This window comes from Phalacrocorax carbo, chromosome 1 (genome assembly GCF_963921805.1).
Source record: "Phalacrocorax carbo chromosome 1, bPhaCar2.1, whole genome shotgun sequence".
Taxonomy (NCBI): domain Eukaryota; kingdom Metazoa; phylum Chordata; class Aves; order Suliformes; family Phalacrocoracidae; genus Phalacrocorax; species Phalacrocorax carbo.
The window spans coordinates 74,154,814-74,226,902 of NC_087513.1; the positions used below are offsets into that span (position 1 = coordinate 74,154,814).

General features: G+C 39.6%; 2 protein-coding genes across 16 annotated transcripts in view; one reads left to right on the forward strand and one right to left on the reverse strand.

Moving 5' to 3' along the window:
- Nucleotides 1–1,472: 1,472 nt before the first annotated feature.
- Nucleotides 1,473–33,484, reverse strand: ETNK1 (ethanolamine kinase 1). Its single transcript, XM_064459879.1, has 8 exons — nt 33,175–33,484; nt 22,159–22,418; nt 21,184–21,324; nt 19,588–19,730; nt 12,915–12,998; nt 11,050–11,210; nt 9,699–9,772; nt 1,473–8,488 (listed from the first exon to the last, which is right to left on the reverse strand). The coding sequence occupies exons 1-8, from the start codon at nt 33,328–33,330 to the stop codon at nt 8,416–8,418; spliced, it is 1,092 nt and encodes a 363-aa protein (XP_064315949.1). The 5' UTR covers nt 33,331–33,484; the 3' UTR covers nt 1,473–8,415.
- Nucleotides 33,485–57,263: 23,779 nt separating this feature from the next.
- The window catches only part of C2CD5 (C2 calcium dependent domain containing 5), a 70,233-nt gene continuing 55,407 nt past the window's right edge, over nt 57,264–72,089 (forward strand). For 3 of the 15 annotated variants that reach the window (XM_064459936.1, XM_064459937.1, XM_064459932.1), the window contains exons 1-6: nt 57,526–57,830; nt 61,777–61,863; nt 62,805–62,976; nt 65,252–65,347; nt 65,887–66,042; nt 70,341–70,539. In XM_064459936.1, coding sequence (XP_064316006.1) covers nt 57,618–57,830; nt 61,777–61,863; nt 62,805–62,976; nt 65,252–65,347; nt 65,887–66,042; nt 70,341–70,539 — 923 coding nt within the window. In that variant the 5' untranslated portion in view covers nt 57,526–57,617. Of the gene's footprint in view, nt 57,472–57,521; nt 57,831–59,726; nt 59,734–61,776; nt 61,864–62,804; nt 62,977–65,251; nt 65,348–65,886; nt 66,043–70,340; nt 70,540–72,041 lie in introns of those variants that run through there. The other 12 variants (XM_064459938.1, XM_064459952.1, XM_064459895.1 and 9 more) reach the window with 9 other exon arrangements.

The following is a 72,089-nucleotide window of genomic DNA, read 5'->3' on the forward strand; positions in this document are numbered from 1 at the left end:
GTATTTTCTGGGATAGCCTCAAAAAAGCTCATTACTTTCCAATGACAACTTCTGGCTCAGTAAGAACTTGCTCTGCATTTTCTGGCCAAGTTGTGAAGGAAGGATTTTTACCTGGGGAAGAAGATTCTACGTTACAATGGGTTAGTTCGTCAGCACAGGAGATCTTTTTCACTGCAATTACAACAGTGAACAAAGACTAGCCACAACTTAGCCCTGGGGAAAGTTTTAAGGATTTGGGCAGTGGACACCAGAGAAACATCAGCTCTAGGCTCTACGAACCAAATCAGTAGGGACCAGTAACCCCAGATCTTCAGTCATAGTCTGAATAATTTCTATTAAATTGAAAAACAATTCTCCAACTCGCCCATTCTGTAGTAGTAGTACTTCAGAAGCAAGAAGCCCAATGGAAAGAGCCCCCACGCTTAGGTCAATGAGAGCCAATGATGCTTGGAGCATTTCAGAATCTCAGGCCACAGAAGTTGTGCATATAGAGTATTACTGTGGGATCATTACACTTCCAGAAACAATTAAAAGGTGGAGGTCTTGCAGATTAAGACAGAATTTTTATATACAACCTATTTAAGCAGACATACAGGGCTCAAGTCTCCAGTCTCCTACAATGCTTTCTCTTAGCCCAAAGATTAACCTAAGTTTTCCACTCAGCAGAACTTTAGGCTTTTGCTCCTTTTGCTTGTTCTATCTTTTCCTTGCTCCATATACACAAACTCCTTAGTCAAGCTCACTGTGAACAAAACTAAAATTTTTATTTGGTCTAGGCAGGAAAGGCTCATTTTCAGTGACAAGGATGTATCTGCCGGTACCTAATGGAGCACAGACTTTGGCCCAAGGAAGGTTTTCCTCAATAAATTCACTGCAGGCAACTGCAGAGGGTAAACTCAAGCCCAAGTAGAATCTGTGTCTTGGTGAAATCATTCTCCTTAGGTTAGACTGCACAACCAAGACAGAGTAAGCAAAGTTTTGTTGACACACATAACACCACAGTTAATCCCCAAGCAAGTACCTAACATTGTGCCCCTGGCACCGGATGCACAGCCTTTCTTCAGCGTCATGGATCAGCCTGTGAAATGGGTCCCACATAGTTAACACAGCCCTTGTTGTGTATAAATTAAACTTCAGAGCAGCCCAAACTTTGCATATTTTCCTTCGGTTCCTCAATGGTAGTAATTCCTACTGACAGCCATGTGCCACCTAATTCCTGCCTCCCAGACATGAGATTTTAGTGGTCGATGACCAAGCCTATTTAATATGCAAAACTGTTAGGAGTTTACTTCCTGCAAACCATGTAATGGCTCAGGGTATTTATTTCTAGGTGCATTGTCAATCCCAGAAAGAGGTGTGCATTTTAACACAAGTCAAAAGCCTTAAAAAAAAAACAACAAAACTGTTAAGTATTCCATATCACATGCTTTCAAACCTGGGGAAAGCAAAATCATCACAACATATGCCAGCAGTGCAGTTAGAAACGAACTTTATTGTTGCAGTTTGAAATTATTTACACAATATAAATCTCTTTGAAAGGTACATTACTTCATTTAATCAGTGGTAGAAGGCCTTATAATAGCTTCAATAACATTTAGTTCAAAAGAAATACAATTCACTCCAATGGATAAATGGTGCATCTAGACTCCACAACATACACAAAGGGTCATGGGGACTTTTGGGGGGATGACAGTGCTGGAAGATGAGAGAGGCTTATTTGTAAACTGAGTTTATTGAATTCACAGGACATAATGGATTTATTTAAAAGAATACTGAAAAATATGCAGTAACAAAAAAAAAAAAAGCCACAAAATGGAATATACCCCTAACATGCTATGGCCCTGCTTCTGCAAGTATTTAAAGGGTTTTGGATAGCTGGATTAAGAGGCTTGAGACAGAATCAGTTAATCTAAGTCATATCTAAGAAAGATTGGATACATTCTTGGTGCTGAGACTACTCAAAGCACTTGTGCAGAAAGCAGCGTTATTAACTACCACAGGCTGCATCGGAGGTAAAGTGTTAAAAGGAACATTTCTTAAAAAAAAGGAAAAAAAAAAATCTTTCTCACACTGAAGACTTGACACCTACCGTTCTTTTGATAACACTTAATTACTACAACCAAAAGCTTAGAAACAATATACTTTTCCAGTTCATGCTGCATTTTACGGCATTGTATACATTTTTCATGTTTCTCTTCTGTGGTGTCTTTCATCTTGTGTTTGGAATGGAACTCGGGGCTGGGGGGAGGAACACTTAACTGAAAAAACACAGCTGAGATACCACACAAGTAGGCTGGTGCAGTACCTGAAGCTATTTCAGCATTTATTTTCAAGGTTTGTTAGATTTCAAGTAATTTGTTTTCTTTCTAAATATTCACACAACTTTTAATTTCCACCAAGTTTTCTGTGTCATGTCTCTATAAGCATCAAATCAAACCTATTTGGGAAGTCTGTGAATTAGAGTTCCACACGGTAGGACACCCGAGACAACAGCTCTACAATTTTAGAAGGCTACAGAAGAAGCTAACCTAAGATCTTGACACAGAAGTTTGGTAATCTGGTGAAGTCTGGCCACCTGTTCCAAGATCATAATGGGCTTTGGGGCTATTCCAGTCAGTTTTCTGGCATTTCGCAACAAAAATAAACCCTTTTATTAAAGAATCTGGTGCTAGACCACCACCTGTACTATTAAACACATAGAAAAGCCCAACACATACTTAAGCGTTGCAAATTAATCAACGGCATAGGGTTTGGTTGGTTGGGGTTTTTTCATTTGTTTTTTAAATAATCTTTTAGAATTATTCTTCCCCCTCCCCCCAGGCTAACTGGTTTTCTAACCACAGGAACTTAATCTCTACACATCAGACCAAATGGAAAAGTCACTTTAAAAAAGAATCATACAATGCTCTTTCAGTGTCTCGGCACATCACTCAGAGCACCTCCATACAACTGGCACATGCAAGCGTTTTGCACATTTTCCTTTCCACTCCAGAGGTCTAAGCACCACAAAGTTGGTTTCTTCCAACATGTCCCACCTGGATTTGTGCGGGTTCTCACTGCTAAAGTCATGTGGTTGGCTAACAGAACACCTCCTTGCACAAGACCAAAGGTCACGGCTTTTTGTATCTTTCACAACTAATGAAAACAATCAGCTTGCAGCCCCGCAGTAATAAAAGGGGCAGGGGGAGGAATTCTTCCCCCTTGCATTACCTCAAGGTTTGATCAAATGCTCTACCACTATAGTTACAGCCCACCTGGTGTGGAAGAGATGATAGGAGGTGGAGCTATTTCCAGTGGTTTAGTAATCTAGCACACCTTAGAAGGCATCCAAGAACAGAGTAAATAGAAAAACATGAAAGCAAAACACAAGCAGCCAGCCAGCCAAGGAAGATGTGGTCAGCCTCCTCGGCAAACCATAAGAAGGACTACCCCAAGCAAGAGATTGAATTCCACTGGGTTACAGAACCAAGTCTTGTTTAATCAGAAAGTTACCAAAATTTGTTCTAAGATTTCTTTCGGTAGGAGTAACAAAAGGCTATTTCATAAGCTTTTATTAGCTACCAAAGGCTTTAAAAAATCTGAATTTCATTTTGAAACAAACTTTACCCTTTACAATTTGCTCTTGTCCTTACACCATGCAAGTAAATGGGCATACCCAATACCTGCTACATCAAAAGCTTGAGCTTGAGTTTCCATGTGAATGATTTCCTTTTTCTTATATTTACTGAGCCCACCCCTCCTCTTGAGTAATACTACTTTGATAAACTCACTTCCCAGGACCCAAGTAACTTACAGTGTCAGCACTGATAAGCATGCGTACCTTTCATCCGGTGCAGGTGAAGCTGACAGGATGTACAAACTGTATCAAGATCAATTTGTCACATGGACAACAAGACCTGCACACCTGTACTTTCCAGAGTTATTAAACGCATCAGTGACAGGAATAAACTAACAGCTTGAAGGACACTATGGATGGAGTTCAAAACCAACAGTGAAAGGCAACAGTAATTAAACAGTCAGGCATTTGGGGAAAACTACCTGTCTATGCTTCCAGGATTAAAGGCCTCTTCAGAGAGGGACTTCCTATGCAGAAAAATTCTTATAAGAAGTTATGTACTGACAAAATAAAACAAGATTTTAGTCAAAAAGGTGATGATTAGTGATGATTAAGTACGGAAAGGAAGCTTTTCATATTCTTGTTTCCCCTAATGAAGTAGGGTTGTGGACACGGGGAGGTGGAGGGAATGGCACACAGGGAAAATACCTCAGGTAGGTTTCAAATAGTCTAAAGGGGCTACCAATAGTTCTAGTGCTGAGGAAAATGACCAGCAGAACTTAGTGATTTGGGCATTTATTATAAGCATTTACAAGTAAGCAACTAATCCTATTATAAGGCTATATCCACCAAAAACATTGAAGTTAGGGGACTTCTACCACAACTAACTCAATTGCTGTCACCACGGGAGCGCACACTTTAAGAGTACTTCAATTCAACATGCTAATGTTTAGAAGTCTCCAGCATTCAAGAATGTATAAGAAATTTTTGGAAGTTTAAGTAAACAATTGTAACAGCCTTCCCTATACCACAGGTACTACATGTACCTCTGACACATAGTTTGCCCTATTATTAGAATAGACTTTCTCTTCATTTTAGTACTGTGTAAATTCTTTTATTCCCAGAATCATTCCCAAGAGCAAGATGTCAAAAAAGATAACGGGAAAAAGACACTGGATGCCCAAGGCTATAAATGGATACCTTAACATGAAACTATTATGCTCTGATACAGGTCAAGTTAACAAAAGAAGTCTGCACACAGAGTTAGATTTCTTCTTTACATCAAAATTTCTACAAAATAGGAGAGAATACAATGCAATACACAAGTCCATAAATGCAAGATACAGTACAATTCACACTAATTTACAAATGGTTATTTACACTGTTGTATATACATACACAGTCAGACCTGGTTAATGCAAATTTGCTACGTCCTTTTAAAATGCAGATCGAGAGGTGTAAATATGTTACTTTTCAGAAGTCTTTAACGCTCGGGTAACTTATGAAATTAGGCATGGATTAGCCAGATCTGACTGCAAAAATGAGAAGAAAAAAATTCACACTCTTCTGCTTTACAAAAGCAACCAGGCCACTATGGTCTATTGACTTGATGCTATTTATGCAAGAATGCCATTACTAATAACCCTCTTTATATTTACAATACAGGTAACTACAGTAAGAATTATTAATTTGGCATTCGTGCCCTTAGCTTAACATAAAGGCAACAGAAGATCTTCTTGGCAAGTCACAGTCAAAACTACTTAAGGATGTTTCTAGAGCTCAGTCATTTTTTTGTCCTCCTTCAAATATCTTAACATTGCTATTAAACAGACTGAGATTAATTAATTGAAACACGTACATGTTCTCTAGTTCGGTGCTCTAGTACCTATCTTACATTCAGAATGTCCTGTATTCACAGTTTCAAGCTACCTTATCTGCAATGCTATTGCAAGCTACTGCTTCAAACTTAACACATCTGTAGATATTCCTTAGCAAGTGAGAATATCAGAGTGCTACTGGCTCAAACAGATGTGGAACAAGGCTCAAGGTAACTGGCATTTCATTTTGGGAATTGTTTTACAGTATTTCCTCAGAACTTATCCAGGAATTGTTTTAACCTGCACTTGTCTTGACAGAAAGCTAATGCAAAGCAGCATTTAAGTGTGTAAAATGAATTTCGACATGCAAAATGAAAGCCTCTACCAGTACTGCGAAGTCAATCACTGTAACCTGTGATAATCCTTGTGCTTCTTCGAAGTGGCTCAGGAAAAGCTTGCAGTATTTACTATCTGCTTCAAAGTGCTTTTATGGGATTCAGTGGAACTTCACTCCACAAGAATGAGATCGAGCTGCACTCATGAAGAGCTTTGGTTCTGCAGAAGCAAGCTTCCACTCCTACAGTTATTGCTACTTGAGCTATACAAACAAAAATACTATACTGAAAAAAAATTACACCAACTCCAAACTTAAATAGTACTGGTACCTGAAAAGGGAATGTGGATTACCAACTGTTGGGAAAGTTGGGATCTATCAAGTGTCAGATTCCCCAAGACCAAGTCAACATCACAGCATTTTTCAAATATTTCACAAATACAAAGCAACACTACCAGAAATAAAGCCACTACTTGAAGAAAATAGTAATACGAGTTCAAAAATCTTTATCAATCTTACTTCCAAGCAGATCTTGCTGAACTTAAAGGGACTACCAAGACAGCAGGGTATTATTCAACGTATGTCAATGTCAACAGGGAGAACGCACAGAAAACTAGTGTCTTCTGTGCTCTCACGAGCTCTAGCAACATCCTTGGTAACTGCTACAAAGGAAAATATAAATGTCTATTTTAGCTATTTGTTTCTATTTAGCTACTAAGAAAAACTGTCCAGTATAGTAGCCTCCAGCTAACAAATGCTAACAAAAATGGTTATGCAATTTCAAATTACAAAAAATTCCAGTTCTCCCACTTGTATTAGGATTTTTAAGGTTTTGGCTGAAGGAAATAAAAAAAAATTGGAAACATTCAGAGATGAATATAAACCAGGGGGGAAAAAAAATCCCAAACCTTGCTTTTGTAAAATAACAGAATGCCATTCAAAATGGTCTTTCAAGGTGAAAGTTTTTCATTCACATCAATTTTCTTTGTCCTGAATCAATCCAAGCTTTTGTAAAGCACATACGTGCATGTATATATATGTGTGTGTATACACATACACACACAAACACACAGTGTGCCATAAAGCAATTTTGAATAAATATCTTTGCTGGAGTCTGTACAACAGACTCCCCATAATATTTACTCCTCAGGTAAGTTTGCGCTTGCACATGTATATGCACACACACAGACTTTGTACACGTGGGCACTTATGTGACCAAAGTGCAAAGTTTTTCAGAGTATGATCAGAGTTGAGTACATGCCTGCCCAACTCCACACTGCATTGTTGGGTTTTATTTTTCTGTTGTGGGTTTCTTCCCCTTCCCACCCCCACCCCCCACACCCTCCCTTTCAGATTTAAAGCCTCTTTTCCACTCAAACTTATACATTATTTTGTTAAGTAAACATTTTCTTTTCAGTTCACATTTTGTAATCCAGACCATTCTTGGTATAACAGCTTTAAGAAACAAGAAAATGTGTGTGATGATCAAAGCTCCATTTTTCAAGTCATACTTTTCCATATTATCCCTTCAGACTGGAGACTTTGAAAAGTAATTTGCTGCCACAGGAGGAAAAAAAAAAAAAAACAAACAACCAACAACAACAAAACAACCCACCACAAATCTAAAAAAAGGCCCCAGACATACCAGAATCTGCAGCTACAGGCCCAAGCATTTAAGACTAAAATCCAAGGTTAGAAGATGACAAAGTAGAAAGATGTCAACAATACAGGAACTGTAAACCTAAAATGTCTTGCTCCCCAGTGCAACAGGATCTCTGTTCACTAATCTTCAGTTCAATAGTCCGTTCCACTAGATGCTGCTGAAGCACAAATACAGACACCAGAATAGTGTTCAAATTTAGAATCAAGTTTCAAAAAAAAAGGAACATCAATTTGGAATAGTGGTCTTCTGCTTTAAAAGTACACTTAATAAACAAGCGGCTTTCCCACAGAAGTTAGAGATGGTACGTTGTCCATCTAGGACTATGATGGTACATATCCTCAAAGAAACTGATGGCCACAGAACTTCAACATTTCTAACAGCTTAACGGCATCAATAAGGAAAAATCAAAACATTATTTATCAGTTCAGCAAGGTGGTTGATTCTTATACAAAAGAAAAGTACCATCATATGGAAAGCTACCTTCTTTTTAAAAAAAAAAAAAGGGGGGGGGGGAAGATCACCCTAACTTTTCTCCCTAGTTACAGCACACTGGTGATCTCACTAGTCTATTATCACTCATATTTTGCTTGTATACATCTAAAAAGTTAATATTCTCTAACCATGTTTTCTTTATTATAAGTTAATGCAACTTCAATAAAATAAGTTGTTAAATGAATCCTTTGGAACAACCTCACTGTCTGCACCCAACTTTTACAAAACCAATGAAAGCAGCAATGGAATCATGTTAAACTTATAATAAATAATTCACATACAACATATGTTAAATTACAAAGAAGGATTAAATTGCCATTTCTACAACTTTTTATAGATTTAGCAAGTTTCTAATCCATTTTATATCAACAGCAGTACGTATGCTCTTCAAACTAAATTTAACATTGAAGGACTGTTTAGAGGCATTATTTATAAAGCAAGAACCACCAAGTGAGCATTACAGAACTTCAACAAATGTTTAGCTTTTTCCAGTATCTGTTCTCAGAAAAGATTCAGGGGTTGTCCATCCACTTGGTAAGTTTGTTCCTCTTTATTACTCAGGAAGAGTTAACGTCATGACCTCCAGCTTCATTTTGAAATACTGGTTAAACCGAACAATTGCATACCTAATCAAAGGGAGAGAGAGATTTGAAGTTAAGAGCAGATAACTCCCTTTGTGAAAACAGCCATGCTAGGTAGGACTAGTCATAAGTCCACCTACCCCAGTACCTTCTTTCCAACACTGACCCTTAGCAGCTGCAAAAAGCAGCAATTAAGAACAGAGCAACCGTATTACAGTACTTCCTCACCACCACCCCACACTCCCAGCTTGCTACAGCTTGCAAAACAGATGCTGTTCCAGGATTATCAAAGTTAGTATTTTCCTGTTTAACAGTTCTTAATAGACTGCCCAACAACTGACAACTAACAATTCCAAAGATACCTGATCTTGACTATTGCAAGAAATGACATTTTAGTCAAAAAACTGACACATTTTTGGGTTCTATCACCTTTGCTTTTACTTGGGTTTTTGTGCCATCTAGCGGTTACTAACAAGTCCTTCTTTTGACCAATTATTCTCAAGTAGAAGAAATTCACAGTTGTCTCATTTTCAAAATGACACAACTAAGCCTAGTACACTGGCTTAGTCAGTGCAAAAAATTCTGAAGTGGGAACTTTTATCAAACAAAATGATTAATTTTATCACCTCACCCAGTCCCCAATAGAGAGATGAATTCCTCTGCTTGTTGCCGTGAAAGACCATTTTTAAAAATGCCAAATACACACATCTACCTGAAACAGAGCACCACTGGCTAGTGTCTCAGGAAACAGAACTTAACATTCATTGGCATTACAAAGATTCTTTAAAAAAGACTAGGAATTTCCAAGATCAACACCCCGTGCAATAAGAAGTAAACAAGCTCTTTTGTACAAGAGTCCCATTTCTTGCTTGACTCCTGCAGTTGAAAACGTAGGTCTTGCATCTGACATAGTACACCACAATGACCAGCTTGGCTTTTATGCCACTGTCTCTCCAACAACAACAAAAAAAAAAACACTCAATGCCCAAAAACATTTACTCCTTTAGGGGTGTTCCTTGCCATGTTATATACTATGTGTTTTAGCCCAGGAGCACATACTAACTTAAGAAAACTTTCAGCAACAAAAAGCACAGACAGCTTTTACTGCCTTAATTTTCTCCTAAAAATTAACAGTTACAGTATGATCACACAGATCAGATCTGTTGCTCAGATAGCTGGGGTGTGGGACTAAATGGCCACACAGGTCCCTTCCAGCCTCCAGTATTCTATGCTTATATGTAGAAAGCACACTTACCCTAGAAAATCAAAGTCAATGGTGGAATATTTGGCTTGAATTAGAGCCCACAATCCCCAAAAGAAGTGGGAAGCCTGAAAAAAAAAATTTAAAAAATTGTGAAATATTAACATTCTATAAAATCCAACATGTAAACGTATTCTCACATTGAGACAAAAAAGTTATCTACAAGAGACTTCTCAATACCCCGTCTTTTCATAAAGTTATTTGATATCTCTTTACCAAAAGGATTGGTAAACAAGTACTATAGAATTAATTACTGGCAATCAGAGGAGTAAATCCATTGGCCTCCTGACTCTCCATGCATTGTTTTAAAGAAAAAAATATGTTGCATTTATAAAACAGTTCCTCTATTAAGTAGACTGTTATACAAATACACCATGTTAAAAAAAACGCAGAGAAATACAAGACATCTTCAAACTGCTTCTAACAGTATACCTCATTGGGGCATTCAAGGACTCAATGCCACACCTATTAGATTTCTTATTCTACCTCCATGAATTATGTGGTTTTCTCCTTGAAGGACAAGGCATCGAAGCCAGGTGGAATTTTCTGAAGGCAGATCAAAATTGAACAGGCTCATCCTTTCAAAGGGAAAGACCATGGGAGTAAAGCTTTTACATCCACCAAAGTCTGGGAAAGAGACTGACGGACAGGAGGCGGCTTATAACGCACAAGATACCGGAGCAGGGAGCAGACTCACACAGACAGCTCTCACACTGTATGGAAAGGCAGCACTTCTGGGGAACCACAGGAGACTACATGTGCACTTTGCTAAAATTTAAACCACTAAGGTGATCAAAACCAGATCTGAAAGCAGCTCCCTGTTTGCCAAGACACTGCAGGCAAGAAAAGAGTTACGGTAGCACTGAAAGTCTCTAGAGTGGCCTAATTATCTGTTTTAAAATAAATAAATAAATGAAACAAAGTATCCTAGTTTAACAAAATGTTACCTTACTTTAAAAACGCTTTTAAAATCAGGCGATTTATAGGTCTTTATGAAGTATATTACCTTGCTCTTCTGTCTTCCTACCATCACAGGAAAGAACTTACCACAAACCCACCATAAGCTCTAGCCAACTCAGGCGCTTGCCAGATCAATAAACAGCCAATAGAAATACTCACTAAAAGCTCATCTTGTTTCTGAATGCTCACTGCCTCGTTCACTAGGAATATTCTATAGAGAATTTCTGACACTCGTTAGAGAAAGTTTCCATAGAACAGGCTAAGGAAGTTTTTCTTTATATACCTCAGCACTCAGAGTAGGAAACTGGCAATTATGTTTGTCCACAGAGTAGCAGCAGGCTTCTCTATAGCATTAATATATTCTAACCAACAGTTTGTTATTTACCAGTGCAAACTGATTGACTTGGACATATAGAACTTCAACTTCTTTTTCACTGACTTCTGTGCCAAATCCTTTATATTCTTTGTAGGCCTCAAGGTAAGATCTCAGCCATTGTTCCTGTAATTTTCTGTTAGGATAAAGGCTGTAGTCTACCTCATTTACTCCTAGAAAAAGAAAAAATACCTATTAGAAACTTATGATGTCTAAAAAAGACCATAGAATCACATTACTGGACTACTCCCCTCCGCCTCACCCCCAACCCACATGTACAAGTTGATGCGGACAAACACCAGTGTCTTTACTTTAACCTGATTTTACCAGTTACAGGTCAGCAAGAATTTCTCACACATGAACTGGAGCATTCAACATACATGGCATAAATCCTTCTGCGATGTTTTCAACCACATACATATTCTACTTCTATTTTGAAATTCAAGTTTGGCTTTGAGAAAAGTGTTTCATAATGCAAATGCTTTTCCTTGACAAAAGCCCTCCCGCACGTATCAAATACCACATTTCATAAGAAAAGGGACTTGTATGCAGCAATATCTAAAGGTGAATCCAGATATGTATACATGGTCACCAGCTAAGCTCATTATTTCTGAGATGAAAATTTATTGGAAGTCTACTCCTCCTCCACAGGGTATTGGTAGATTTAGAAGTTTTATCTCCATAACCACTCTCTTTCATCCCATTTTTCTTCCTATACTGGAAATGCTTAGTCACAGGCCATATAGAGTCTGCCAGAAGTCCCAAACCTGGATCATAATTCACTCTCACTAGCTATCATTCCCAGAGGATTTGGGAATTCTCCTTAAGTCTTATTTTTATGAACAGTGCAATCCCCTAGTACCTAAACACTTTCTTGCGTCAGATCCACTCAAATCTAGCTTTTCAGAAAAAGATCAGACTTTTTTATTGCAGGGACAGAGAATAGTAGACATGAAGCACAACTGTTTTCCATAGGACAAAAAAAGTATTTGTGTTTAGTGTTCTTACTGTACTTCGCTGCTTAAAGATACAGTCAGGCTCTCAGAAGTCCCAGATGAAAAAAATCAAAAGCTCTCAAATATATTTTGTAAAGAATTTAACTTGCTTTCCAAATACTTAAGTTACCAAGTACAGACTCTGAATTTTAAGTTATCTAGATTTAACATTCAGTTTGTGAAACCACAACTGGTAGATTAAGGCTCCTAATTTCACCATACTGCGCTTTCCACCTATACTAATCATTACATAGGTTTTCCCTCTTGCTCCATCTTATGAAATAACACAGCATACATCCATGGTTATTTCTCTCTTATGGAGTGAACAAAAGGAGCATTCACTGAAAAAGACTGAACTAGTAAGTGAATTAGTCTACCAGCACCTTATTCCCCAAAATCCCACCTTTTTCCTACCACAGAGCCTTAACTGTCACTTCTCATTTTAGGACACAACTCAAGGGCAAGTACTTACTGGCACACACAAATGCAAAGCCACCAAAAAAACCACATAAGCCTGCCATTTGGAACTGTGGAAGCACACAGTGTATTCTCAGTATATACCTATGCTGTAAAAGATATAACTGCAGTATTTCATTACAGTGGGCTGAGTCTCCACTGTGTCATTTCACAGAAGGATACTGTGAAAGCTGTGAGTTCTGTATTCATTTAACCCCACCAAAACTTAGGACATGATATTCCCATTTCTGAATTAGCAGAACTGCAAAGGCAGGCCATAACTGGCCCACAAGATAAGACATTATCACATTTTGACACCATCAGATGAACAGCTATATACACTTATCTAGACATACGAGGAGAATGTGCAAGAATGAGAGTTTTTATAAAACCAGTTTGCCTTTACCTCAGAAATCCAAATTTTACCTGCAAATTCATTGAAGTGATTTCCAATGTCATAAGCCAGGTAATTGTATCCAGAGTATTCATAGTCTATGAACTGCACATCACCTATGTGAGACACAACAGCAGCAACATCAGAGTCCATATCAAATGAAGTTATGGCCCTAATCTTTTGGTGTCCTCTGAAGTTTTTGGGGAAAAACAACCCCAAAACAAAACCACACACCCATCTTACTTGTGCACCGTTGTGTGCACTCAAACATTCCAGGGTAAGGCTGGGATTTTTATGATATGAGGTTTTCTTGAATATTCATTCAAGAAAGCTCTTAAAGGATTACTTAGAGCTTACAGTTTCTATTTATAAACTGATTAGCAGAATTTCAATTTCAACTTCCACCACATGAGGGCATCCCTTACCTTCAAAATAAGAAACAGAGGATCCTTTATTTAAACTTCACGTAGAAATAGCAGATTAACCTTTTCCCAACAAAAAAGAACAGCCCTGTTTATTCTCACGCAAGTGTGCAACCACAGTGACAGTGGACTAACACATTGCAACATGCCGGTATTTCCTTTAACACGTTGATACTTCCTGCTTCCTCCAACCGTACTTACAAAGTAAGACTATTCTCAATTGTCGCATTTTTTAGCTGGCTTAAACTAGCCTCAGGAAACCATCAGACAATCCTCAAGTCCTCAAGCTATGAAACTAAGTAGTGTTATATAAACACGGACTGATAAAGCAGTAAACAATCCCAAATATATCCAAATTACATTTACCTATAGTGAAGCTGGGGAAAATGCTTCACTCAAGGTAATACAACACTGAACCTGCTCAGGAATGTCTACGCCACATCAAACAGTCAAGACATTAACAAGATGGATTGTTCTAGGTAAAACCAGAACTCCTGTGTTTTAAGGGAAACCAGCAAAATTGGCTAAAAATATCAGAAAAGGAAGCAATGGGTTAACCTAAGAGCTGTTTGCACTAGAACATTAAAATATAAAACCTTACATTCCCCACTGCTATGCTGAAATGGCTAATTTTCACAGTTGCACCGTTCTCCCTCTCTGCACCCATTCTTTTGACGACTAGATACATATTTACATACTCCTCCTATTACAATGAACAATCTTCTTAGCATGACTTAAAACATCTTCAGATACTAATGCTAGCTATCAGAACTTCAGGTCCAAAAAAAAGTAAATCAAGAGTAATGTTAAGTATGTTATTTATTTCCTAAACTAAGGATTTTAATTGTCTAATATATGGCCTCCTTAAGATTTCTGGATATTGCACATATCAAATACAATAGCTTTGCCAGATGAATGTCCTGACCAAGTTATCATAGAACAACTTTGTTAGAAGTGTTCCTTGTATCTATATGCCGTTCATCTTTGCCATATTTGAAATGCTACCACACTGATGTTTTCCAGAAGGATAAGTCTTCTTGCCTAAGCACTTATAACGAAAGTAAAACCCCACTCCACAAACAAAATCAATTAGTCACAATCCTCCAAGTCAGAGTTTACCCTTACTTCCACAGAAAGAGAGGACTGCTTACCAAGGATATGAGGGTAAACCTTTTAGGCTGACAAACCAACATGAAAATGGCCTGCAGAGTAGCAAGCTCCTCCCAGGAAAATCTTGTTGGCAATGGAAAATTGAAGTTCTCTAGAACTCTGAAGGGACAAGAAATTTTACAGCAGCTGCAGCCAAGATCTTATAATATTGTCACAGATTAACTTCTGCTAGTGCTTGACTGGCATATTCATATACTTGCATATGCCTGAATTTCCCACTGGTTCTTCAGCACTACTTTTAAGAAGAAACACCTGTAAGTCACATGCCAGTCAAAATGCACAGCCCAACCCTGGTTAATATTCTGCTACATAACTCAATTCTTGAACTTCTCCCTTACACACACCCCCAAACATTTGATATTGCTTGTATTCAGCGGGTTTTCCTTCCTCCCCCGTCTGAAATACAGACATGGCAGGTAAAAAACTCTACCTGCAAAATATCAACATAAGAAACAAAGTATTTTTCATGCGCAAATCTCATCTTGAATATACCTATGTGTTACTACGCATTTTTAAGTACAGATAACATAATAACTTACTTTCAGAGATAAATAATATTATGTACAATAAAAAATTGAATCTAACAAGATACAAATGAGGTTGTTACCAGGCTCTCTCCTATGGGGAAATGCATGTGAACAAGCGATGCGGTAAACCTCCAGTGAATGCACAAGTAGCACAGCGCATGCCACCACAAGGCAGTAACAATAGCATACCTAATCTGTAGCAGATGAAGAAAATTTGGCAAACTTATATTCGATATGACAAAAGTCAAAAGTAAAAAAAAAAAAAAAAGTCTTGCATTTTTACTGATCTTTCAGACTTATACTACTGTGGAACTCAAGGTTGTGTTTAATTTTTGCATGAAAGGCTCGAAATAAAGATGCATAGTTCTTTCTGCGAAACTGAAAGAAAGCAAAAACTGTGAAGTTTGTCACATAAACGCAGACATGTCTCAGCTACCTTGTTTTAGAAAAAGCAGAACCACCTTTGCATTAATTGCTTGGATACCCACAATGTTGGAAGTTACTTCTAAGATGTACTGCAGTTCATACAGGAAAGCCACTTCTAAAAGATATGGCTTACACTAGTAGTTATGCAGCTAGCTTTGTTTTAAGGTTTTTAATAAGTATAAAGAATCTGTACGTCCTGCTGGTTTCACTGGGAGCAAGCAGACCAAGAGACACTGGTCTACGTGCGTTTGTATTTTATTGAAGTAAGACATGATTTAAAACTACGCTCTATCATCTCTGGCGAAGCTACTGTTATCAACAGGAATAGAGACTAGCATTAAACATTTCAAGTTGAAATACACTCCTTTCACCAAGGGGTCTACTACCATAGACAACATGCAAAGTAATCTATGAAAACTACACAAAGACACAAAATGGAATACATGTTGTGTTCCATACACCAGAAATTCAAATTTTCAATAGATCAAGTAGTAGTCAAGAGGACATCTGTTAGATCTCCTCAGGAACTGAAAGGTAGGATGGGGATTACACCTCTCTTTCTAGCTGGTCTTCACTTTCAATGGTTTAATAAGATAAGCACTTTCGACGTGCAAGTCCTAGCTGTAGTTACCACAGCAGAATGATGTATCCTGAGATCCGTCCCATCCTGTTCATCAGGTGAGCCACTGAGGCCCTAGAAGACAGCTTCAGTAAAGACAATGATCTAGGCTATGAACATACGTGAAAATTCACAAACGGGTCACATACCCAAGAATAATTTTAGCTATAAATACCCAATATACCTTTGCACAAAAAAGAAGTTTTTAGATCAAAACCAGAAGCCTTAAACATACCTCAGTCTTCAGAAGCACTGAGCACCCACAGACTCCTACCAAAGATCATAGAAAACATTGGGTAGGCAGAGGGAATAAACAGAACAAAACTAGCCACCTACCTACGTACTTCCTGGCAGGTGATTTTAAGACATTCAAAAAGCGCACATACAGATATAGACAAAAGAATACTGATACTTGGTCTTATTGAATAGCAAGTATTTGAATACTCTTAAAACATAAGGTATTTTTGGAAACTCTCAAGTCACGTTTAAAAAAAACCAAACCTTAAGAGCATCAGAACACAAGGTCTATAAATAATCAGTACCAAGCATCAAGCATATTTTGACTGTCTTGATGTCCAATTGTAATTAGGAGCAACATGAAGCTCTGAGTTATATCCTTCAAAGAACAGTTCACACTGGTAATTATAAGCCACACTTGCAAATTTTCATATCCTGAGTGACTGCAAACGGACATTAACAAAACAGCAAGAGGCAGAGTTCTCTGAGCCGCAGCATGAACAAATTAAAGTAACATGAGTGACACTCCATTAGTGCTGCTAGCTAAACGAAGCTAGCACTCAACATGCTATTCCAGTCTTGTAAATAACATTTAAGGACATGAGACTGATTCTTCTTAAAAGCAGTTACGTGGCACAACTATTACTTTTCTTTAAAGTTTGAAAATATAACATTAATTTAGTGCAGAGGACAAGTCTAAAGCGAAGCACTGGGACAAGCCACAGTCATTCTAACAGCATTGGACAGGAGTCCTAGTATCTGTTCATGTTCTGTAGCTTAACACACACAGATACACATCTACACTGTGCCTAGTAAATGTGCAAATTAAGCATTCACAAACAAAATAAATACAGTGTTTCTAAAACCAATGAGTTTTTGTTTGTGCCAGCTTCTGTAAAGCCAGATAAACACTACCAGGTTTGCTCAAACTTTACTGGGGAGAGAGAAAAAAACTGTAGTTGATCTAGGAGACTGATTCTCTCTCTCTTTAGATCCAGCTTAGGGTCACCAAGGTCTTCATGATACGCAGGAGCCTTTCTAGGTGAAAGAGTCAGTTTAGTAGGAGTCCAGCATCACCAAAGCTGTTAACTGCCTTCATACAGTTTTATGTCATTCCTAATGAAGTACATCTTTAAAGATTTTATTTTGTGCTCTTGCAAATGTATATACAAATAAAAGCTTTTGCTCTGCTAAGAATTGCAGCAACACGTTTATTTACAGTTAAAAGCTGAGCTTCCACTTCTAAAATCACATTCCTCATCTTAGGATTGTACTAACAGACAGATGGTGTTTTTTGCTCTGTAAGAGGTACACTGTAAGAAACAGCTTTCAAACAACAAATATTCTACAGATGGCATTGAGGTTTGGTTACTATGAAAATGGTACCTGTTGTACCCAGACTGCAGTTTTACAACACAGTACATGTGCAACATTCAAACCTAAGTTTAACAGATACATGTATTTCATGTTTCCAAGTCTTTTTCACCCCCCAAGATGTTTACAGCTAGCTTGAAGCCAAAGTGATTTATGTACCTCCCTCCTCCCCACCCTGTTCCCAAACACTAAGCACTCACACACTCATTATTGTAGGATTGCTCATAAATGATGCATTGCTGACATTGTTTTTTCCTCCATTCTGTTTAGAAAACAGAAAAGCATATAGCATTTGTTTTAGAAACAGGAACTTCAAAGCCTATTGACCAGGATATTAGCCTTTTAAAGAAATTCCTCCGATTTTATTTTTCTTTGCAGCATGGTTCTACTGTGAAAAATTACTATTAAAATTACTTTTACTTCAGTGGGTCTGTTATAGAATGCTAAAACTCAAGGTAGTTTCAGCGCTGAAAAAACCCACACAGTAACAATAGATTTATTTTTGGTACTGCAGTATCACAACTCCAACTTTTTTCTCCATGCTTTTTTCTCCCTTCCTCTTTCTAAGCAGAACTATAACCTACCATTGAAACCAAATAAAACCACTGAAGTTTTGTACTGAATTCTTAGAATTTAAAACTGCTGTTAATAGCATTGTACAGATGTGTACTACATACATATGTATGCATATACCTATAGAAGTACTAGCAATTCCCTTCAAAATGGTACTACTTGAAGGAAAACTTGCATACAAACCACCAGAAGACTATTTTCTCAATTCACATGCATTCAGTGCGTATCTGATGCAGAAACTGGTTATACATACACAGCCAGTTTTCATACTAGAACAAACTCCAACATGTTTTTTATCAGTTTTCATTTAGAAATTAAGGCACATAAGCTTTAAAGCTCAAAGACCAATGATGACTCATGGAGAATACTTCAGCTCCATTCACAGTCATTTACTTCACACACTTCTGGCTTACACACCAACAGTCTTATCAAACTGCCACAAATACAAAGCTACTACAAGGAACACATAATCCTCACTTCAAAAGCAAATCTTGACCTAACCTGATGAATTTGTTGTACTTAGCTGAGTTCAGATATTTGAAATGGGAGGAAAGTTGTGCATTTTTGCTGCACCATGGCCATTTTAATGTTGCAAGTTTGCCTTTTGTGTTTTAGTATACTGTTTAATTGATTTACTTAGTAACCGAACCTCAAACCACTAAAATCCAGAAATAAAAGAAACTGTGGGTTTATACAGAAGCTTTATAGATGTTAGTTAAGGCATTCTTTAATAACATGAATTATGAGTTAAATTTATTATAATAAAAACAAAAGTGTAAATCACCTGTGCTAAGATGTGTACAGCCTACAACTGTTTAAATAAAGTATGTATTTACAAATGAAATCTTTAAGATGCCGATGTACCTCACACAAGAAACAGAGTCACAGAATGTACTATTAAGTATCACTAAGGTACTACTTCATTAGGAAAGTGTCTTCCCACAATCACAAACCCGAACAACACACATATTACAGGAGATGTCTTCAGGTTAGTTTCTGTGCTTGTATGTACAATTCCCCTCCCCCCACCCCACCCCCCCCAAAAAAAAGCTTTATATGACTAGAATAAACAATTACATACTTTGAAGCCTAATCATACAGGCAGGCTAGGGATTAACAAATTCATTGAAGTAAAGCAAGGAACACCAACATTCTTTGTACAGTTACATATAGATTATTATTGAGCTAATTAAGCAACTTCATATTTGCACAGATATCACTACCACTATATTGGGTCTTAAAAGCTCACATTGAGAGTTCACTCGTTAAAGTCAGTAAAATGACACTACTAGCGTAGCAAATGCAGTTACAGCATAAACAAACTAAGCCACTACTTACTGTTTAGTTGAATACCTACCTCGTTTCTTGTTGTAAATAATATTCTTACACAACAGGTCATTGTGACAGAGTACCACTGGTGATCCTAAATTTGACAGTCTGTCCTTCATCCAGGCCATCTCTTCCTGAAGAACTTGAGGACTTGGAATGTCACTTAAAAACCTTTTCAGGTATAAGAAGTTTAAGTGTTAATATTTAGTACTGTGTGTTATGTACCACATGTGTTATGATAAAATAGTTTATTTTCCTCTACATTCTTACTCTAAGTAATTCAATAGACCTTCTCCCAAACTAGAGCACTCTTCCCCCTATCACCACGGCAGTCAAATCACAAGTATTTCCCTCTGTTCTCCCCAAAACCAATTCTCTAAAGATTGTCTCTGCTGTAAAAATGACAGTAGTCCAAAAATCAGGAGCAGAACTTGAACACAATCCTACTTTTTTTTTTTAAAGGAATACAGATTAAAAGTGTTATAGCATGAATTTCATTCACTTTTCACTCACATTACATTACTTCAAGTATGATACACAGTAAGTACTATATATGTATCTATACAGAGGAAATTAGGATTCATTTTTTGTTCTAGTCACAATAAATATCCTTAAGTAGGCATTTTCTCTTTTAGACTTTCATTTAGCTACTGAAGTTTTCCTCAGCTTTCTTAAGAATGGTATGTTGAAAAAAATTCAACCGCCTTTGCTAGATCATTCTTTAATTACAATGCAGCAAGAAGGGCAGTTGGCATCAGTGATTTCAAAGAAGTTCTATGAATGTTGTTAATCTGGAATCTGCTCAGAGATATGAAGTTTGATGATATTGTAAAAACACTTGGAAATTACAGTTTTAGCTGAAATGTTTGATCTCCAATCCCTGAGAAACTGTCTTCAACTGAAGCTTTAGAGTACAGTACAGAAATCTTATTTAGGTTCACGTGAAAATGTAAAACATTGCTCCTAGTTTTGCTGCTCCTCTCATCTCAACCTTCCAGCGATATTTTCTTATTTTGTTAAGCCCCAAAGCAAAACCAGTTTGATTTACAAGTTAAGAGCTATACTGGAATGCTAAAAACAAAACTTAATTAAACCCTTAAATCCACATGAAACTCCATGATGTATCCACACAGTCATTCTAGATTTGTGCTCTTTTCCTCCTCTGGAGAAGACTTTAGGCACTCATCCCATCACCCAAAACAGCCTTTAGTTGAATTGACTTTTATGCCACCCCATTTTGGACAAATTTATAAATGAAACAAATACAGAACAGCTAAGAGGCACAGGTTAGAATGAACAACAAGCAGCACTCCTGCAACCCCACGATATATGCTTTCAGTATTCACCCCAGAACATAGATCTCAGCTTGGGAGACTGATGGATCTCTTAAAAGCTGTCAAGGCACATCTACCTGAAGTAGACAATACACCAAATGAATCAGAAGTATCTCCTTTTCATATGTGACATTTATATAGCTACTTCAGTACACAAGAGTATGGCAAAACTTAATTTTATGAACTTCAACATTATGCAGTAACCCAAACCTTTTTTCTTTTTTCAACATTCTTCTACCCCTCAACCATAAAGAATGGGAAATCTGGAAAGCACATAATGAAATACCTACCTCTTATTTACCTCCTCATCCATAAATTCTGTGGGTATGAGAGAAAAGTATTTCCCCATCTTCAGCCACAGATTAGATTTAGGGATCCATCCATTGTGTGCATGAATAGTATGGATTTTAGCAAGCTGTCTGGCAATGAGTCTAAAAAAACCAAAATTAACGTCATATTTGCAATAAGATCTGACAGTCTTAATCATGTTTTTCCTAGCAACAAGACAATTACAATATATTTAACAGAAAAACTGTAAAAATGCAGCAAGGGAAACCAAAGAGGGTTTAAATAAGAGCAGCACAGCTATAGGATAGTGTCTTTAAAGACTGAAAAGGTCATTAGCAGCATTACTTAAGGGAGAGAAGGCAGGAGGGACTGGTGTTCAGTCACAGCAGAATATTTCACCTGTATTTACAGTCTACTCCTCAACCTTGCTTATCTTTAGAAGATTTGACTCAAATTAACTGCCATTGTTAGGCAAGTGCATTTCATTGCATACATAAAAAGCTAGAAAGACAGGAGCGCTTTCTGTTCACTGCTAATAGTCTAAAACATTATGTCTGGATGGAATGGAATAGTATCTTGAACCCATTCACAAAAGGAATGTATTAGAAACAGAGGTGGGAGTACTTGATTAAAGCAAGTCCAGCCCCCTACAACTCCAAAATGTTAGGTGATCTCCCTAATGGTAATGTGCAAGTGTTAAATACTCACAATAAGCAGACCTCTAATGAGTATATAGTCTCCTGGGGAGGCAGAAAGGATCATTTGTTCAGCACTGAAATACCATGATAACTAAGATAGAGGACAGGGAGCTGTCAAGAGTGCAAATATCAACTTAGTGCAGGCTTATAGAAATATTTCTTTTATGCCTGCTTATAAACTAAACTTGAGATCCTTTGTGCCTGACAGAACACCATAAATGCATCACAGAAATTGAATAATAATAGTATTATTGTTGTTATTATTAATAATAATCTTACCTGAAAATATCTGGATTGCATACATGCTCTGGATCCAGTGCTTCTCCCTGCATGAACTCATAGCACAGGCCATTATTGAAAGTACAGTATAGTTGAGGTGCACAGCCATGAGCCTGCAGCACACGGAAACTCTTCACTTCCTCGTCTCGATCTACTAAGAGCTCGGTCTTATTTCCGTAAATCCTAACTAGAACCACATCATCTGTTATGTCACCCACGTAGCAGCCAATTAGTTTATTGGTGATTCCATCGGTGAACAGCTGAAAAGATAATGCATGAGCAACTCAGATATGCACCTGCCATTTTCAATGAGGAGGAAAAGAATGCAGGGTTATTCTTTAGTTCACAAAACAAATGTTTACTACATTGAGCATTAACAAAAGAAATCTGTAAGATACAGGGAAATCGTGGAGAAAATTGTAAGGATTTTTCCCAGTAACACAAGAAGAGAGAAGAGGAAAATGTGAAAACATGCCACAGTGAACTACAGAAATGCTACCTGTGAAAGGCAATAACTGAAAGCTCAATATTGTAAATTGAGTTTCCACATTAACACCTCTGAAACTGATGGATTAACACACCTGAAATCAAAGCCCCAACGAAGCAGCAATCCTAAACCTGTACAAAAAAAAAGTCATGGATACTGGCAGCATGAAAACAAAAAACAATTTTGGTGCACTTCGGAATTTCAGCATTTGCTGATCAGTGCACAACTAGTAAAAGAAACTCCTTGAGTTCTGAACTACTTTTAAAAAGCAAAATTCAGGTCAGAAACAGTTCAAGTTCAGTGGTTATCATCTTCCCACTAGCCTTGAGGTCTTACTGATGGAAAACAATTCCTAAGGTCACTTTGGCTCCTCTACAAATTTGAGACAGTACTTAGAATTCAAGACCCCAGTCTCTTGCCTCAAGTACCATTCCAAATTTAAAAGCTTCTGACAAGACCCACCACCTTCCATTTTACTTCATAACTGGTACATGCCATTTGAAAGATTAAAAAAGCATTTTAAGTCCTTACCATTAAGGTATGTAGTACATAAACACAATTTTTAAAGCCCTGCAATTTACTAGACTAATCACTGATGCCTGAACATACTGAAGATGAAGCAAATAACTTTCTACAAAAATAAGTAAGAGCATTATGTTTACACCTAATGATAACCTACTCACTGCCTTTCAAAAAAACAATGGAGGTATGGATACAAGTTCCTAGCTATGAAAAAGGGGTAAACAGGTAGACAAAAAAACACCCTTCTCTTCTCCCATTTGAGGAAGGCCTAAAATGTTCATTATACAGGCTGAACTCTTGCAGATGCTACCTGACAAGCAGACTAGATCCTGAGTTAGTGGACTGCGTGCGTCCTGTTGCACAGTCAAGCATTTTAAATCCTGCTCAATGCCTGCCAGAGCAACACAGCAGTTCTTGATCTCCTCCTACAATCCAGAAAACAGATGTTTGGGGCTTTCAAACTCTTTACACTCTGTCCACCCAGACTGAATGCTTGAGAACCTGCTAGATGAGTATTACCCATATTAACTCTAGCTGTTAGGTAACTGACTGAAGGACAAGGCATTAACATTCTTCGATGACAAGCAGCATCACAAGCAAGAAGGCAAATGTTTTCATAACTACTGAACAGCCTCCTCTAGTCTTAAGCATAACTAGTAAACAATTTAAAGTCAAGCTTCTCACAGCAACTGTAATTTACATTCAAGTATAACTTTTTTAGTGGTTACAGTCACGCCTCTTCATGCCTCTTCTCCCATTTTGTTACCCAAAAATCCTAATTAAAACATTTTAAAAAAATTCAAAGCCTCAGTTAAAAAAGAATAAACTCTCACACAAAGCACAAAATCTACTTTCAGGACCTTGCACTATAACAAGCAAGCAGCAGGAAGTAGCTTCCAGCTGGTTAACATACACAGTCAGACATAAAAAATTTTCCTCTGGGTGGACATTTTGCAAGTTTAATTTGACACCTTTCTTTAAAGGGCTTTTATCATTAATTCTCATTTAGTTAACTCTTCTGGCATATGAAGATACAGACTGATCACTTCTATTAGAACTTTTTCAAACTACATAGACCCTTAAAGCTGCAAGCAGCTTTTATTTAAAGGAAACCTGAAGACTCCGGACAGATTTTTTTTTAAATTCATAATTATAATAGAAGTCAGAAAACAGCTGGAAATTGAAACCTGTTTATCAGAATTTAATACTAACTGTACTTCTCTACAGGCATTAGCATTCCTTAGAACCTTGGACAGTTTTGGTGGCTTTTTATTTTTGAAAACCAAACAGTTCAGAAACTTTGACTTCCCCTGCACCCCTATCAAGAGGGGTAGCCTTAATTTTGAAAAGTAAAGTAGTATCATTTAACCACAAGTGACAGCTTATTTCCAAACATCAGGGATTTGGAGAAATCAAGCATCAGGAGCTTTTTTTTTTCCCCCCAATTCCTAAAGGAAAACAAAAAAAATTCTGAAGTCAGGCCAAGTCTCCCCATTTAGGAAAAGGCATGATTTTCACAGTGGAGGATGCTGTGTTTTAGCTACTGTGCCTTGCTTTCCTCAGCACCCCTATACTATGAGGTGAACAAACTCAACACAAAATAGCTCAAGGTTCCTGAGGAGAGATGCAGAAGAGCAGAGGATATGAAGGTACTGTTTTCTTAAACAGTTACAAACACTTAACCTTGCAGAAGTAGGTTCAGCAAACCACATACCTTTCACCTACATGGGACAACCATAAATTCAAACAAACCTGTTTACAAAGCCTCCTTGATTGACTTTACAATTTATGGACACATTTTATTACTCGCTTTTATTTTAATAACCCAGAATAGGAGACAAGTAATGAAGAATCTTGTCTTAAACAGTCTTCACAGCAACTAAATGTTATGTTAATCAGAGCAACTAAGAAAACGACAACATTTAGCACCATAGAGACTGGTTTTCAAATTAACATTACTACAACTGTACTCTAACGGCTACCCTATTCTTTTGCTTGACATTTATACAGATGTTTCAAGTTTTCTGTGTTCATAAGCATATTGTTGCAACAATGCACACGCTAATCAAGAGAAGTATGATGTGCTTGAGCAGTGTTACCCAATTTGAAAAGGCAGTACTTTGCATTTCAAGTGTGGCTTGTAAATCACAGATTACACCTTTATAATATAATGTATTCATTCATAACTTCTCCCCTTGTAAATGTATTGTCACAGAACTATGTAGACCAGAAGACTTCCTGTGATCACCTAGTTCAACCTCCCTGCTCAAGCAGGGCCAACTAGAGCCAGTTGCCCAGGACTGTGCCTGGTGAAATCTCCGGGAACTCTGGAGACACTACAACCTGTCTGGGCAACCTATCCCAATGTTTGACCACCCCCACAGTAAAAAAAAGGTTTTCTTGTGTTCAAATGGAATTTCACATGTGTTTTACTTTGTGCCCATTGCCTTGACTGTAACTGGGCACTAAGAGTCCAGCTCCTTCTTCATTCCCCTGCATCAGGTATTTATACATATTCATAAGATCCCTGCAAGCCCTCTTTTTCTCCAGGCCAACAGTCCCAGCCTCCAGTCCCTCAGTCCCCTCCATGGCCCTTTGCTGGACTTGCTCCAATAAGCCTGCACCTTTCTCACACTGGAGAGCGAAGAACAAGACACAACACTCCAATATGGCAAATCAATGTATAAGTACTGATTCTCATATATTTTGGCATAAAAAAAAGAATAATCTCATTAAAAAGTTGAAAGAGCACTTTCCAGAAATGAGTTCTGTTGAGCTATCAATCAAGTTAAAAATGTATCTTGCCTGCCATACATAAATGAAAACTTCTGAAATGTAACACAAGAAAAAGCTCGTATCCTGTCATTGCAGGACTGGAAGAAAAGTAAAACTTCTTATCTACAAAGGATCAAAACCAGTAAGTATAAAATTCACCATCCCCCATGAAGAAAGAGAAGTCTGTTGTCTTTATCAAATGGCAAAGGCAGCAAATAAAATAGGAAATAGTTCCCAACATACAACGATGCCACTTCAAATCACTGGAAGTTGTGCTACCATTTTCTACATCTTATAAAACATAAAACAACCCTCTAATGAGGCTTGCCTTTCTCTCCATACAAAACTGTATTATAAAAAATATAAGGCTCTGAGGTCATCAGATATAGCGATACTACCAAAAAAAGCCAGCTATTAAGTAGCACTGATGCAAAGAAACAGTAAGAATTAGATTTGCTAATTCTGTTAAACTTCTGGCCGCTGTACAGCTTTTGTCACACTGCACAGGTCTATAATCCCCTTAAAACAAGCCTCATTAGTGTTAATAAAAAGAAATCTACAACAAGGAAATTGGACTCCCTCAACTGATAATTTAGGAACTCCACTTCTTATTAGCATCTATTTGTAACATGCTGCTGTAAGTAATTATTTACACCCAGGAGCATTTTAGTTATTGCTACTTAAAAAGGCAGAAGGATTTGCTTACTTTTCTAATAACATTATCCAGAATAGACCATTTCCCTGTTTCATCATGAGAAAACATCTAACGTTTTCTACCAGTAAAGGAACATAATACTCACTTTATTCTTTTATTCAGAATGCTTTTACTCTAGCATTTAAAGGAACAGCTTACAATGCCTTGCCTGAAACGTAACCTGAGATGCAGAGGACCAAACCAGGAATTCTGTAACAAAAGCATCAGTTGAGGGGCACAGAGAATGAACTCTGATGACACGGATAAGATAATCAGTAAACTCTAAGGGCCATGTGGAAGACGATGAAAGAATCTACAGAATGTTATGAATAACAGGTAGAAAATCCTGGAAAATCAATACAGAGAGACAACAGAAATTAAGAACACGATCCAATGCGTAAAAAAATCCAGCAGCAACATGCTGACACTCTTGCACTCTATTAAATTTAAATGTTATTATTAAGATTACTGCAATATGTACTTATCACATTGTAGTAAGTACTTTCAGGAGAGGTGACAAAGCTAAAACCAAATTCCAAAAACTTTTCTGGAAATGGTATTTATACTGGCGCACAATCCAGTCAGAGATTTAGCTTGAAGTCATGGCTTTCTAGCTCTTGGGAACAAATATAAACTGTTTACTGACATGCAGAGCGAAGGTGAGAGAGCTATAAATAAGCTTGAGTTACTCAAATGCAGTCTCAGAAAGCAGCAGGCCAACCGAGTCCAGGAAGAGTGGAGAAAACTCAACCAAGACAAGAAGTATCTTTGAGACAGAGTTTACCCTAAAAGCACTCTTATCAGCATTGATCAGGTTATTAAATTCCTGAAAAGGGTATGTGATGTGTATGTTCCCATCTCATAAGTAGGTGGTTCAAGAAAAGCTTATACCTAATCCTATTGTTCCAGGTGTTCAAAAGAATGAGAAGAATGAAACCAAAATTACAGTCACAGGTAGTAAGCATGAACAGGCAGAGATACAGTGTCACGGGGCAAAGTAGAAAGCACTTATCACTAGCAGATATTTTCCTTCTAGATTGTTATTGCATCCATAGGAGAAATATAGAAATATAGACAGCAGTATTGTAGTGACATAGAAACAGGACGGTGATGTGAAGTTTCAGCATAAACAGCATGGATTCCTCTGATTCTGCTGCTGAATGCCATACTGCACATTAAGATCTCCAGAAAGAAACAGACTTTTAATACAGGCTTCTTTACTGCTCACAAAACTTCAAGTTTGTATTGTAAGATGTAACTTCCTTTCTTCTGGGAAGAATGTACAGGCACATCCACAAGTATACATCTCAAGAATTTAATTTCTTTAAACAAGGCTAGTTGTCTCTCCATCTCTTTCTGTAGCTACTCCTAAAAGGACAAAGTACAACTAATGGAAAGTGCTAGCCTTAGGTAAATTCCCATGTATTCAATAGGGCTTAAGAGAAGTATCATTCAAAGGTCTCCAGGCACTGGAGCCATATTCTCTCAATCATTACACTCAACAGGTGAACCATTGTGTGATTATGGTGGTCAGATGATTATGAACAAGACCACTTGGTGTTAAAAGTACCAAGGCTAGCAGGGAGCAAGTAAGTTAATGGCACCATTCTATGCTAAGTTTGGCCACAGGCTGAACTAGCAGTTTCACTCTGAGCTCCTGGTATGCTCATCCATACAGCAGCTTGGAAAAAGCACCACCACCTACGCTATACAGTATCACAAACTTTTTTGGGTTTTTTTGTTTCATTGGTTGGGGGGGTTTTTTGCCCCTATAAAACCACCAATGCTCCATTGTCAAGGAAGAACTTGGGGGGGGGGGGGGTCATTGATTTTGTTCTTTGGGTTTTGGGGGGTTTTTTTAAGGTTTTTACTGAAGTTTCATATCCTCCATATTCTTAATGTAAAGAATGTTTAAAATTACATTCAGTAGTCTATTATAAAATGCTATAGATCTGTCACCCCTTGTAAGGGTTTGTTCTGATCTAAATCCGTGACAAGATGAGAAAGCTGTTTTTATGTCAGAAGAAAACCCCAAAGAGAAATTATACATTTTACATCTTGTTTCTGAAGATCATTCTCCTACCTGAAAACAGTCAACATCAAGTAACTAATTAAGACTTCTGAAGTGGTGAATTGTTTTAGATCTTTCTTTCTACAGATTTTGTGATACTGGTGGAAAGCAGTTACAGATAAAGCAAAAAAAAAAATTAAGCTAACAGAAAAGGAGTATAAGTTTTTACTCTAACTCAAAGAATTAATTTGCTGCTCCTCCTCCTGGAAGAATTTGACATAAAATGGCCATGTAACAAACAGTAGGGGGAAAAAACCCAGGAACTAAAACATCTTAGTCTTATGTATTAATAACATCTAACTTTCTTTCCAATGTTACAAGTCTATAACATATGTTATATGCCATTACATAACCAGATCCAAGCCATGTCTAATTAATTATCAATTCTCCCTAATCAGGACCAGTCAAACACAACCACACCCATAGCATACACAACTGGATTACATCATGCACTGTGATGTGGCACATCAATTACATGAAACATCACCACATGCACAATTGCTGAGACCCCACCCACTGATACCACAAAAAACCCTTTACAACAAGGGACTGAGACTATCAAGCTTCATCAGCTTATAAGAATGGAGAAGCCAACCTAGCCTCAAACAACATCTAATACTGCCTACATTTCCCACTTACTGTGACATCGTGTTCAAGGCACACCTCAAATTACAGTTTTTCCACAACACATCAGCAGTGCAGCCCATTCTGCAACTCTAACTTTTCTTAGTCTTTCCTTCACTCATCACTTCTCTATTTAGAGATGTTAGAGAGAACTTCAGGATGTTAACCTGTGAACTTGGTTCCTTCCTCTTTAGTGGTAACCACTTTCACAACTGCTGAAGAGTATAGTGTCCTAAAAACACTAAGCAACAAAAATACTCTTGGAAAATGTAATGATGCAAAATAAAGTTAGTTTACTTCATTTTCCACAGGCTTAACACTTCCTGTTTCCATTCAATTATTTCAATGCTTTAAATCACCCATTCAGTCTGTTCAAATAAACAGAAATATTTTCACTAGTTCAGAAGTCTGAACCTAATCATAGTTTGTTCTAAAGAAAATACCAAGATCTACACAAGCTAATAAATTAGAGCAACAGCCAGAAAATACTGCATGAAGAAAAGCTATTCAGCGCAAGTCAGGAAGAAAAAGCAAAGAGAGACAGAAAAGCTAACTTTATAATTAAAAAAAGAAAAGGAGGGGTGTTGTTTTGCTCATGAGAGGACAAATCTTTGTAAGCACGGTTCTATCTTGTATGATCACATTTCATAGCTACAGGGACAAATTTCTGCAAAGAACTGTAAAATGCTGCAGCGGTAAAGTCATGCAAAGCGTTGACAAATGCAAAGACGTGTACATTGTGGTAGCAAAGTCACAGTACCAGAAAAAAAGGCAAGGTCAAATTACTTCAGAGAATAATAATTGAAAAACCCCACAGCGATACTTATTTTCTGATGATCTGGAACTAAGTTCCACGAAGGAGCCTACAGGATTCGGGGGGGGTGGGGGGTGGGGGGTGGGGAAGTCTTATAGAAGAATTTGATCCCTTTTGCAAAATTAATTTTTTTTCTTGCCCCCTCCCTTCTCACATTTGGGCCAGGACAAAAGCACGGTGTGCCAGCATCTCTCTTATCATTCTAGATCCCCAAACGATTTTGCAGCTGATTTTTTTCCACACATAATGTGACAGTGTTTAGACAGGAAAATTGTGTGTCTCCTTACCAATGTAAAAGAACTTGAATATTCATACTGTTTTGTGGTGAAAATATTCACTTATAACTTGAGATAGAGGAGATACATTACAGTGGAACTGCTTGTGATTCAGCAGATAATTGGCAATACTTATGGATTCTCTAGACTTTCTGATAATTAATGCAATAAAAGAATAAATTAAGCACTGAAGATTTAAATTGTTTTCATCCTGTCCTATACTTACATTGTATGCTATGATGCAAAATAATTAAGGAAGTGTTGAAATATATTCGTGATTTCAGATACTTGTATATCTTACAGAAAGCGAGGATTAATCGTTAAAATTTTTGAACTACAGTGTTTCAAAGTTGTTTAGTCAGCTGAACAATTTGATACACAACAGTAAATTTCTGCAAGAGAAGTTCATTAACTTTTCAAAGTCAAACTCTGGACTCTCCAACTTCTTACTAATTGTTTTGACCCAAGAAGTACTAAGAGCAAAGGTAGCTAACAGCAGAGTTCAACAGAGGAAGCAGCAGTTCGTTCCACCTATAAACGTTCTTTGTCTACTTTGCTATGATGTTGCTGTTTCAGATTAGTCAAGCGTATTTTCCACGCAACACATTATTCTCATTTTCATCTCCCTCCTAAATATACGCCTCTCTAATGAGGGGACTCCAAGGCAGACCTTCTGTTCACTCATCCTCTTAACAAAAACAGTCATCTTTCATTTCAGCATCTTACTGCACGTGATGCGTGTGTAACAGATTGCAGCAGCAATGGCGGTATTACAACTATCTTCAAACCACATGCATTCTTTCCTGTTAGGTATGCACAGCAATTTAGACAGACTGAAGAGTTAAAAATAAAAGGTCACTGAAGAGCTTTTATGGACAGCATGTTCTTCTGTTGTTCAAAAGGAAAAAAACTGAGTTGAAAAGCTTTGCTTTTAAATTAACTTGGGTGAAACAAGACTCGGACAATTTTTAGACAGACACCTCTAAGAGCAAGTAGTCTACTACTTTGCTATTGCATGACTGGTCAAATGAGTCCCTGCTCCACACCAATCGTACCGGTGCTTTTTCTTTTGTTAATTACTTCTTCCTGAAGAGGGTGACAGAGAAAGGAAGCAGCATTTTTTTTCCTTTAAACCTACTAGAACTTTCCCAAAAGGTTAGTCATCCTTCCTTAATACGAAAATATTTATGTTTTGTTTATTAGCATTCCTGTATAAAAGAAAGAAAAATATTCTGTTGAGAAGTACCCTCAGAGAGCTAAAAGAACAAATGTATGTTTAACTTTAGGTAGTCCTGCAAGAAGCAGGGAGTTGGCCTCAGTGATCCTCATGGGTCCCTTCCAACTCCGGATATTCTATGAACTCTAACAACCCTGTTTAGAATTACATGTTGTAAAGCTACTTGCATTGCACCTCAAGATGTTGGGACTGTGCTTAACTTATGGTGGCAGCCCTCTAAGAAATGACTTATGAAAACCTCATTGGCTTTATTTTCATACTAACTGGACTAGCATGTGTCAGATTTCTTTTCCAATGAAGAACCTATGAGAAAATTTCAATTTATGCACTATCATCTCAACGGGCTCATTTTTTTTTCTATACAAATTAGTTCCAGCAGCTCTCTTGAGAGGAACTTCACTAAGACACTTCCACATGTTAATAAACGCTGAATAACACAGTTTAAAAGCATATAATAAAATGCTCAACTAAACACAGGCTGCAGCTGAACTGCTATTTTAGCCAGGTAAATTGACTGAAGACTTGTATGGGGGCCAGGTTAAGTATATTCTAGAAGCACAAGGGCAGCCAATCCTCAAGCAGATGACTTGTCATAAATATGAATGATCGCTCACCTAGAGAATACCAGAGACTAAGTGTGGTACTTCTGCACACGGTCCAGGCTAAGAGATGCAAGCAAGGACGTCTACAGGGCGGACACTTACCGAGATACCATCAGCCTAAGCAAGGACGTCAGGGCTGATACTTACCGAGATACCATCAGCCTAAAACCAAAACCCCGTAGCGAATCCAAGGCGTGTATTTATGCCTTTATTGCGTGCGGCGGCGCTGGGGAGAGCCGGCCGAGGGAGGGCTCCGCCGCCGGTGGCGCCCGGGCAGCGCCCCAGCCCTCGGCGGCCGTTACCCCCGCGCGCAACGGCAGCCAGCCGCCCCCTCCTCCTCCTCCTCCGGCTGCCCTTGCCTTCCTCTGCCCCGGGGAAGACGAAGTGCCCCACCGCCTTACGAACACGCCCTGCTCGGCACCCACCCGGCGAGGGTGAAGCTCACGGGGCCCTCCCCTTCCCCTCCCTCAGCGACCCGGCAGCGGGCGCCGTGCGTGCGGCGGGGCCGGCCAGCCGAGAGCGGGTGGAAGCGGTCTCCCCTCCGCTAACGGCGGGGAGTGGGGGGGGGGGGGAAGGGGGGAGAGCCGAGTTTCTGTGGGGAGGGCAAGAAAGGAGGAAAAGGAAAGCGAGCCGTGCGGGAAGGCGGAGGGCCGGGAGGGGGCAGGGGATGCTGCCGCGCCGCCACGCCCCGCCGCCAGGCTGCCGAGCGAATGGGGCTCGGCGCAGGGGGCTCCCTTCGGAGAGCGAGGAGGGAGGGGGAGGGGAAGGAAGCGAGGCAGCAGCTCCCCCGCACAATGGCCGCCCGCCCTCCCCCCTTCCTTCCTCTCTCCCCTCCCTCGCCGAGCTCGGGCTGCCGCATCCCCCCCCACGGACCCGGGCGCAAGGCCCCGCGACGCTGCCCGGCCTCCCCCGTACCTGCAGCGTCACCTCCTCGGGTCTCCAGTGGGGCCGCAGGCGGCGCAGGAGCTGCAGGGCGCCCTGGCGGTAGCCGGGCCCCTCCCGCTCGCTGACAGTGATGTCCAGCTTGGGCACCTCCGGGGAGCCGGGCGGGACGTGGATGTAGTTGGACATGGCGGCAACGGCGGCGGTCAGTTGGACGGGACGCGGCACGGGCGAGCGGCTCTCGGTAGCCTCTCCTCCGCGGCGGAGCCGGCAACTGAGGGGGAAATTTCCACTTCGGCTCTCGATAAAGCGGCTCCACCTCCCCCCGGCTGCGGCGCGGAGCAGCCTGGGAGAGCGGGCGGGGTCTGCGGGCGGCCTCCCCTCCGCCGCCACCGCCTCCTCCGCACCCCTCACCTGCCCGCTACCGCCTCAGCGGTCTCCCGCCCGCCCGCCGCCGCCTCCCTCAGCCGCCTCCCCCTCAGCGCCCTTCCGCCTGCCCGCCGCCGGGAGGCAGCGCGGGAGGAGGCAACTAGCCAAATCTGGCGGCTGTGGAGGGGCAGCCGCCGCCGGAGAGCGGCCCCCAGCCGCCGCCCGGGCCGGCGGGGCGTGAAGGAATGCGGCCGGCAGCTGCCGCGGCGCCGCCCAGGCAGTCACCGGACAAATGGCCGATTTTAATCGGGCTTGGAGTTATCTGCCGCGGTTAATTTTTTGTCTTTAATTTCTGGGTCAGCCTTTTGTTTCCCCCGTTCCCCTGCAGGGTGTATACCTGCTAACCACCTTCTGGTTTCAACCAGCCGTAGTTTGGTACCATTTGTGGTCCCTTCGGGCGCTGGGAAAGTCCCTCTACATCCCCGCCCTGATTTAAACATCTTCATAAAGATTATCCTTTTCATGAGCTGCACTGAAAAGTTACGTCCCCTTTCTTTTTCCTCCCTCTTTTGTGCTGAAAACCTTGCCACCTTGAAGTTTTATGGGGCCTTTGAGTTATTTTCAGAGAAAAAAATAAAATAAAAAAAAAAGCCCTGACTACACCATAAGATTTTACCAATTTAAAAAAAAAAAAAAGGAACAAGTGATCTTAGGTTTTTAAGAAATATTTTTATGCTACCCAGAATATTCCTTACAAGTACCGGCTTCCCATCACATAGTGATCTTTCCATGTAGGAAACATTGAAAAAACTCAAGAAGTTCCTCTGCTATAAAGCAAGTTTATTAGGTTAGCCTAAAACACGAGAACTATGCAAACAGAATAGTGGCCGGTCTCCCTGGAGCTGTTACTCTAAATAGACCCAGGTCAGGGGAAAGGGGCATAATTTATGCTCAGAATGAACAATGCGGTGGGGGAAACAGCTAGTTCTACTGGTTTGTTTCTCATTAATTCCATATGCGTTCCTCTCCAAAAGTGCAGCGCATTAGAAACCTTTCTACTGTGTTACCCACCACCATCTACTTGTGAATGTGTCTTGTCTTTTACCAAGAATTGCTGTTTTCTTGTCACTGAAAGATTTTGCACGACCTCACTGTGTATCATCACTTCTGTTCCTATTATTTCTGTCAAACACATCACCTCATCCCAATATTTCTTCCTCATTCACTCACCTGTATGCCTTTCCCCTCATACAGGATCAAACATTTGAAATAGTCCGTCAACAATCTTTCAATCAACTTCCTTCTTAATTCTTTTTTCCTCTCATTCCTCATCATCATTAATCCTAGTATTCTCTTCTCTCTAAACTTTTGTTCAGACCAAGTGTTTAGAACCTCTAGAGCCAGGAATCTATCTTTGTGAGAGGTTAATAAAATTCCCTTCTGTTGTATTTTAAATGAAAATGTAATGTTTATGTGTTGGTGTTATTAGTGTAAATATATTATTCTATACTAATAGCCTTTTTCTATCAAGGATTAAAAGGGTAAGAACATTGGGGTCTGAATCAAATCTCAAATGTCATAAAATTTCCAGATCTAAATATTACAGCTTGAGTACATTTCTAGTGGTAATATGCTTTTGGCTTTCTTTTGTTTAAATCTGTTTCCTAAAAAAAACTCTTTCAAACCCTCTTCCCTGTGATTTTGCATCTGTCTCTTACATTCACGAACTCTCACCACTGTCTTAAAATCTTCTTTCTCCATCTCACCTGACTGGCCTTACTCATTTCTTCCATTAGCGCACTCACGTTTTCTTCTTTAAATGTAAGGATATTTTGAAAGTTAAACTCTTTTTTTTATTTAAAAAAAAACCCAAAGATTTCTTTAAACACTCACCTTTATACATTGTTCATCCCTATGAATTAGTATTACCGCACTAGCATGACATCACTCTCTGGTCAAGCATATGATACATGGTGCCCTCTGCTTCTGCTTAGGCAGTTTGGTAGATGATAAACTGAGACTTATTTATAGATTAACGGCAAAGTGGCATTTTTGTTGAAATAAAATATCAAAGGTTGAATGCTCCAGCTTCCGTATGTTAATTTCAACAAGAACTGGTCTAAACAGATTCAATCTTGCTAATGCTGAACATAATACTCCTACCAGAAGCTTTCAGTTTTTAACTCTGAGAAGCCTTGCTAACTTACACAAGTCCGACTACATTTCCAGAAGTTGGCTGTAAGTGTATTTTAAACATAAAGGGGGGAAGTTGGACCAGTCATAGTGCTTAGATTGTTCGGGAATTAAGGGAACTGAACTTCTGCCTACTAAACAGTTACTAAATAGACAAAAGAACCAAGAACACTTAGGCAATAACAACTTCATCTTTCAGATCATAGTACAAAGACATACCCTTTTTGTTTGTCCTTATGGTGCACTGGGAATTCTTAATTTCATTTTAAAAGAGTTCAGTAGAAGTTCTAGCTTGCTACTCACACCATTTCCTTCTTATTTTTTGTTTCCTGCAAATACTTGCTGTGTTCCAATCAAACCCTAGAAAACATCTTCTGAAGACTGGGTCTCTTTCTCAGGTTTCCAAGAATAGTATTTTTTTAAGATTTGAAAGATTTCTTTTCCTCTTTCTTTCCCCCCCTCCTGACACCTTTACCCTACAAACTCTGAAATTCATTAATAAGAACTCTAGTGGATTCCTCACAGGCTACAAAATATTCAGGTCAGCTGTAGATTTGTTCTTAGACAGACCCGATGTTACATGAAGTAAGGGCTCTGGAATAAAGAGAACGTGTTTTCTTTTAATACCTGATAGTTTTGTAGGTACACCATACTAAATTAAAATCATCCTAAGGCTGACCATAGATGTATACAACATGGAACTGAAGAAAACAGGGTGCTTTAGTTCTCTCCCAGGCCTGTGCTCTATCAGGCAGTGTGGCTACTGACTATATGCAGCCTGCCTGACCTGCTTATCCCCACTGTTCTACCATTCTCTTTTCCTCCTTCTGGTAATCAGAAACCAGGTTGTGCCATTTCATTTATTTCTACATTTTTCACCGTGCCTTTAGGTCAGTGCTGGATGCTTTATAAGCTCTTAAAAAAAAAAAAAGAAAAAACAAAAAAAAGCACAAAGGAAAGAGCAGCATCAGGCTCAGAACCAGTTTTAACTTCCCAGGTGCAGTTCTCCTGGCTGCTTTCCAAACCCAGTAATTCAGTAATTGCTTCAGAAGAACTCAGTGCATAAATGTGACTATAAACGGGAAATGTACCCCTTCTAGCCATAATTAATTTTAATAACATTTTGCATAGTAGAGAGTCTCAAAGTACTTTCTATTGTCTTAATATCACAAATAGAAAAATTGAGTCATCAGAAGGTTAAACCTGCCATTAGACCAGTCAGTCAGCGGGCCTGGAAATAATTTTTGACTTCCAGTCCAGTCCTTTGATTGCAGACTTTCTTCAGAGCTTTAAAGAATGTCACCTCTGTTATTATCCAGCATATATTATTTTTGTCAAGATGAATCACATCTCTGTCCACACAGTGTTAAACTGTAATTCAATTCTGGTATTTATTTATTTATTATATCGATTTTTAAAGTGCCTGGTGCCCTAGCATCCATATTGATTTACCAGCAACAACTTTCAACACACAAAGTTGATAGTTCTGTCATATGTTTATTGTACTTTATGAACAGATTTTGTTTTAATCTTGGCAAAGACTAGTCTGAAACACATTATTTTATAAAAGTCTTGACAGTTTACAAATTTATCTAAGATGGATACTACTTGAGATGCTGTTGAAATGGTGAAAAACCTTCTCTTGTACAAGTCGCTTGACAGAATAATAGGTTACAGCTTTTTCAAGTGTATTTTGAAAGCTACACACGATAGCAGAGTAAAAGCCTCAGTGGTCTCTGCAGTTGTAGGCCTTCATTTTCTAGTAGCCTACCAATTAGTGGCACTCATTTGACACACTCCATGCGATAACCTAGTTCCTAACTATCTAACCCCTAAAATTTCCAACATGGGAGTGGTGCGGTGCATAACATAATGTAATAACAGATCTGACTACATGTGAACTATCTTAGTGGTTTCCAGCTCTTTCAGCTTTTTAGGGTTTCACACGGAAACCTCAGAAGTTGCTAGTGGAAGTCTTGATATCTGCGCTGATAGGCTTGGTTACCTCCAAGGGTCCTTCAGATGAACACACAGATGCCTTCCCTCTGTGCTGTCCCTGGCTCTGAGTCCATGAACTGTAGGCTGAACTGCTGTGAGTAGTTATCCGGTCACACGTCCTGCAGGAAACCTCAGCAAACTAAGCAAAATGCTTAAATATGCATGTCAGTTAGTGCAGTGATGAGACAAAACCTGACAAAACCTGCTTAAGTCAGTAGGACCAAATACATGCTTATGCTTAAGCAGGTGCTAAATCAAAATGAGCAGCTCAGCAAGGAATTCTGCAATTTCACCATGTTGGTGGGTCTAAAATGCACATTTGGTTTAGGGCTATTTATAAAACATTACAGCCACTGGGTATAAAGAAAGAAGAGGAAATCCTCATACTAAATACACTACTCAAAAATACAGGTTAAGTAAAGCAGTACAAAATCATAATTAAGGCCAGTATCTGCATTTATTTTAATAGACACATGTGTCTTTAAAAATATGAAGAGTAATTACAAGTTGACTGATCTCTGACTAAATGTGTGCTGTACACGCATCCAATGATTTACCATATCCTGCTGTTTTTCTCAAGGGCAACAAATACACATACTGTGTAGGTACCCAAAAAAAAAGTCTACTTAGGCAGATTTAGGGTGCCTTGCATGCAGGAATAAACTCACCTGCAGCAATATAAGAAGAGGATTTGAATGGCTTTTACATCTTCTAGAAATTTAAGCTTTTCTAACATTTTATTGACTAATCAAACATCCTCCTATGAAGAAAAGTTCTAAACCTCAGCAATTTGAAACACACACTGTGAACAAAGACAATATCAAATGTGCATTTAAATGTTATGCAAGCTTGTAAAAGAAGTCTAGAATAATTTTTCCTGTTTTTTTAAGGTACTATCAGTAAGCCATTCTATATTCTCCAGTGAAATATCAGATCAATTTTATAGCATAAAATGTGTGTGGGGAGTTAGCTGAACTAAATTAAAACAGTTAAAAAATGCGTTCAGAATTATCTTGAGAGACTGAAAGTATGGTTATCACATATAAATGACTGCCAATTCACATTCAATCTGAATCAATAATAAAGAAGAAGGAAAAGCAAAAAAGGGTGGCAGAGAGAGGAGATGAGAGGGAGAAAGGGAAGGAAAGCACAGGAAGTTGTTGCAAATCTGTGTCAACGACAGAAGAAATTACTAAATTGACGTAAGCGTCATCTTCCTCACAAAAACACTGTTCCCAGCAAATTTCTTCGTAGTTTCAAGATGTCAAGGACTGAAAAAAATCATAGAAATTACAAGCAATGGTTTCTCGTGCTCATATCTAATTCCGTTTCATCAAGTGGATGGATAACCAGGAGGACTCTGGGGCAACACCACTGCATTCTTTATATAAACATTTGAGCTTCCGTACCGAGGCCTGTGCCCAGTAGACTTCAAGTTGGATGCTCTTTTTCGTGCCCCTTGGTGCATCTTTTCCCTAAGCCTTACTTCTATCCTTGTTTATCACCTGTTTCCTACAGATTTAAGGTTAACGTGACCAGACTTTGTGTCTGTCCTCACAAAACTTGAGGAGGAACTTTAGAATTTTACTGGGACTTTAAATCCCAAAGATAGTTTTAAATCCTAGAACTGGGAATTCTAGGTGAAAGAATCCCTATTATTTCTCACTGAAAGAAAGGAAAGTTGAGCTAAGCTTTTATCAATTCTCTTGCTGCCGATGAAGTAACTTGTTTGGGTTTTGTCTCTGTATTTGCCACTTCTCATCTGGGTAGAAGGGAGAGGTCCCTTCACTTCTAAAAGGTGCATAATCCCAGTTTCTCTGGATTAAAATTGACCAGTATAACCAAATTTAGTACCCCCTGCTCACTCAGACTTTGCCCTTTTTTCCCTTATTTTGATCCCACTGCCTTGTTTCTTATGTAGTGCTCTCATGGTTTGTTCCTTTCCTGCTGGTACAGTAGAAGTACGTAGCTCCCTAAGGAAGGACTTGCACTGCATGCATGGAACAGGCAAGAGCACCCCGGATTAGTCCATGGCTCTGCACTCATCTTCCTTTTCTGGAGCTCTTCTTTCTATTCTATAACGTACACACTTCTTTTTGTTTGATTGGTTGTTTTTTCCCCCATCTTTTGTTTTCAGCTGATTCCTGTTTCCTTTGGTCTTCCCCTTTTGTTCTATACCAGCCTCGTTAAAAACAGTTATGCTGGAGGAGCAGACCTTTGAGCAGCCCATTCAGCTTCCATTGCCGTCACCACAAAAATCACCGTTTACTTCATTAGGAGCCAAATGAAGTGAAACAGGCTACGTATGTCTGTACAGTCACATGAGCTTGGATTAAAGTTCAGAGCAGAGTGCTGCTCCCTGGCTGCCGTCACCCCTCACCCAGTGATGGTGCACATTCCACTCGCTTCTCAGGGTGCAGCGCAGCAGGAGGTGCCTGGAGGGCCGGGGGCTATGGGGGCTTCCCCTGGGGTCGCAGGCAGGGCAGGGCCTGGCAGCCAGGGCTGTCGCACTACCCCAGCCAGAGCAGGGCAGGCAGGGCTGAAATGGGGTCCTGGAGAGGCTGGGCAGGGCCACTAAAGCCCATGAGTGCCCCAGGGCCTGGCAGCAGTCCCCCTGGTTCAAAACCACCTGCTCTCAAGGGGGTAGGGGAGAAGCAAATCTGACTTTCAGGGGCGCAGACTCATTGCCATTATGAACCTACAAGGTGTAGGTCACCATCTCAGGCTGCTTTTGAAAGTCCTACAGATTTTATTTTTTTTCAGTTTCTTTATTTCATTATATGTCCTACAGATTTTATTTACTCCTGAGGCTGGGAATCTTAGGGGGGGGCTTGCCAGAGAAGTACAGTGGGCATAAGAACAACTCAGAACAGCCTGATATTTAATCATAGGCTGTAAATATCTTTTACAGACTTCTCTGTTTGCAACTGTTGCTAAGCATGGAGAATTACTGAATTAGTCAGCTTCATTTGTATTTTTGTTAAGGGAGAGCTTGGAACGGTATTATCCCTAAACTTGAAATGTAATTTAATTAATGTATAGCCATTGGAAAAGTAAACCCATAATATGATAAAAAAAATACAATATAATAAAACAATAACAAATATACGAAGGGTAAAGGACCAAACTTTGCCAAAGTCCCTGTCTTGCCCTCCATAGGGCTGCAGAGCTCAACAACCACAGAAGCACAGAGGACTGCAGGGGAGGAGAATTGTTTTCCCAACTCCTGCCAGCTTGGACAGCAAGCAGTAAGCAAGCAAGAGGGTAATCAAGGAGAAAGGTAGCAGGAGTTAAGAACATCGTGTCTTACTAGGAGCTCCCAGTGCAAGTGGAATTCAGAGTTTAACGTTTATCCAAACACCATGAAAGAGAACTGGAAGCCTCACTATGGTGTAAGCAAACACATATTCTTTATCAGTACCAGCTTTCCCAAATTCTGTTTCTTTCTCATCTTCCCTTCAAATATTTTGGTTTGACAAGCAGATTCAACTCTGCAGTTTTGACACTTAAAGATGTGACAAGGTTTCTGGTTTGTTGGAATCCAAAAAGCTTTTAACGTGTGAAAAGGAAAGAATATTCATTCTGGCTTCACCCCTCTCTCTCCAAAGCCCCAGAGGTGTGGAGTAATGCCTCTGGTTCTCTCTCACACACTGGAATTTTGCATTTCTATGTCAGCTGGGCCTCCCTGCCCACAATCCCTGAAAGCTGAGGTTCACCCAGGGTACAGCAGAAAATCTTTTGCAAGCAGGTCACAACTGCAGCATTTTCTTTCAGTTCTGTGATCTGTGTATCTTCTGCCTCAATGTTATTCTGAGATTTACATTTTTATCTCGACTTTAAATTTCTAAGTGAGCAGCATTTTTGTTTAGAAGATACTGTTTTCCCTGGTATTCATTACAATTGGCTGTTCTTTGAGTATGTCAGGAGCTTAGTCAGCTGTTAGTGCAACTGAGACTTGTTTTTCTTCTTTTTATCCCTTTCATCCAGTGGAAAAAGTTTCCTGCTGCTCTCCCTACTGATATTTGATATCCTGTCTCCAACTGATGTACGTCTTCAACTTTTAAAGAACAGCATGTCAACTAGCTCTGTTAATTATCACTCATTTTGTCTGTCTTTTTTCTTCTTTTAATTGCAAGATTATTTTGGAGGTGTTATTTCTCAGAGGAATGACTTTTTCTAACTCAACTCCCTCTTCTGTAATAATAATTTAAAAAATTACTTTCTCATGCTTTGCAACAATGTATTTATTTAAATCTACAGAATTAGAGGAATGCATAGAGTAAGCAAAGCAGCCAGTCAGCAGCTTTTCTGAATGTCTGTTATAAGGAATATAGTAACACAAAACACTAGGGAACTTGAGAGATTTTTCTGAGTTTCTCTTAAAGTGGTTTACATTCTAATAGGTTTTCCTGATAATAATCTTTCCTCCTCTTTCTTACTGGAAATAATTTTTCTGGCACCACCAGCAGCTACCTACATTGGAAAGAAACAGTGGGAAGCCGTTACTAAGCAGTTATTGATCATGTAATGAAATGTATCACTAAAAGCCATGCCAAAAGCTGTCCATTGGTCTTTTTATTATGAGTAAATGACAAAAATGTTTCCAAAACTTTATTCTGCCACAAACATTGAACGCCCTGCTTATCTTTACAAGTATTTTTTCCCACTGCTTTTGGGAACAGGAAGCTATAAACATTAGAAAAACTCAAGTATACAAAAGTAGAAATACAAAAGGAGTGTGTGAAAGGTAGATTGACCAATCCCATGATCGCACGGATTAATTGCCCAGAATTAGGTATTTATAAAAACACCTGCAACACCATTCACAGATCCTTAATGGTGGACAAGTGGAACTCATGGGATAGCTCTTCTGTCATGGTTCCTTCTAATTCAATAAATCATTGTCATGCTTTGCTTTGCTTTGCTGAGTTGCATAAAGTCATTGGCTCAAGGTCAACTTCTATGTGATCCCTAGGTGTCCCTAAACCAGCTCTGCCACAGTCTCAACCAGATCCTATCTTACAGGCCAGTACCACACAGGGACCTGTGATGAAGAAAGTAGAATAAACCCAGATGTCTGAACCCTGAGAACCATTAAAAAAAAAAATCAGCTTTAAAACCCTTTGATGAATTTAAGGTCACAGCTTATTTGTAGTTCACTTCCTGCCAGTCAGGGATTTACTTTTCCTCTACCAAGGAGGAACACTTTTCCACCAAGAAAAGTTCTCCTTAATCATGTGTGTACATGAAAGTTGATGCCAGAAACTAAACCTCTGGTATAAAATATTTTTTCCTACAATAACATCTCCCTTGCTTACTCTTTTATAAAGCAAACTATTTAATTGCTTCCAGAAATATTCTGGGTTTCTGCTCTTCTCTGGTGCATTTCAACTTTCCTTTTTTTATCGTTGTGGTGTTTTCCAGCATTCTTTCCTCAGCTAGCTGTTCAAATCTGATCCTCATAATTCACTAGATGTTTTCATAAAAAGAGCGAGGCTTCTCTTAGAAAGAAAAGCTTGCAAATAAGAGGTTTTTACCTGGCCAAAAGAGTCTGGAAAATCTGAATTTCATATGGGAAGGATCACAGAGCAGAACACAAATACAAGAACAAAGCCCGCTTTGATGCTGTTGCTGAAAGCGTAAACAAGATCAGAAAAAGGTTAGAAAATGAAATGTTAATTAGTACAGGATTTGGGGTTGTGGTTTTTTTTTTTTAATACTATATAAGGAAACACAATCTTAATTTTAGGGAGGGGGAAAAAACCTGAAATAATAGAAAAACTGCATGGTAGAGAGGATTAGGCTCAAAGTTCAAGAAGCAGCTGAAACAGGCCCAGAAGTAGCTGTGGAGATGCACTTTGTATGGCTGTGGCCCAATTTTACAAAACCCTGAAATTAATTCTGGTTTTACATGAGCAAAAGATGTTTCTGTGTGGACACAACGTGAGTGGAAGCAGGACGGGCATTTAAAAAAAGATAAGCTGCTTCCATAGACATAGCCTATGAAAACCTTTTTCAAAAAACTAATCACTACTTTTATGTCCCTTATCAGCAGAACATGGAATTCACTCCAATAAAACTTATGTCCAATGAATTTAGAATAAATTAAAGAAAAACATTTTTAACTGAGAAGGGTGTATGGAAAATAGTGCTGTGGGCAGTTTAGGTAAATTTTGTGGCTGAATAATTTTATGGTTGATAATAATACCTGCAGTTACTGCACGTACCAAGTTAAGGATAATAAAGATAAGGGTAATTGAATCTCATTCTTGTAGGGTATAAACTAAATTGGCAAAAGTCAGGAGGGAATTTATTTATTATTGCTCTGCATATATTTTTAGGGAATATTAGAATATGTTCACCTATTTTTGGAGGCCTCTGGTTCTTGGATACTGCTGATAATAGAAAAATGGCTCTCTGATAACATCTAGCATCAGATTATTTTTGGTGTCTTTAGTGGAAACCCACAAGGCCTGCAAACACACAAGCAAAAATTCATAGTGAGAACAATGTATTGCATTGTGTATATATTCAAAGGTGTGTTAAAACATTAATGTAGCCACCTTTAGTACATTTTTAATTTCTTAGCTTGGTGCTCCATAAGAATTAGAATCTATTTCTACATTGAGTATTCAGAACACATGCTGCTGCATGTGGGCATGGAGATCTGAAAAGGAGGGAGTTCTGCTGCGGAGCCTTTCTGCTCCCTTAATGAGCTCCCCAGCCCTTCACGGGCTGCTGAGGAAATCCAGATCCTCAGAGGGCTCTGCATAATTCTCAGTGGTTTTTTTGTACATGAGCCCAGCTGTGTATCAACTGGTGCTGCATGTGTAGAACACACATAGATTAGCTTTTAGTTTCTATACCTCTTTTTTTGTAATTGCACCCTGATAGAGCATTTTTCTGATTTTATAAACTTGCCTGTTGCACAAATATGATATGCTTGTCGAAAAAGCAAAAGGAATACTAGCATGTATCAAGCAAGACAGTCCCAGCAGGGACTGCCTACAAATACAGAGGTATATGGGATAGAGAAGTAGGGGGATTATAGCACAGAGCACTGGTGAGGCCTCATCTGAAGTACCATGTACAATTCTGGTCCCGATATTAAAAACTGAAACAGGTATGGATAAAGGATAACAACATGATTAGGTAAATGGAGACCCCCATTCTTTTGTAAGAGGAGTCTGGATCTTGGCTAGTTCCACCTAGTACAAGAAATAGGCACAAACTGCTATTAGTATTCTGGTTGGAAATTTCTAGTTGTGCATTAAGGTTCTGAAACAGCCTTCAAATATGAGTATCAGGGACAAGAAATATCTTTCAAAGAAAAGCAGCAAGCATGGTTAAATCTCAAGAAACTCTATAACGCTGTCCTCTTTGATACTAAATAAAAAATAGCGGGCTCCTTAATGTACGGTACTATATTATCTCCAAGAAATACCAAACATTCCCATGTGTTTGTTCTCATCAGAGTGGGAAGTGGAGAACAAGAGCTAGCTAGCTGTACTTCAAATTCAGCCTCCTACTGTTTCCAGTTGTGGCCATTTGGAATGAGAAGTGTTAGGCATAGAAGCACAACCCAGTCTACAACCAGCCCACCCCTAGTTAAGAGTTTTGATACCTCTGTCTATCTGACCATGTGGTTATCTGATATGGCTAAAACAGGATTATTCTTTTTCCAGATTACTTTTCATCTGCATCAACTTCAGCTACCTGATTTCATTCATGACAATTTAGGTATCGCCAGGTAACAAAGCTGTGAGTGTGGACTGCATTTTACCACATACTAAAGTACTTTTCAGTGACTGCCTGAAAAAAATTGTATACAGCTACCACGAACAGAAAAAGAAACAGTGACGCACATGTGGTTTTTGAGCTGAAGGTTCCCTTTCCTCTGGGAGCCATTCAATATCACAGACAGATTTGAAACATAATTTCTGTAACAGTGTGCTCTGATAAAGAAGCCGCAGTTTAAAGCTGGAAAAGATCGTGGCTGCAAAGGTTGCGTCTGAAAGACTGAGCTGTTACTTTGCTGCACGCAGATAACGAAAAGTGTCCATGGACACAATTTTGTATGCTTATCTAACAACCTCTGACAAGTAAAAAAACTTGCAAGATGTGAATTGCAAAGGACAGGCAAATACGTAAAATTACAGGGGGAGTCATCATCCTTTCCACACTTTTCTGTTAGTTCCCCTAGCTTGGTAGCATCATCCCCAAACAGATTTTGCCTCAGCCTTGTAGTTCTCACCCATGCTCTGGTCTGTCTAAGGCACCAAGCTAAGAATTCCTGGCTCAGAGGAATAGGAGAGTACATGATGATCAAACAGATAATACATGTGCATCTCAAACACTTCATAACACACACATTAGGGTTACTGCCTGTGGAGAATAAGCAGCACACTTTCAGCAGAGTTTCCCCCTAGGCCACCAACCCTGCTTTTAGACTATGAGTAGTCTGACCACGCTGACTATCAACCCCCTATCAGGGGCTATAGGTTAGTTCAAACAGGTGATCCACAGAATAACTCATCTATTGTGATAGTTCATGCCTTATCTAATCTCAGTGACACCTAAAAACCAAAACCAAGCAGCACGTGCATGTTTTTACAGTGCAAGATCTTACACGACACATATCACAAGAAAAATGACTCAAATGTTATCCGAGACAGTTTGTGCTTTTTAAACTTGAAGATCAGTGCTATCAAGCTGTTTCCCCACACATGCAAACAATAACAAGGTTAAAATAATATTAGATCTGTCTTAATTTCAAAACAATCCTCCAAAATGAAGTGAAGGCTGATGAAGTGATTAATCTGTTGACTTAAAGCACTGAAATTTACACAGTGCACTGAGATAACCTCCAGCATAAATGGAAAATCTCTGGAAAGGAAGGCCATGGATAAAATATGACTCTACAGGTGATAGCAGTGAACTCTTTGGATTCAGAAGCTATGTGAGAATCAGGCCTTCAAAAATTCAAGGCCTTGTCTTCTCACAGATCACAGCTACGCTTTGCAACAAATTCTTGAATTGGTTGACCTTTGCAAAAATTACATGGAGACTTGTTTTTGAAAACTGATTATATCAATCTTGCTTGCCTTTGTTTGGTGGAAGGTTCAGGAGTCACAGCAATAAAATCAGGAAAACCAGTAGGTTTTCACACTACTGAAAGTAATTTGTAAGGTGTTGAAAGACAAACAGCGTGAAATTAAGACACAAAATTAGTAAACATGTCTAAAAATGAGGATGGATATTCTGGAATATTCTTATTTCTCCTTGCCTCTTCCAGACTGTTAAAATTAGCCAAGGCAGGTCTGTCCTTACTCCTTACATCTGGTAATGGCAAAATAGCAGAGATCTTTCTTACTACAAGAGCCTAAACTCTAGGGTCTCCTTAGAGAGACCCTTACCTCTTACAGGATGGCAAACACATACTTGTGACCATGAAAACTCTTCTGGACTATTACAGAGAGCAATTTTTTGTTACTCCTTTAAAATACAGCAGTGTGTCTCCTTATTTTGTATTAAACTTTATTTTTTTTTTAGCAGAATTTTCCCAGCTGCTAGATGTTTTGGTGCTAGCTAGCAGCCTGTTTACCTTAACTTCTAACAGCATGCCCTCATCAGAGCACTGAACACACCAACACAATCACACCAGGTTCAACTGCCCTCGCCAGCCTACAACTACCTTCCTTCAAAATCCTCCTCTGCAATCCCTTCCACCTCCCTCCCCAGGCTTTAGCTGCCAGCATCCAAGATGAGCACTAATATACCACAGCTGTATAGCTTTGGGAAAACAGGTAAGTGGTCAAAAAATTCTCACTCGGGGCCTCTGCAGCTTCTGCCCCTGGGTGTGGAGCTGGGTGCAGGCTCAGGCCCCTGCCCTTGCTCCTTCCTTAGTCCCTGCCCAAGAGCTCTGGTGGGTTGGCTGCACTCAGCCTTGCAGGTCACAGTCTCACCTTGCTGCTTTGTCTTGACTTTCACCCTGACTCCCTACTACAGACTTGACTGCTCATTACCAGGCTGTTGACTGAACTCTGTTACCATCACTGGACCCCCCTCAGTGTTTCTCATTGTGGTGCTGTGGGACTGCACCCTGGTGGGTCATGTCATTGCCCCTGCCTGCCTTGCTGTCACCCCTATCTCCTGGCTTGCCTAATTAAGGTCTGTATTTAACTTTCATGCACTGAAGATGCTCAGTCATTTTACAGAGTTATAATGTATAATTAAGCGATATATTTAGCATATATTTCTCAAGTTGTGCTGTTCATAATGATCTTTGCTAATAAAATCAAAGCAGTACCTCCCTCAGCTGTTCTCAAGACAGTCCAAGGTGATGATCGTAATTCTCCTGTACATAAAAGCACAGAAAGGCAGAACAAGCCTGATAAATGAGAATTTTTGTACTTTGAAGGGGATTCGAAGACACTGTCCTCATATTTCAAAAACTCTATAAATTGCTGTTAACAGGGTCAAATGCAGCACTGAACACAACTCTGTCAGGAATGAATTAAGATAGTGCTCGGAGAACAAGCACAGATAACAGGATCCTACTTCAGTTAGCCAGGTTTTAACTCCGCAAGAGGTTTTTACTTAAGAAGTAAGGTGGTAAAGCCTTTGCCCAATGGCTAGTGATCAAGAGTGAACTGGATTAATTCACAATAATAAAGAATGTGTCAGTACTGAGACCATCTATCTTTTCTCCTTTCTACTATACATAATACAGTTCTATGCATCCAGGGCTACATATAAATCTGCAAGCCTTGAATTTTATGCTTTGTGAATAGACTGCCTCCTGACCCTGGGGGGACTTAGGAATGCACATAGGAACCATGATAGGACAGTTTGTTACAAACAAAAAAAGAATTGCTTTGTTAGTAGTTACTTTGATTGCTCCAATAACTCAGCAGCCACAGATAAGACAACTTTGTTCTACTTTGGACTTCTGTGTCCCTTCATAAACAGCCTGAGATTCCATCACTACAACTGGTGCTAAGCCCCAAATCCCACAACTGCTGCACCCTTCTCTTGCCATACCACACCAATGAAAGGCACAATGCATAATCTCAGTAAAAAACTTAATTCTTATAGTGACTTCTGGTTGGGGCTTCCTGCCCACCCCCTTTCCCCAAGAGCTCTGGAGGAGAAGGGACAGCTTCTTCTATTAGTTTACCTGTTTTCCCCCCATCACTGTGTGACTGGAGTTTTTCTATCTTGCTTCTGAAGTGCTTCCTCTCATAGCAATCACCGCTCCCCATGCTTTATTCACATGATGCGTCATGGCCACTTGCTAAGCTGAGCTTGACTGACTTTTTTTTGCAGCAGTAGATGGAAAGTGAATTATAAGGATATTAATTTTGGTTTATAGCTTAAGCTTCTAACCTCACCAGCCTGAGTTGGGAGCCTAGTTTTTCTGCTTAGCACATACTAAAGGAGGAGATAGAATTCAGATCAAGACCCTCTCTGTCTCCTCTGGCTTGGCATGAGAGTTAAACTCTTAAACAACGTGAACCCCTCCACATCAGATGTTTTGACAGCAAATGAGTATCACAGTGTAGGCACTTTTCTAAGAAGCTGAAAGTAAGGTGTTACATGTTGCTGAAAACAAAACTCACTGAGTCTGCTTCATTAATGTGTTTTTATTGTTTACACATGAAAAACTTCAATAACTCATATCATCATGTCTATTACAAATGGAGCACATGAAGCAAAAGCATCACATGGTTAAGAACTGCACTCACACCATGTTTTAGAATACAAAGATTTATTGTTTTGATTGTAATCCAATTTAATCTCTTTTAATGCACCAGCAAATAACTTGCATTTCTTGTGAAGGATGTTGAAGACTACTCTATAGTTTATGCAGAGTTACTATACCTAAAATAATCTCCTCTGAGACAGTGACTTGTTGAGCAGTATGTTTGTACTTCTGCTAACTGTGCCACAGCTGTTGATGAGACAAACTACAAAGACCCTAGCTTTAATAAGCATTAACCTACTTCAAAATTTCAGGATCATCATCTTTGATCCTGACAGCAATTTCAGCATATAAATATACACATTCATTAATATTTCCATGTTTTGGGATGGGACCTGAATAAACGATCTACTTATTACACTCATACAGGAAAAAGAAATAGAAACTACCAACAATGTTAAGCGGAATAAAAAAAACCAGCAAAGATAACTGTTTTAATAGCTAAGTCATACATATTACAATCACAGTTAAATATTTCATTTGTCTCAACCCTTAAAAGGAAAAACAGAAATGCTGAAAGTGTCACTGAAGAACTAATTATCTTCTAATGATATAAATCCTGCTGCTGACAATAACATTTAATTAAATTATTAACTAGGTGTTGACTAATTAACTAGGGCTTTGTAAGTGTGAAGCACTCTGAATAGCTATTATTATCACACCACTTGTAACAATCTCTTTGCTGGCGCATGCGTACGCAGGATGCTGCTACAGTCTCTCTGAACCGATATCCCCATTATGCCATTGCCACTCATTGCACATAAAATGCACAAGCTCATATGCAATGCTGTTTCCCTCACAGAACTGTAAGGAAGATAAATGACATCCAATTACTAGCTGAGAACATGACATCAGACCCAGTTTGATTCCCCCAGTAGATAACTGTGTATATTCCCGTGTTAGCGAATATTTATTTTATCCAATTTCTTTTACATCTATATGGAAATTGAGACCTTCATCCAGCAATAGCATGAAATGGAATATTCTGATGGCTCTCTGTTCTTACGACCTGTTTGATACGGAGCAAAGCCCAAACTGCTGAAGTCAACAGAAGATTGACTTGAGTAGACTGTTGGAAAGAATAGAAAGTGTCGAGCTCTCATTTCTAAAAGAAATACTTTCGTTTGATATCCAGGAAACAAGCGTACATAAACAGTTCAGAAATATAATTTTAGAACTAAAACATATTGGGGCTTATTTTTACCCTCTTAATGTAAGCTTTGAGAATAATTCTTGGCTTCTGGTTTTCCTCAAAGGACAACTGGGTTTTATTCAATTCACTAGATCTGCATGGGAATAATATTTCAGAATATAATTGGAATTAAAGACTTTTCATTGGGTAGGCTTTTTTTCATACATATTCTAAGATATTAGCACATTTATCTGGATATGACTATCTGTTGTATCACTAGTACAGTATTTAAATTTCCTGACAATGTTTAACTTCAAAAATTAATTCCAAGATACTGTCTCCTTTTGAAGTCCAAATAAGTTCTGTATTCAGTTCCTGTATAATATAAAAGAATAGACTATATTATCACCTATCACCACTGTCAGCTCAACTTGTAAGTGACCCATGTGTACCACTACTCATATGACGTACTTTAATTCCATCAGGGAAATCACAATCATTTCTTTACCCAGTAGTTCCATCATCAGGATTAAAAAGCATTATTTAGAGATGCAGTTTTAGGCAAAGTAGGATAAAGTCAGCAAAACTGAGGCCATAAGATCCTCCCCAAGTACATGAGAGTCAAAGTGAACTTTTTGTCTCAAGGACTAGGTAGCCACCATTTACTGACTGCCTTCACAGCCGCCTCCTGCAGCAGTCTCCAGGCTCACTCTCCACCTGTTCTGCGTGCATGAACAGGGAGGGAGGAAGGGAGCTGCCCTAGCAGAGAGGGGACAGGAGCGGAAGACTGGAGCCTGCCTGCAGTCACCTTCCTGCTACATGCAGTGCACATCTTTGCAAGGCCACGGGCCTTTTCTTTTTTGTTCTTACTCACAGGTTGGCAAAGAATGCAGGCTCGGTGATGGAACTACAGATTCTAAGTGCTCACAATGACTTATGATTACAGGCAATTAAAAAATGCCTAGCTTTGATAACTTGCTCAATAACTCACATTTCCGTTACTCAGGTCTACATAGTTCCAGTTTTAATTTGTCCAGTTCAGACTCCCATCCTTTCATTATCACACCTGCTATACTAAAGACCCTTATGGTAGCAGGAATTTGTTCACTTGGATAGTAATAGACATTAATATTGTTCTTAAACAGGCTAACTACAGTGAGCTCCTCCAGTGTAAATCAGAAACCTCAGTAATAAAACCTTATTATGAACTCCTGGGAGGAAAAAAACTCATCATTTCAGTGACAGTTTCACCTTACTGATTTTATTGAGACAGGATTTCACCCCCTATCTTTTAATCTAATGAGAGGGATTAGGGGTCACAATGCCACATCAAATACACACTGGCAATAATAAATAGCAGTGATCAGGATTTTGCCCCGTTTAAATCCTTGTGGTGGGCACAGTGTATAGCACACATAGTCAGAGCAGATGGTGGGTTTTGTTGTTGTTTTGGTGTGGCTGTTTTTCCCCTGGGATGCAGGGGTCCTTTACTAAGGACATACGTATCACTCTGGATATAGGACCTCTCTGAGCATTATTAAAAATATTTTTGGCTTGGTGTCCTGTAGATTTCAGCCAGATTGCTTTGAAACATGTAGTTTTACAAAGAAATACTAGGATTTTTCCAGAAACCAAAAACTGGCACTGCAGAGTCGTCTTTGTTGATAACAGTTGACAAGGACTCCTTTCAAACACTACTTACCACAGTAACTGCAGTAGAAAAGTAGCCAGTATATTCTGTAAATGCTAACAAGCAAAAGCAGTGTAAAGTCTCTGTGGTGTGTTTCAATCAACTGAAAACCAAAAAACCTGTTTCACTCATTTTTTAAATAAGCTCAATGCAATATAATCAAAAACCACTTTTCCCCATGGTCAAGACAGCCCACCACATTATTTGATGACCTCTGGTCATGCTGTAACCTGAAGAAAGTCTATGCCACCACCTTCTAAGCTGTATCTTGAAGAAGGCTACCAAGCTAATACAATAGAAACCTACCCTAAAGTGATGGGTCAGCAGATTGAGATTACGGGGAAAACCTTTTCTTTGGAGCATCAGTTTCTAAACTAAGGGTTCAACACGCATGTCTACCACAATGAAAATCTCTGTTGGAAATCCAAGCATATACTGAGCTAGCAGTAAAGCAGAAAACAAAACACAACCCAAAATCCTATCATACTTACAATAACTTGAGAAGGATACTTTATATTGAGATGGTAAAATCTCCCAGCTTCCCACACAACACTTTACTTTTATGACACTCATTGTTCCACAAAACATATCTTTAATATTGTAATTAGCAATATTCTTGGTTTGTATAGTTGGGTTACAATGCCATTTAATACATGACAATACATGCTCAAATAAGATAATGCTGCTCTTTAGGCACATCACACTAGAAGTTGTGTTTCAGCAAGATATCAATTGTCCTGTCATGCTAAAACATCACTTTTAAGCAAAGGGAAAAAACTCACCAAGAAAGGAAGTGGATAGTGAAGCGCAGAGTCAGATGTCACATCTCTTTTTCTACTTATAATGAAAGTATACCTCGATATTTTCTATGGGCTTCTGGCATGCATATTACTGAGAAAGTATATACGATACCTTTAATTTCAAGTACATCCACCATTATATTGAACATCACTTGCCTAAACAGATGGAAATCTAATGCTACATTAGATGCCTCAAATAGTTTATATATTGTACAGCTTTGACTAAACTTTCAGCTGAGTCCCTCCCACCTCTCCCTTCCCCCAAGTCCCTGCTGGCCCTAGAGAACTGGAATACTATTGGCATGAAACATGTTAAGTAACATGCTGATTTATGGACAGATGCATCTCATTCTGCCAGCATAGAAAGTCCTAGGCCCTAACACAGGTAAAATAGACCAAGCAGGTTTCTTAGTGTATGAAATAATATCTAATTGATCCTTCCAAGTATCTAAGAAACAGATTTGAACTGGTTCTCCAAAACAGGTGCTTTTCTTGTTTCCAGTCTTTTGAATGCCAAAATCTTCCACTGAACAGCTCGATCCTTAAAATTTTTTTGGAAAAAAACCCCAAAACCAAAAAACCCCCAAAACATGCATTGTATTAACCCCTCTACTTCATAATCCCAGAGAGACGGAGATGTTCACTAGGCAATACTGGTCAAGCTTCCCTGGAACTTTATTTCCTGTTTGAGATACTACACTTTACAAAAAAACCAAGGCCTGTTTACAGTGTGCTCAGGGGAAATCAAACAGAATGTTCAGAGGCATGAAAAAAGACCTATGAAGAAAGAATGGAAAAAAAAATTACTTATTTCCAACAAGTCAATTAAAAGAAAAAAGTTAGATTGTCTAATAATGTAAGATAGGAGTCCACAAGTGAAATCAGCTTTTAAGTTCAAAACAAAAAGGAGATGAACTTTCCCAAAGCTGGTAGTTAACCTGTGGATCCTGTTGGCCCCAGATGCTATAAACTAAATAAAAAAGATTACCTAAAAAAATATGCACCAGTTATTGCCAGTCTAATCCAGTAAGAGTCTTCTAATATTTCTAAAGGGATAATCTGTTCTCTAGGTTCAGTGGGTAAGACAAGAACAGATTTGTATTTCATCACAAAAAAACCCCACCCCACAGTTTTAACTGTAGAAAAATATTTTTTTAAAGTTTGAGAATAAGAAACATGGTGGTGGATTGTCTGGAAAGATTACAGAGGTCTTCAAGAGTCACGAGTGCTGCAGGTTTACAAGAACCTGTCTGGAAGAGCTTACTGTGTTAGATGTTGTCTTAAATGTTTCCCTTTCAGCAACCATCTGGTACAATAATGCTTGAATTGTTTAAGGATTGTCCCAAATTGTAGCTATTTCATTTAACAAGGCAGTACATTTAGCCAGGTATTCACTGTACAAACTAGCCATTAGTCTGGCAAATCGTCCAATCTTCCCTGAACAATAAAGAGCTCCAGTGTTCTCTGGTGTGTTCAGTGACTAAAGAGAGGTTTAGGAAGGACCTGACATTACAAACACATTTGATAGAGGCACCTACCCACCTCTAAAGACACAGAACTAAGTTACATTTGTGTCCTTTTGCTTATAAGGTAAAGGGTTTCAATCTTTTGTTCAATATGCTGGAAATTCCTCTTCTAAATTATTTTTCAAGGATTCACACATGTCCTTATAAGCTGAGAAAAAATCTTCTACATATCACAAGACACGCTGTAAAATCGCAGTAACCATGCGATGTTTCCCAAGAAGTGCTGCGTTGTCATTTAGCTAGCAAAAGCAGCAAAGAAATAGGCATTTTGCCAGAAACAAAGAATGTATGACAAAGCGTACTTTTCTGTTTTTTTTACTTGGTTTTAGTCAATAACTTATTTTACACTCCTTAAATGTTGGGCTATAAAACACTACACCACCAATATTATTAAAGGCCAAACAAGGGCAACAGAGAGTGGTTTTTTGTAGTCGCATCTTCTGCTGGCAGTTTTCTGCACTAACAGGGAAGTTAAGACACAGGAATGGCTACATTAACATGTAATGTAATGGATCAATGGCCCATCTTTAGGGTGAAACAGTGGTGAGGACCTAGCACTCACACCATATGCGATTTAGGGGGGTTTAATTTCATACTAGCTTTAATTTGCTGCCACAGCCTGAATGCCCTTGAAGAGCTAGAATGTATTTGCTGTCTTGCTATCTTATGCTTTTCAGTTCGGTCTTACCCACACGAAATATTCAGTTCATATGCTCTGCAACTGCGCAGTTATATGAGCCAAAACATTTAAGCAGGTGAGATCTGGAGATTCCATTCAAAAAGCACGTTTCTAGTCTACGCTAAAACTGTAACATTAGCAACGTGCTTTCTGGTTTTGATTCCTTCTTGGGTCTTTGCTCTTTACCGCTGTTATAATTAATTTAGCCTTAAACGGAATTTCAATTAAAGTTTACAATTTATTGAATAGAGACAAGCAAGCAGCGCTGGATGCACGAGGGATCCTTCCGCCTAAAGTGCATCCCGTCATACAATGCTACGGGGTTTATATTCAGTTACTTAATTAATAACAATTAGTAAAAACACGCCTAAGTTTACACTCATTGGTCAGTGATAAGCATCCCACTTGCCGTTGGTCAGCCGTAGTTAAATTAGCCACGCTTGCCATGTAGATTAGCCCACATGCTCTTTACGGGTGTGGGGGCAAGTCTTTTTGGTGCTGAATTGGGTCGGTGGTCGCAATCTCCCCCTGCCGGAATTACCTTTCCCCCAGTTTCCATGCTTCAGCGCCTTCTGAGCCAAGAAGTTCCCTGTTAATCACTACTGGCTGATTTGTGGCCTTCCCTTATCTTGGCACTCTCCTTTGTAGCAGGATGTTTCCACTGTTAGTAACAAATCGCCAATCAACATTCCAACCATTAACACAGTTAGCAAGTCAATTGAACGGCCCTCGGTTACACAAGCACAAACAGTTCCATATTGACACGAATCAGATGAACACATTTTACACCGCTATCCTGCCTTCGGAGCAGTCTCGTTCCAGTACCGCACTCAAACAAGGATGGGTGAGCAAGAAACATGCATCTAGCCTGTTTTTAATTTACTTGTATATGAGTAACACTAGCAACAGTATGAACTGTTCCATATATAACTTTAAAACAAGATAAAGAGAGGAAATGCTATTAATGAAACTAAACGCAGCTAGCTGGAGGACAGACAGCTAAATAATCTTCTCTACATTAATTTGCTACTCCACACGCTGCTGTGTTTTGTGCATACGGTTTGTGTTTGCAGTATCACATTCCAGCCCATGACATTATTTAGTCTTTTTGTAAGATTAGAAAGAAGGGAAAATAATCCAACCAGAGCTACTATTTGGCTCAACATCTCGGGACTGTTTTACCAAAAAACAAGGGTTCTTTTATATTCCCGCTCCCGGCCACGCCAGCAGTCAACCCGCGACCCACGGGCTCCCACCCAACCCCGTTCCACGCTGCCAGGCTCCCGCCCGTGGGCACACACCCGACCTCGCTCCCGGCCAGCCCGGCTCCTTTGGTCTCCCCCGAGCTCCCACAGCACTGCTTCCTGAACAAAGAGCTTTTCAGGCATCAAAAAGTCAAACCCTGCCTACAAGAACCATATCAAATCCTATTTCTGATAACTAAATTCCATTTAATCTATTCATAATCCCTCAAATACTCCAAATATTTCTATTTAAGAAGGAAAAAAAACCCACCAAACCCAAACACCCAAACCCACAGGGTTTGGTTTAAGCCCTGTAAAGGGCAATCCCACCGCGCCCCCCAGCCCAAGGCTGGCCCGGCTCCCTCCTCGGGGAAGCCGGAGACAGAGCAGGCCCAAGCCGCGGGCAGGGACCCCCAAGCGGGTCTCGCCAGCCGGCACCGCCGGGACGGGGCCTCCGCCGGGACGCCAAGCGGCCCGGCCCCAGCGCGGACCCGGCATCGGGCCCCGCGGAGGCGAGGCTGGATGGGGGAAGAGAAGCGGCGCAGGTCCGGCCGGGCTGCGAAGGGGCTGAGCGCCGAGTGGCCCCAGTCCCATCCCGCCGGTGTCCCAGGCCGCCCCCGGCATCGATGACTCGGCACTCAAACACCCTGACTTCCCTTGGAAGGACCGCCGCCTCGCTAGTGCAGAACCCATCGAGGAATCGGCGTTCGACTTCTAGCAGGGTCTCCGTGACCGGCGGCGCCATCTTTGCGTGTGGACGGAGCGATACCGGCAGGAACGATCTGCGCGGCGGCGTAGGGCGGGGCGCCCCGCGGCCTCGCCGCCGCCGCCCCCACCCCCCCAACCCCCGGCGGGAGGGGAGTGAACAACGTCCTGTCCCGACCCATCCTGGGTTCCTACGCCCGCTCTGCCGGCCGCAGAGCGGTGGTGACCCGGTAAGCAGCGCATGCGCCCAACTGCCGTTCCTCCCCCGCCCCGGGTTGCGTCAGGGGGCGCGCGCCCCGCGGCCGTTGCGGCGCCGGGCCCGGGCAGCGGCGGCGGCAATGGGCGGGCAGCCGCAGACCGCTGCTCGCCGCGGCGCATGCGCGCCCGCTGCCCCCCCCACCGCCGGCTGCCCCCCCCGCTCCCCCCCTTCCCGCGCCCCGCCGCTCGATGGGACACGCGCCCTTGTTTTTCCCCTGCAGCCGTCGGGACGAGGAGGAAGATGCCGGGGAAGCTGAAGGTCAAAATCGTGGCAGGGCGCCATTTGCCGGTGATGGACCGCGCCAGCGACTTGACCGACGCCTTTGTGGAGGTTTGCGGGACGGGAGGGGTGCTGAGCCCCGGAGGGCGTGTGTGTGGAGAAGGAAGAGGAAGAAGAAGAGGAGGGCGCCTCCGCCGCGGCGCCCCCTCGGGTCGGGGGCGCGGCAGCAGCAGCTACTGTGGCCCCCCGGGGCGGTGGCAGGTGCTGCCGTCGTTACGTAGGGGATGCTGCCGGTCGCGGCCCGGGGCGCGCTCGGTGCCTCAGGGCTCGGCTGCAGAGCTGCGCTGCCGGCTGCAGCCGCCGGGGCGGGGAGAGCGGGCCAGCCCCGGGCAGAGCCGGGCCCGGTGGGCCGGCGTACCCCGCGGGGGGGCTGCTGGCATGGCAAGGGGCGCCCTGAGCCCAGGGCCGCGGGGGTGATTTAAAAGCAGTTTCTGATTTACCCGTGGGAGTGATTTCTAGCCGGTAGCCACGTAGAATTTGAATGACATTTTAGAATTACCCTGCTCCTTTTCAGCTTCTCTTGGCTGAAGGTTGTTAATGAATGGCTCTTGTCAGTATCGCAGCCAAATGGAATCCATTTCAGGATTCGATAGATGCGCCGTAAGCAGGACAGAGAAGTAGTAAAAGCATGTTTAAGTAATTTGTATCTCTGCATATATGAAGTGCAGAGTGGTTGTACAGGCTTTACTTTTAAGGCCAATATCCACATTTCTATTTAAAGTGTTTGAAATACTAAAATACTTTCGAAGGGAATTTTTATTGGACAGATGTTTAATATTGCTTGCATGTTTAGATCATTTTATTGCACCAAAACTATCTAACCTCAACCTTCTTTACAACCATCTAGGTAACAGGCAATGTATGAGGCATTTCTCAGGAAGGGATTACAAAATAAGTTGATGTGACCCTTCTGTTTGATGATTCATTATTTCCAGTATGAATAACATAGAATATTTCAGACATATTCCTTAGATTCCGAAATCACACTCTCAGAAAAAGCAAAGAGGTGTTTAAAGATGAAATGCTATGTAAGTTCATGCTTGTACCACAAATAGTAATTGAGGTTGTCACAACACTGCAATTAAGGTAGGAAGACAGAATGTCATTCTAGAACTGTATAAATTGAAAAGTCTGATGATAATTATATCAAAATAGATTCTGGTGTACAAGTCCACGTTTGGTTTGGTGCTTAAAAATTTGATTGACATTAGACGCTAAGCACATTGCTTTGTGGGACAGTAAATTGATAATAAAGTGAAAATGTACTACTTGCGCTTTTCAATGGAGCTGAAATTGTATGCAGTTCTATTTTATTACATTTAATGGCAATCGTTTATTATCTCAGTGTTTGGCCTGAGATGTTTCATCAGTCAGTTTTTAATTTATAAACATTTCTCTTGTAATTTTAAATTTGATTAATAGGCAGCCTGCAACAGCTTGATGCATGCTGCTAGGGAACAGGGACAAACAGGAAATACAGTTCTCTGAGTTTCATTTGGCCCCTTTTTATGCTTCCTTGTGGAGAAACAGCTCTCTTCTCCTGTTGGTCACTTGTTTCCAACCCAACTCCATCTGTGCCAGTCCCTCTGTCGAGTAGCTGTGTAGCAAAATAGATTTCGAAATACATCTGGTTGAAGGCTAGCTTAGCAAAAAAGGAAAACAAAATTTTTCAGAAAGATCAGTTTGCTTAGATGGGTTAATATGCAGTTTCATGAATGCCTTGGTACAAGTAAGACTAAAGAGATGAGTAGGTGGGGCCTTGCTTTTAGGACTTACTTGGAAAGACTGTGGGAACTACCCTTTCCACGTATGGAGTGGGCAAGGCAGAAGGTGAGATTTACGTCAAAATAAATTGAGCTTGAAGCTTTTGTTTTATTTTTCAGTGTAAGGTTGCTGAACACCTTTGCAAAACATTTTCCCTTAAATAAAAATGAGAAGCTGAAGTAATGTTAAGGTACTAATTGATAAGTAGCCTTTAATTTCTTTGTTAAATTTTCTAATATAAATCTTGAATTGGAAAAGAAAATGAGTAGAGGCTTTAGAGCTCTTGGCTCAGGGTTGCATACCTTGGACTTTGCCAGCATGTGAGATCTGGAGCAAATTAGGACAATTTCTTCTGTAATTGTGCTTCTAAATTCGTACAGCGGGACAGCAGCATAGTGCTTGATTATCTCTACTAGCTTTAATGAACTAGCTTGACTACCTGAGAAGTTCAGTTACAGCTGCCTGGGGCTCCAAGGGAACGAATTTATTCCCTAGACAACATGTAAAAATAGGTTGGGTGGAGCTCTAGGCGCTTGCATCTTGGCAGCTTCTGGTATATACGGTAGCTCCGTTGAAACTGGCTGCATCCACCTTTTGATAGCTAGATGATTTTTTACACTAAGCTTGCTTATTCCTGTGTTTTTATACCACTCTGGCTTTTAACTTTAATGCTTGCTTTGAAGTAACTTCTTTTTGAAAAGCTGTACTGTTTGTTGAATCAAATATGGGGCCCTGCCATTTTTTTTATTTTTTTATTTGGTCATGAATGCTGTATAGAGCTCTGTCGACTGATGTATGTATGGCAATATGTACAGAGCTCAGTGTGAACTCATAGTCCAGTTCTGCAGTGCTTTGGGCTTTTTAAACTAACTGGGTGTACTTAAGCAAGTGCAGAATCTCTTTAGAGTTGGGGTATGCACTTATGCAAAATAATCACCATATTACTGAAACGTACGAAGTGTTTATTTAATACCTCTTGTGCAAAAGTGTTTAAAAAATTGCTATACGGTTTTCAAAAGCTAAGTCAGCCTAAATTTAGTCTCCAAAATCCATTTAGAGTTTTAAAAAGAAAACAGCATTCAAAATCCACAACTGTCTGTGACTGCAGCATTTATTTTATATCAGCACACTCATTGTTTCCTTAAGAATCTTGAATGAATTAAAAAACATTATTTTGGGTGTTTGTAAGTAACATCAGATAGTTGGTATGAGTTGAAGTACTCATTTTGAGGGGCAGCATTCAGAGAACAAGAAGTTTGTAAATGGTTTGGAATGAAACCTGCTGTGAAATAAAGGCTTTTGCATTGTGCAGTATGGTTTCTTGATGTATGCAGCGTCACAGAAATCCAGTTTCACTTTTTTAAAAAACAAATAAACAAACGGGCTAATCCTGAAATAGACTCCTGTGGAGACCAAATGGAGATTCCTGAAATAGGCTACTATGTGGTTGAAGATGCATTAATCAACAGAAGTATGGAGAATATTTAATTTTCAGTAACTGGAGGTTACAGGGAGATATATATATATATATATACACACACACACACACACATATATATATGTATATAGAGAGAGAGGTATGTGTATAGATATGTAGTCCCTCTAACCTTTTTGACTATATGCTTTCTGGAATTTTCTGTATTTTAAGAAAGGAATAGAAACTGATAAGGTGTTTCCCCCTTGCTGCTCTGAGTTTACTGATATGTGTCCAGCATATCAAGACTGCAGCTAATGGAGATGGTTTCAGTTGTTGTCTGGTGTGTATCTGGGGAGATTTCTTAAATTTAAGAATTAAATTTACCAATGTTACAGTTTTATTTCTATATTTCTTTTCTCGGTTGTCAATAAAGGTGATTTAGAGAGAGAGCAATAGTAGGACATAAACTATCGATACTTAGATAGAATGCTTTTTCGTACAGTATTTCTAAACAGAAGGCAAAAGACAGTGTACCAAATGACTTAGAATAGCCAATATAAGCAATATTTTACCTCTCAAGTGATTGAGGAGAAAAAGAAATTATTCTAATAGTGGGAGAGAGATATTTATCGGAATTCTTGTTGTTATGTGGAAAGTTAATTACTGATACATGTGAATTGATTAAAAAAGCTACCCTCACTGAAAAAAAAGTCTTCATATTGTTGAAATATGTATTTGAAACTATTTGCATGTATAGATGTGAGTTTATAAATTTATTAATATTTTTTATTCATAACAAAATGCTTGAATTTTTAGGTAAAATTTGGAAATACGACGTTTAAGACAGATGTGTATCCCAAATCACTTAATCCTCAGTGGAATTCTGAGTGGTTCAAATTCGAAGTAAGTATTTTGTAAGAGTTTGCCTGTATCTATGTAGACATTCTGCCCTTAATGAAATAATTACATTTCAGACAGAAAATGAGTTTTGAGGAATGAAGTATATTTCTATTTAAATACACATGAAGCCTTTTAAGCAAACCTATCTACAGTTGGACCTTGTTCGCTAAAGGTGTCTCATTGGCTTTTTAGGACTGTTTGTAAAGATAAAAGCTTGTCAGGTTGGATCCAATGTTACCCTGGGTGTAATAAAAAAGACAAGACAGAGGTAAAAGTGGGGGGAGAATAGCACTATGGATTAGGCTTTCAGATATCAGCACAGTTACACTTGTATTTTTATTTAAGGGGTAATTTTGAGTAAGGAAAGTTAATTGCGATTTGAATGTTACTTCAGGTTGCACTTAACAAAGAAGAAAATGGAGAATTCCTGCGAGAAAAATACAACATAAAGGGCTTGGACAACAATTATTGAACACTTTCTTTTCCCATTTCCTTATGTAATAATGAGGGTGCTCAGCATATTCCTGTAATTGCTGGTTGCTTTCCAGGATCTGATTTGTTGATGTCCTTTGACATTATGCTCTGAACAAGTGTTTACATATTCCTTTTTTCTGTTGTTATTACTGCATTTTTTAAATAAATAAAAAAAAAAAGTAGTGGTATTTAGAATAAATTAGTTGTTAAAATATTTCGATATATAGTGCTGGTTCATGGATCTTGTGGAACTCTGGTTCCAGGATCTCACCAGCCTGTGAAGGGTAAAATAAAAATAAGTGAAGGTGTTGTTTAGGTACAGGAAAGTGAAGTTACAGATTTATCTGTGTCAGGTCACTGTACATAACTAACTCTCCTCTTTTTTGCATTTGTTTTTCAGTAGTGTTTCCCTGCGAGTTTTGTTTTTTTTTTCTTAAATACTCAGATTCCTTGTTAATATTTCTCTCTAGGTAGATGATGAAGAGCTACAAGATGAGCCTCTCCAAATCACAGTTCTTGATCATGATACGTACAGTGCTAATGATGCCATCGGCAAAGTGTACATAGATATTGATCCTTTGCTCTATAGTGAAGCAGCTACGGTTATTTCAGGATGGTTTCCTATTTATGATACCATTCATGGTAAGATTTGCTAATTTGAAAGTAAAAAAAGTTGTATGAGATGTAATCTGCATCTTACAATCTTAATTTCTGTTAGCTGTCTTCAGAAATTTGTAATAATTTTAGGCTTGGGAGCTGGAAAGCTACTTTTCTGGCACTTTTTTCCATATTTCTGGCATGAGAAAATTTCTGGCATAGCAGTGGTTCAGACTAGTGCTTGGCAGAACGCCTTTCACAGAACTTGTGACAAGTGGAAGAAATCTTCACATGACATTTAAAATAAATAGTGCAAAATTCAGATTAAAAAAAAGACCCAAACATACTTTTCCAATTCCCACATGTTTACTAAAAGAATATATTTTTGCTGAAGTGACCTGGGGTGGGGTGTGCCTTCCTGGGATGTTGGATAAACTTCACTTGAGATGAAGGGACAGGATGTGACATATCTTCAACATGAAGTACAGAATGAAATTCCTTTTCCCTGCAGAAAGTACTCTCAGTGCTAGGTAGATTTCATCAGAATATCTTGACGGTATGAGAAAATGAAGTTAGTATTTTTGCCTTTAATTTTAATAAAACACAGCTTTTGTCCCAGAAAGTTAAGGTCAGTTTACAGCAGTTAGCTTGCTTCTTAACTACCTTATTGTGGAACATCTATGTGGTTATCATTACCACCCTTGCTTATTACCCAGTGTGAATTAAATGACCTAACTATGTTAAAAGCTAATTATAAATCATTGTTGGGAAATAATTAATGGTATTTACTTGGATGATCATCATAGCTGATGCAAGGTATTCTTTACAGTTAAAACAGTTATACTGAAGAGGGTTTTTTCTGAGAAATATTGCATGTATTTTTCTTATCCTTTATTCACATTTTCCTATTGTACATTTTCTCTTTGAAGTGAAATGAGGTGAACACTTGTTGCAGGATGTATACAACTTATATGTCAGAGAATTAGATTTCTCTATATTTTTCTACATCTGTTAGTATTTCACAGCTTTTTTCCTGTTTAAGTGAAATTAGAATTCTTGCATTTTCATGCTCATAGCAGTAGATTCTAGTTATCTTGATCCTTGGCAAACCGTAATTGATGCTTCCTTAAAAAATAATCAATACCATGTTCATAAATTTTCATTAAAAATATTTTTTGCACCTTAACATGATTATTTTTGAAAATAGATGAACCTGATGCACTTCTTGCTATAGTAACTGAAGGCTTCTTTCTTTTGGCACTTTGGAAGATACGTCTAGGTCACTTTGTTGCAATAATGTCAATCTATGAATCTAATGCTTTTGTTTGAGTGTCGTATATTTAAGTGATAAAGGCTTCTGAAGACAGTAGAGATCAGACTCATCAAGAAGTTTAGTTCTCAATATGTCAGAACCTATAATACATGAAATTATTTTGTTAATGGGTGGGGAAGAGTTAAAAAAGCTCAGAATAGAGAAGTAGAAAAATAAAAAAGGAATGGCTGTGTGTTGAGGAAATATTCCATTATTAATATGGTTTAGTTTATCTAAAAAGTCTATAATCCTTATTTTTAATATATTCTCACAATCAAAGTATGTTACAAACATCTACTGTGCCACTTTGTGGTTGTAGAAAGAATCATCGTTTTTTTCATTGGATTGAACCTCAGACTTCTGTAGCCTTATAGTGGTTTTGAAACTATTTCAAGGAGAAAATGTAAAAGCTTTCTGGGGTTGGTCAGAGCTTTTTGATGTGGACAGGACACCAGTTTCAAGGCATCTATACTCAAAGTTATTACTTCTGACCTGTTGTGCTAAGGATACCTTGGGACAGTCACAGTACTTAGATACTGATTTTTATACCCTTCCTGCACTGATGGTATAGGGCAGAGGAGCAGAGAGAGAGCACTTGCTCACTGCAGCTGAGGCCACTGCAGTATCAGGAGGCTGGTGGCTTCTCTTTTCCCAATTCCATCTTCTAGAGTCCTGTTTGGTGCAGCAAGTATTTGAGGACTGTTGCTTGCAAAGCTTCAGCCTCAAAGGCTGGGCAGAACTAGAAGCTTCCTCTGAGAGGGCACATCTGCATCAGACCTGAGAGGCAAGGACGTGTCTTTCTGCTCCTCTGGCCCAGGCTAGAACGGACACGTGAACTGCCAGTTGAACTGAGCGCTTCTAGCAGGGTTATAATACATTCTTTGGAGAAAAACTAACTCATTGGTTATGGAAATTGTATTAGTTACTAATAATAGGGAATAATTAATAGGGCTGGTTTTGTGTTTGTTTCTGATACAGCTTCCAATTTTTCATGTTTTTGATTGATAGGTATACGTGGGGAGATCAATGTGGTGGTGAAAGTAGATCTCTTCAATGATTTAAACAGATTTAGGCAGTCATCCTGTGGAGTCAAGTTTTTCTGCAGTAAGTAGAGAAAAAAAGTTTATATGAACAGAACTTCCTGCCCCCCATATCTTTTGTTTCTTTACCTATTCTGTCAGTTTCCCTTCTTTCACTGATCGTTGCATAAACCCAGTGGAGATTACGTTGAAGCCAGTAGCAAATGCAGAAAATCGTTTTGTTTTCTTTTTTCTAAATAAATTTTTACTGTTCATATTTCAAAACAATGTAAATAACTGATTTCCCCCCCCCCCCCCAAATCTTTCTAAAGTTACATTGCAGTACACATGCGTACGCACGTTGTGTTACTGTCGGGGCATATCCTGTTAAAGAGGCACAAAGTGAAATGGTTTCATGATGGTACACTTTGTAACTGATACAGGGGACAGTTATCTTATCAGTGTTCTACAGTGTCCCAGAACAAAACTGCTTAGAGTATGTCCACATCTTAACAGAAAATAATGTGGATTACTTTCTGAAATAGTTCACATCACGTTTTATGTGTAATTTCCTGTTTTTCTTGGGACTCATGCCTTACATCTTTTATGTGTTTTTTTTAACAGCTACATCTATTCCGAAGTGTTACAGAGCAGTAATAATTCATGGATTTGTGGAAGAACTTGTCGTTAATGAAGACCCAGAATACCAGTGGATAGACCGAATTCGTACACCAAGGGCATCGAATGAGGCTAGACAAAGACTTATTTCACTCATGTCAGGTATTAAACATGTAGGCTGTAATGGTTATCGCTGCTTTTAAAAATGTTCACCATTTAAACAAGTGGCTTGCTTAAGACAATATTGAATATGATTTTTGGTATTAATTATGTTTATTTTTTCAGTTAACAGCATCTTCTGTTTCTGATTGTCCTAACTGATGGCCAGTATGGCTGACTTTTTTCCTCCTTTCTGCCTCTCTTCTGCCTCATGAGACCATGCTATTGACTAATTTGTTGATTGTTTTTAGCAAGGTCTTAGAAACCTATGGAACTCTAACTCTCTGGAAGACATCCTTATCCCCTATTAGGAGTATTAGTAGAATTTTGACGCAAACAATATTCCACCCTCTCTGAACTACTTTGAAGTGTGTGAACAAATACACGCCATCTCAGATACACTGTGTATCATCTTACTCATCCCGTGTTCTCAAAGTCAAGATTGGTTCATTGTTTCGCAAGCGTACTTCTGTATGGCCATGCATCGATTCTGCAGGACATACCTGCAGTTCGGGGAGACACCAGTGATTAAAGTCAGTTGATGCCTACACAGCTCCACAGTGTCAAGCATCTTCACTTTTTTTTTTATTACTGATGCTTTTGAACAGCATTTTTGAACCAAGGTCCTTCTGTTTCAGTGCCAATAGAACAGAACAAAACACTCCTACTTTAGAGTATTTAGACACTAACACAAGAGACAACCAATTGGTAGAGGTGGGCCATATTGAAGATGTAACGAATGCAAAGAAATGATGAAAAATAGCGACTAGAATGATAGGCAGTGGTTTGAGTTCTCTAATGGACTCTTAATGTTGTCAGGTTTCGATTAGATACAGCTGTGTTTTAAGGAAGATACTAAAAGAAAAAAGTTTGGTTTTGCAAGCATGTATAGAGAACTTTAGTAAGTGGGGCAATGGGAAAGGGATCATGGAGTTGTTGCTCAGTATCTTCACTAGGAGAGACAGTACGTTTTGAGGAAAAATGTGAAAAAACAGTATTGTCGTAACTGACATGAATTCACTTTTAATGAGATTTTTAATAGAGCCCCCCTGGTAAGTCAGTCTACGGGATTAATATTTGCATATCTCTTGCCTTGCATAAGTGGTGAAAGTGGGTAAAGTAGCACATGTGGAAGTATTCTCTTAGATTTTATTAATCTTTTTACTCATGGCAGTGATTAAGAGAAAAACCCCAAAAGACCTCACAGCAATAGTTTCATGTCACGTAATATAGTGCTTCACATTGGAATCATTGTTACTGGTGGCCACACCTGAAGAATCCTGAAAAAATCTGTAACTTTTGAGAATGACCTAGGCTGTTGCATAGTCGTCTGTGATATTGTGGGTAGATTATGTAAAAAAGAATTCTGTCTCAACCTTGGCTTGAATGGAATCCATAGCAATTTTCACTCAGCTAGAAACTTTCATACACTATCTCCGTCTTAGGGATTTTTTTTCAAGACCAGTACATGCATAATTTCAGCCTCTTAAGGTGTTTACAACAGGAACCTGTTCTGATAATGTTAAATCCAAGCTTCTAGAAAGCAGTAGCGATCATTTCTAGAGAAAAGTAGAAGAAGGTGGTTCACAGTACGTGGAAAAAGGGACTGGCCACTTTGGAGGAATATAGGAATGTTGTCAGTGTATGCAGAGATGCGACGAAGGCGGCCAAGGCCTAGTTAGAATTAAATCTGGCAATGCGTATCAAAGATAACAAGAAGGGCTTCTTTACGTACATCAGCAGTAAAAGGAAGACTGGGGATACAGTGGGCCCATTGCTTAAAAGGAAGGGTCCCTGGTAACGCAGGATACAGAGAAGGCAGATATACTGAATGCTGCCTTTGCCTCGGTCTTTAGAGCTAAGGCTGGCCCTCGGGCATCTCAGCCCCCAGAGAAGAGAGGACAAATTGGGAGAAAGGAAGGCTTACCATCAGTTGAGAAGGATCGGGTCAGAGATCACCTATGCAGGTTGGATCCTTGCAAATACAGGGGCCCCAATGGGATGCACCCACAAGTGCTGAGGGAGCTGGCAGATGTTCTGGCTGGGCCACTCTCTGTCATCTTTGAAAGGTCATGGAGGACAGGAGAGGTGCCCGAGGACTGGAGGACAGCAAATGTCACTCCACTTTTCAAAAAGAGGAAGAAAGAGGACCTGGGGAACTATAGGCCAGTCACCCTCACCTCCATCCCTGCAAAGGTGATGGAACACTTCATCCTGGAGGTCATCTCCAGGCATGTAGAGGAAAAGAAGGTTATCAGAAGTAGTCAGCATGGATTCACCAAGGGAACATCATGCTTGACCAACCTGATAGCCTTCTGTGATGGCATGACTGGCTGGGTCGACGAAGGGAGAGCAGTGGATGTTGTCTGTCTTGTCTTCAGTAAGGCATTCGACACTGTCTCCCATAGCATCCTCACAGGCAAGTTAAGGAAGTGTGGGATGGATGAGTAGACAGTGAGGTGGACAGAGAACTGGCTCAGCAACAGAACTCAGAGGGTCGTGATCAATGGAGCAGAGTCTGGATGGAGACGTGTCACTAGTGGTGTTCCCCAGGGGTCTGTGCTGGGTCCAGTCCTGTTCAACATATTCATCAATATGTTGAACCTGGATGGTGGGGTAGAGTGTAACCTCAGCAAGTTTGTTGACGATACCGAGCTGGGAGGAGTGGCTGATACACCAGGAGGCTGTGCCGCCATCCAACAAGACCTGGACAGGCTGGAGAGTTGGGCTGAGGGGAACCTGATGAAATTCAACAAGAGCAAGTGCAAGGTCCTGCACCTGGGGAGGAACAACCCCCTGCAGCGGTACAGGCTGGGGGCTGAACTACTGGAAAGGGGCTCCGCTGCGAAGGACCTGGGAGTGCTGGTGCACAACAAGCTGACCATGAGCCAGCAATGTGCCCTTGTGGCCAAGAAGGCCAACAATATTCTGGGGTGTATTAAAAGGAGTGTGGCCAGCAGATCGAGTGAGGTTATCCTCCCCCTCTACTCTGCCCTGGTGAGACCACATTTGGAGTACTGTGTCCAGTTTTGGGCCCCCCAGTTTAAGATGGACAGGGAACTGCTCGAGCAAGTCCAGCAGAGAGCTACGAAGATGATCAGGGGACTGGAGCATCTCCCTTATGAGGAAAGGCTGAGAGACTTGGGTTTGTTTAGCCTGGAGAAGAGAAGACTGAGAGGAGATTTCATCAATACATATGAATATCTAAAGTGAGTTGGAACACAGGAAGTTACACCTCAATATGAGAAGAAACTACTTTCCTGTGAGGAACAGGCTGCCCAGGGAGGGTGTGGAGTCTCCTTCCCTGGAGACATTCAAACCCCGCCTGGATGTGTTCCTGTGCCCCCTGCTCTGGGTGTCCCTGCTCAAGCAGTGGGGTTGGACGAGATGATCTCCAGAGGTCCCTTCCAAGCCATACCATTCTGTGATTCTGTGATTTCATTCCACTTGATTTCTTAACATCATTGGCATTGGGACTGTAAGGCTATCATCTGTGATGGTGAGGCTTTTTCAGTTTGTTAATAGAGGATTTTGGAAATCTTTCATTTTCATCAAAAGAGAGATGATATTTTGCACCTAGTATTACCAAGGCTATCTAGCTACATGGATCAGTTTTCTTCTAAAGGTCCTGCTAAGTAGGCATTTATGGCAGACCATTGTTTCATAGTTACAGTGTTTCAGTCCTTGTGTGCAGCTAATAGAGGAGAAGGGGGACTCTCTTGTTTGGCATATTTGGTATTGTGTTTTGTTTATTTGGTGTTACATTTTGTAGATGAGGCTGCATATTAAACTATTAATTTAAAAAGAGCAAAAAGTAGCATGGGTTAGCTTGAAATACGCTTAAATAAGTTTGTAAAAAATATTATAGATGCCTATGCACATGGATTTCAAAGATGATGCATTGTTCTGAACGGTATGAAAGGTAGTATTTATAATAGTTAATATTTATTAATTTAGGATTTAGAAACTTTTGTGTGTTCCAGCATGTCTTGACTATCCCTTTCTCAAAATAAGTAAAAAAGGGAAACACTAATGAAAATAAAAACCAGAGAAAAACATTTCTGAAATAACATGTTGCAGTCAGAGTAGATTTGGAGGAAAAAGGAAAAAGCTGTACAAACCATGAACATCACACTATGTTATAGGAGGCAGAGATTTTGGCCAGCTGTTTGGTGTAATTATGTAAGATTTGATCTATCACCTGTTTTACTGACTTGGAAATTCCAAAAGCAGAGGCTAAAGACCACAAAAGAGAATAGAAGTTCACTGCAATTATGAGCTCTTTCCCTTTTGTTTTGTAGGTGAATTGCAAAGGAAGATTGGCTTGAAGGTGCTTGAAATGAGAGGAAATGCTGTTGTTGGTTATTTGCAGTGTTTTGATTTGGAGGGAGAATCTGGACTAGTAGTACGAGCCATAGGAACAGCCTGCACATTGGATAAATTAAGTAACACATCTGCATTTTTACCTGCATGTAACTCCCCATCCAAAGAAATGAAGGAGTAAGTATGAATTAATAATTTGTAGGGAAACAAGTTTCATCTCTCTTCTTTTCATACTCATTCAGTTTTACATAACCAATGTGATTTCTTTTTTTTCCCCAAGAATTTGTTTTTCTTCTGTAGTTTTATTTGTCTGCAACTCAGTTTATATTCCACAGTTTTGAAATGTTTTAGGTTGGATTACTTATGTTCTTTCTTTAGAAGCTGGAGTGGTAAACCTTAGTATGACTTTTTTGAACTTACATAGCAATGGTATCCTTGGGTTGTGATCTGCCACTTTCCTAACTAATAATTAGTTCTCCCTTGACTCTGTGTTTGTACAATAAACATTTTTATGAGAGCTACTTATGACATACCTTCTTCTCAAGATTTTCCAAGTCCAGTAAAATCAGGTTTGAGTGTTTATGCTGAGCATATAAGAAAAGATAAATTTTGAATTCAGGCAGTTCAGTAAGTGATACAGAGAATGACCCTGAAGTACTGTAGTCTTTTCTTGTGTGCTTTGCTTTTTATTTTTGCAAAACAAGTACAGCTATTGCAAAACAGGTAGGGTTACAGTATACTTGCAGAGAAAACTTTTTACGAGGAGAGGTAGAATTTCTTGATCTTCATTATATCTACTGCAGCACCAAACACAGTTTGAATGCAATTTCTTAATGCGTATACCAATTAATACAGAAATACTTGAAGTCGTCTTGAAATTGTTACTACTTCGTTGCTTGGATAAATTTAGTTATTTCCTGTTTGGTAGAGTGATCCAATTTGTTTGTGGAAAAAACAGCACCAAAAAGTATACTGCTTTGCTATGTTTCCAGAGGTATTATTTAAGTTAGCCATTTTTGTTAACTTGAACTGTTTTGTCATTACAGTAGTAATTAGGCATTTTTTCATGCAGGCGTCAGTATGGTCTGACTTCTCAAAATTACTGGTATCTATTTTAAATAATAGCTAGTTTCACTTGCCTTAGTTTAAAAAATTTGTCATCAAAAGATCTTCTGGATACACTGCAGCATAAAATAAGAGTGATGATTTAAAAAAAAAAAAACGGTGGACCTGGTAACTACCAACCTAAAAAGAATTCAGAAATAAATCAGTAGCTTTCATTCTGGAGCAAAGTGTGGAAGTTCCATCCCTCAAATATTCCATGTTCAGCTTTTGGTGGTGGATATTGTCAGAATCACTGTCCCATTCGGTCAAAAAAAAGGGGACTGTTTCTCAAAGCCAGCATTATCAACTAATACTTCTAATTATTGGCTTTACTAACTTGATGACCTGTTGCCAAAGAATCAGTTACACGTTCACAAGCTAGTGCTTAAGCTGTTCCTTTCTTGCTTTTTATTTCATCTGGACTCTTGCATGCTAGGAATTAAAACTCTTAGAGTCTGCTTAAAGTAAGAGATCTCCTCTAGCTGAACTTCCCTGAAATAATTTATAACATAACTTTGCAACCTGTTTGTGTGTATTGTTTTCTTTTCTTCCACCTTGGCTGCAAATTCTCTCAGGTCTCCGCTGGTTCATCCTCCAAGCCATGGATGCCGCTCGACTCACAA

Coding starts and splice junctions, on each gene's coding strand:
- ETNK1 (XM_064459879.1), bottom strand. CDS start 33,330: ATGTCCAACTACATCCACGTCCCGCCCGGCTCCCCGGAGGTGCCCAAG. Junction 19,731..21,183: donor GATGAGGAGGTAAATAAGAG/GTAGGTATTTCA, acceptor ATACCTGAAAAG/GTTTTTAAGTGACATTCCAA. Junction 9,773..11,049: donor AAGTCAATCAGTTTGCACTG/GTAAATAACAAA, acceptor TTTTTTTTTCAG/GCTTCCCACTTCTTTTGGGG.